General features: G+C 36.2%; 4 protein-coding genes and 4 long non-coding RNA genes across 11 annotated transcripts; 4 read left to right on the plus strand and 4 right to left on the minus strand.

Annotated features, from left to right (window-relative positions):
* Positions 1–1,753: 1,753 nt before the first annotated feature.
* LOC116178338 (congested-like trachea protein) lies at positions 1,754–2,727 on the plus strand. Its single transcript, XM_031497805.1, has one exon. The coding sequence runs from the start codon at positions 1,843–1,845 to the stop codon at positions 2,725–2,727; it is 885 nt and encodes a 294-aa protein (XP_031353665.1). The 5' UTR covers positions 1,754–1,842.
* Positions 2,728–5,037: 2,310 nt separating this feature from the next.
* Positions 5,038–6,569, plus strand: LOC116179241 (ketimine reductase mu-crystallin-like). The gene is made up of 5 exons (XM_031498983.1): positions 5,038–5,366; positions 5,412–5,579; positions 5,624–5,822; positions 5,870–6,076; positions 6,367–6,569. The coding sequence occupies exons 1-5, from the start codon at positions 5,070–5,072 to the stop codon at positions 6,441–6,443; spliced, it is 948 nt and encodes a 315-aa protein (XP_031354843.1). The 5' UTR covers positions 5,038–5,069; the 3' UTR covers positions 6,444–6,569.
* Positions 6,570–16,786: 10,217 nt separating this feature from the next.
* LOC116178819 lies at positions 16,787–17,487 on the minus strand. The gene is made up of 2 exons (XR_004146899.1): positions 17,304–17,487; positions 16,787–17,255 (listed from the first exon to the last, which is right to left on the minus strand). It is a non-coding gene; the product is annotated as an uncharacterized LOC116178819 (long non-coding RNA).
* A 5,728-nt stretch (positions 17,488–23,215) lies between these two features.
* LOC116178853 lies at positions 23,216–23,587 on the minus strand. The gene is made up of 2 exons (XR_004146903.1): positions 23,391–23,587; positions 23,216–23,344 (listed from the first exon to the last, which is right to left on the minus strand). It is a non-coding gene; the product is annotated as an uncharacterized LOC116178853 (long non-coding RNA).
* Positions 23,588–23,689: 102 nt separating this feature from the next.
* On the plus strand, positions 23,690–24,136 carry LOC116178854. The gene is made up of 2 exons (XR_004146904.1): positions 23,690–23,737; positions 23,792–24,136. It is a non-coding gene; the product is annotated as an uncharacterized LOC116178854 (long non-coding RNA).
* Positions 24,137–28,697: 4,561 nt separating this feature from the next.
* LOC116178978 lies at positions 28,698–30,249 on the minus strand. Of its 3 annotated transcripts, none has more exons than XR_004146928.1 (3): positions 30,146–30,249; positions 29,555–30,016; positions 28,698–29,493 (listed from the first exon to the last, which is right to left on the minus strand). It is a non-coding gene; the product is annotated as an uncharacterized LOC116178978 (long non-coding RNA). The 3 variants fall into 3 exon arrangements; XR_004146929.1 differs by having other exon boundaries at positions 28,698–29,217; positions 29,276–30,016; XR_004146930.1 differs by having other exon boundaries at positions 28,698–29,012; positions 29,074–30,016.
* Positions 30,250–30,327: 78 nt separating this feature from the next.
* On the plus strand, positions 30,328–32,885 carry LOC116178976 (angiotensin-converting enzyme-like). Its single transcript, XM_031498644.1, has 11 exons — positions 30,328–30,581; positions 30,627–30,882; positions 30,929–31,258; positions 31,310–31,407; positions 31,459–31,631; positions 31,683–31,807; positions 31,863–31,990; positions 32,049–32,266; positions 32,324–32,464; positions 32,515–32,690; positions 32,737–32,885. The coding sequence occupies exons 1-11, from the start codon at positions 30,381–30,383 to the stop codon at positions 32,754–32,756; spliced, it is 1,866 nt and encodes a 621-aa protein (XP_031354504.1). The 5' UTR covers positions 30,328–30,380; the 3' UTR covers positions 32,757–32,885.
* Positions 32,886–35,848: 2,963 nt separating this feature from the next.
* On the minus strand, positions 35,849–59,294 carry LOC116179795 (angiotensin-converting enzyme-like). Of its 2 annotated transcripts, none has more exons than XM_031499638.1 (12): positions 59,207–59,294; positions 38,151–38,358; positions 37,847–38,102; positions 37,446–37,775; positions 37,301–37,398; positions 37,079–37,251; positions 36,907–37,031; positions 36,726–36,853; positions 36,459–36,676; positions 36,267–36,407; positions 36,039–36,214; positions 35,849–35,982 (listed from the first exon to the last, which is right to left on the minus strand). In XM_031499638.1, coding segments are annotated over exons 1-12 (1,878 nt in total). In that variant the 5' UTR covers positions 59,209–59,294; the 3' UTR covers positions 35,849–35,959. The 2 variants fall into 2 exon arrangements, with proteins under 2 accessions (XP_031355498.1, XP_031355499.1); XM_031499639.1 differs by lacking the exon at positions 59,207–59,294 and adding an exon at positions 40,345–40,401.
* Positions 59,295–60,264: the final 970 nt, after the last annotated feature.

Consider the following 60,264-nt stretch of genomic DNA (forward strand, 5'->3'; position numbering starts at 1 on the left):
TTCAAACCCTAACCACAAACAATCCCATCCATCAATGCTAAACACCATTGGAGTGTTTCGGAATGTGACTACTCCGCTTTTTAGCAAACGCCCTTGCACTACTGGAACCAAATTGACCTTGCACCAGAATAGTAGGAGCATCCGAAACCCTCTACGCCATTACAAATGGTAAAGCTCGATTCCAACTTCGACCAATGAAGTTGCTCCCTCCTCCTTGTCACATTCAATGACGTCACTCTCCGCCCAATGAATGCAACCCCGATTAACATTGAACTGATCGAAGGGGCGTTACAAGGCTTACACTATCCCATTTCACTGAAGACACTCAGTGAAATCTCAACTGGATGCTATGGTCAGCAAAGGAATCATAGGATCCGGTCCACTTGGAGAAGCGATAGATTGGTGTTATCCCATGGTTATGGTCCCAAAGAAAGGCTTCGATGAACCCCGAATCACTGTAGATTTTACTGAAATCAACAAACTCGTTTAGCCGTCCTGCTTATTTTATTCAGCTCCCAAAAGAAGTAATAGCTCGGATTCCCCCAGGTCAGAGCTACTTTACTACCCTCGACGCCCAACACTGACACCGCACAGTCCAAATGTTTGGGCTATGCCCTTTGGCAACAGAAACAATCATCTGATTGATACACGGAGAAAAATGTATGTTAACCGTAATTAAAAATATAATAATAGCTATAAAAAAATATAATACATTAGCTATGAAGAATTATAAAATTTATCATATACATATTGTTGCAAGTGTATAGCTAGTTTTACTATATATTGTTTTACTAATATACACACCCTGCCAAAAATCGACTGCACCAAAATAGCCCAATCTTGGAACTGTTTGAAATTATGGATTCTACAGGCCACATTCTATAAGAAAATTGTTTTTCCGTGTCGATCTGACACAATTTTTTTTTCGGGGCTCAAAAAAAGGCAGTGTATAACCTTCCTTTTTTTTACCAAAAATCGACTACACCAAACTTTCTCGGGAAAACACTTTTTCTGATTAATTTGGGTGCGTAGAATTCAAATCAATTCGTACTCTTTCGATCAGACTTCTCAATCAAAAGTTATAGACTAGAAACCAATTTCGAAAGAAAATTCAAAGGGCTGTAACTTTTGAACTTGTAGCCCAATCTTGAAACTGTTCGAAATTATGGATTCTACAGGCCACATTCTGTAAGAAAAATTTTTTCCGGGTCGATCTGAGACAATTTTTTTTTCGGGGCTCAAAAAAAAGCAGTGTATACCTAACCTTTTTTTACCAAAAATCGACTGCACCAAAATTTCTCGGGAAAACACTTTTTCTTATTAATTTTGGTGCGTAGAATCCAAAACAATTCGTCATTTTTCGATCAGACTTCTCAATCAAAAGTTATAGACTAGAAAGCAATTTCGAAAGAAAATTCAAAGGGCTGTAACTTTTGAACTAGTAGCCCAATCTTGGAACTGTTTAAAATTATGGATTCTACAGTGCAAGGGAAATAGAAACGCAGGTAGTTTGGGGAATTCAAACGTGTTCTGTTTCTGCTTGGACAACCGTTTCAATTGATAATGGATCACCGTCCACTTATCCCCATCAACAACTCAGACTCTCGCCGAAATCGAAAAGCCACGGGTTCAGCGCCTGAAGAAGAAATTGTGTGTTGAGTATCAACGTCTTCGACATTTCATCAAGCACGGCTCCTCGGATAAGAGCGAACTTGATGATGACCTAATGCAAAAGTCACAAGCAAGACGATTCCAAATGAATTTGGTGTCCACACGAAAACTGGTTTGACAAACGCTGACAGTTCATACAATGTCACTTTGAAAATTCAGTTTTGCTTAACAATGGCAGACACAAACCCAATTGAATACTTCATATGCGGCGGATTTGGCGGAATTTGTACGGTGCTCGTCGGCCATCCCCTCGACACAATCAAAGTTCGCCTGCAAACAATGCCAACTCCGAAACCCGGCGAAAAACCTTTATACACAGGCACGTGGGACTGCATCAAGAAAACCGTAAAGGCCGAAGGACCAAAAGGCCTGTACAAAGGAATGGTTGCCCCGCTTGTGGGAGTAGCTCCCATATTTTCGATATCCTTTTTCGGCTACGGCGTCGGCAAGAAGCTTTTCGGTCCAAAAGACGGCTCGCAACTCATATGGTGGCAGTACTTTTGCGCTGGCGCGTTTTCCGGTATATTTACCACGAGCATTATGTCCCCAGGCGAGCGGATCAAATCGCTTCTGCAAATACAGGGGGGTTCCAGTAAAAAAATGTACGACGGCCCCTTGGATTGCGTGATAAAGTTGTATAAAACAGGCGGAATTAGAAGCATTTACCTCGGTTCCCTCGCGACGATGATGAGAGACGTGCCTGCTAGTGGAATGTACTTTATGACCTACGAGACCTTGCGAAACATCCTCACGGCTAACGGCACGCGGGAAATTACCGTACCGGAAACAATGCTTGCCGGTGGCGCTGCTGGAATTGCGAATTGGGTCATTGGGATGCCCGCCGACGTTGTGAAAAGTCGACTGCAAACAGCTCCTGAAGGTACATACAAAAATGGGATCAGAGAGGTGTTCACGCATCTCATCAAAACGGAAGGCGTGTCCGCATTGTATAGGGGATTTATCCCTGTCCTGCTGAGGGCATTTCCGGCTAATGCCGCGTGCTTTGTTGGATTTGAATTATGTAGGAAGTTCATCAATTTTGTTAAACATCGGTGACAGTATCATAAAATGTAAGACAGTTTTGTAGTTTACTTTCTTCCCCACTTTTGATATATGACACCAACGGAACCCTAGTGGAGACCAACAATCTACGCTACTGTGTCCACGATGGAAAGGAATTCTCCAACTATTTTGGAAGAACTGAAGTTACACTAAGTCATTAATCCCTCAACATCAATGGATGAACGGATTCTTCTTTCTAACTCAACCTTGGATATATGTTAAGTCTACTTTTAACAAAGCAACTATCGTTGCATAGCATCCTTGGCAACTACCTACTGATCTTGACGAACGTGCAGGAAGAAGTGTGTATCCTTAGAAAAACGGTGGTAGATGTAGGAAACTCAAATTTCCAACGTTGAATGCTGCGGTCTGCTCAATTAGGAATTTAATGCATCCTGCATTTGAAATTTAGACCAAAAGCAAATTGACTTTGAAGAAGCTACCCTCGAATTGAATAGTGGCAATTAATCAAAAATATACTGTTATTTTTGTGGTTATGTGCTCTGTTGGCCTTAACGTAGTTTAGAATAACGTTATACCCACAAAAGTTTACAGAAGAAAAATTGCACGTTTAGTTATCCGGGTGACAATTAATTGCAAATTGAATGCTTCAATAAATTAGGAATTGTTGACAGAAGAAAAACTGCAAATTTAACTATCTAGGCGACATTAATTGTAAACTTAATGCTCCAATTAAGAATTTAATTTCTTTATTTAAAATTTAAAGCATTCCTTACCAAAGGCAGTCTTATTTTGCAGGACACACCCTTAAGAGTTTCACTAATTAAGAAGGACTATTTAAGAGACAACTAATGAACAATAATCTGATATCTTGTGTTTGAGGTACGTTAGCCTTAAATGTAAATTTAATGGCGCAATTAAGAATCTAATGATATAACTTAGAGGACCTTTTACCAACAGCAAACTGAGTTTGTAGAGTGCGCCTTCGAAGGTTCAGCTGAATAAAATCTTTGACTACTTAAAAGTAATTGGGAAAAAATTGAGGTATTTTTTGCTTTAGATGTACATTTTGTTCTCTTCGCCTTAAGTTAACTTAGAAGGGCAGTACAGGCATTAAAACTGCACGCTGTTCTTTGTCACAGACCACATGCGATTGTCCCGAAATTCCATTTAACAATGGGCATTACTGGGCTACCGAATTTAAAAATTTTAATTCTGCCAATTAAGTGAGTATAATTAACTGTAATTAAATGTGTTGCAGCAAAGTTCGTCTGATTAGATTGGGCCTAGGGCCATTAGAAGCGCGCTTAAATAATTTTGATTTCAAGATTGATCCCCGATTTTTAGGACGACAGGTAGCTTCGTAATTAAATAAAGAAGTTCCATTTTCACATTTTTTTTGGGAATGGCATATTTTGTTATTCATTTTTTTTTGCGCATTAAAATTGATCTTTTGGGACCCAACTAATTTCTTTTTCGTTTCATTTACATGCAACCGATTTTGCGCGAATTTCTTGAATACCGAAGTTCAACGCAAATGTATAACCTTCCCTTATACGATCTACCTACACGTTTCTTCTTACGTAGGTCGATAGAACAGTTCAGAGATGGAAAGGAACCGCGATTCCAAGTTTTCCAGTTTTTGGAAGCAAGGAAAACTTCTCACTAATGTTTCAAATTTTTGAGCCACTTACCTTATTGTTGACAATGGAATAATCGAATTAAGACATTTTTTTTTTGTTGAAAGAATCTCTAAATATTTCTGTAATCATTTCTTCAAAGGAAAAAACCCCAGGCATTTGTCACGCAATCTGTTATTAGAGGAGCACATAGTAAAAATTTTTAACGCCCCAATTATTAAATTATGTTTTCATCTAAAGCAGCACGTTCTGTCAGCACCATATTATTAAGAGAAAATATTTTACTTGTGTCGCAATTATGACCTCATTTAACACCCCTACTAAAAATGAGTTGCTCTTTTTCTAGCTTCAGAGGTACCTACGGTATGCTCCGTTACCTTTAAATTAGCTTAGACGAAAAATTGTAATTATCCAGGACACATGACGAACATTGACCACTTTTTATTAATGAGTGTTAACAGTATTTTTGAAAAGATTTCGTTATAACCCAAATCCTTGACGATGGATAAGTGCACTTATCTCACAGCGGTTAAGGTTACAAAAAACCGCAGTACTTATAGTTAGAAACAAGTCGTAATCCTTCACACTTGACACTCTTTGGGAACGTATGAGAAACTAAACCACAAGGCCAGTGATACCTTATCCTCTACCGTTCAAATAGAATTAACACGCAAACATCCACCTACTCATTCTTGTGCAGTAACTACCTTTGAGCGCCCACTAACAGTAATAAAAATGCCATCGCTGGTACAAATTTCGGAAGAAGACGTTCGTGGCCTCCTAAAATGGGACCACACGTTCAAAGCGGTTGAGTGTGCTCTTGAGGGAGTGACAAGAGGATGGGTGTCGCAAACGTCGCAGTGGATGAGCTTGGGACAAACCGAAAATATTATGATTATCCTACCGGGCTACTTAAACCACGAGAAGTACGGAGGAATCGCGTACAAATTCTTTACGATATTTCCGAGCAACGACAGGCCCATGTTCACGCATATTGCTTTGATGAATGAAAATTCGGGGGAGATAAAGGCGGTAGGTGATGAGATTGTTGTGCGGTGAACATCTGGTCGGTTTTAGATGATTTTTGGGAACGACATCACCGAGTGGAGAACGGCTGCTGCCTCCGTGGTTGCGACAAAGCACCTCATAGGAGCACGGCCCCAAAAGATTCTCGCAATTTGTGGAGCTGGTGCCGAGGGACGTGCACATGCCGTAGCTTTCCAGCACTTTTTTAATTACGAGCAGGTATGTCCCTCTAATGCAGACACTATCAAACGTTACACTTCTAGGTTCGTATTTGGAATCGAACTCCGAGTAGAGCGCAGAAATTGGTTGAAGCATTAAATCACAATCTTAGCCAACCAATTTTCCTAGCAGCCGAAACAGTGGAGGAGTGTCTCAAGAATGCAGATGTTATCGTGACGGCGACTCCAGGCGACGACGTCATCGTCCAACTGAAATGGGTAAAACCAGGAGCGCACATTAATGGTATTAATTCCCCAAAATCTTCCAATAAAGTGGTAATTGGATTGTAGCCATTGGTGTAAGTAGCACAGGAACGGAACTGGACATACCCACATATAAAGCGGGACATGTTTACGTGGATAGCATTGAGAACGTAAAGCACCGACTGCAGCATCTTCAGGCCCATGGAATACAGTTTAAGGCGCAGATTGGAGATTTAATTACCAAATCAGCCGTTCCTCCCGAGTCCACGGAAATAACGATTTTTCAAAGTCTTGGTGGGTAACATTTTGTCAAAACTTTGGGATACCCGTTTGTACAGGATCGATGTGATGTTTCCAAAGCCTTTTGTCTACACGGACCGTGGATTTATTAAAAACTGCCGAGTGCACTGGTCACCCTTGATGTTCATACTTGTTTTATGGACAAAAGACCTTCAATTTTTATTGTTAGCTCAATCAAAATTATAAAAAATCTATAAGCAAACATCCTTAGATCCAAAGTTCGTTTCCTGATGAGTTTTTCATATATGTAATTGGCATACCAAAACTTTAAATCTTTGTTACAGGAATGGGGTCGGAAGACTGCGCGATGGCACGTATGATTTACGACCTTCATATGAATAAGTTCAAAACTGCTTCGTAGTTTCCTACCTTACCAGAAATCTGTATTTGTATTTATACAGGTATTATTTATTTAAATTTCCCGCACGGAAAATCTTAAATGGGATATTATATTATATTACATCTATATACAAAATAAAACATTAATTGTTTAATTAGTAGAGGAAGCTTAATGAAGTGGTAAGGTTTTAGATCTCTCGAGCTTTACATTACTCAATGCCTTGGAGCTAACGAAAAGTTTTCTCGCTTTGCTGTGGCGAATTCGTCCAAGTGCGGTTTGAATGGCTCTATTTCAATTGTATTTGCATTCTGAAAAGCACACAAAGTTCTTTAAAAGAGTCTGAAACAACCACGACTTTAACATTCGCGATGAGAATAGTTTCAAGGCGAAATCTAATACCCTCAAGAGTGCATACAAATGTTTCGCTGGATATCCAAAATTCCTGAAAAGTTTTTCAAAGTGTCTAGCGTAATTTACGTTAGTAACAAGATTTCTACTAAGGATAAGGTTCACTCCGATTCCTAAAGTAATAAGATGTTTCAAAGGATGGCCCTAAACCTAAACGGATATCTCTCATAAGAGGATTACTTTAGCGAATATACTGATGAACCACTTTCTGTGTGAAAAGCTGACCAAACAACCATTTTTCAATGTTTGGGTTAGAAAAGTATAGCTGATATGGTTGTGAGTTGCCCATAAAAAATTAAAAGGTGCTTCAATTAAAGTTTCTAGATGACACTTGTGGGAAATCTAAGAGAAGAATTTCTAGGAATGATCACTGAAGAGTGCGCAATGGACCGCTTGAGATGGAAAACACGTTTGTGAAACATTTTCCCCAATTTCCTTTACTTCTGAACTTTTTTTTTAATGTTTCCAGCAACACAATTTCTACACATTTCTAAAGCATTTCCATTTTTTTTTAATTTTCGCTCACTTTTCTGAAACATTTCTATAAATACATATACATTTTGAATAATCTCGGTAGTAATTCCAAAATGTCTTAAATATTTCTAAAATTGCTACACACTTTTGATACAGTTACATAATATTTTTGAATCACTTATAAATTTTCGTAGACTTTTGCAAAATTTGAGACGCATTTCGTCCCCACATTTCCATCATTTCGGTAATATTTCTCAATTTTTCTAAACACTTTCGAAAATATAATTTATACAACTCCCTAAAATGTATGTTCTACTTATTTTTGAAACATTTCCAAAATTTTTATAAGAATTCTAGAAACATTTTAATTCCTACGCTTCTTCAACATTTTTGAATCATGTCTAAAATATTTCATATTTGCTACACAATTATTTTATCATAATTTTTGCAATTTTTTTAAAGTTTCAAACATTTTCTACACATTTTCAAATTTCTTACACACCTCCAATACTTTTCTTAAATGCCAAAAAGGTCTTTTATCAAATTTTGTAAGCACTTGAAATGAACTTTGGGCGCGGATAATAGTATATAAGTCCATAAATCCATTGAGTGAAAGATGTTAATTCACGAGTCGCTCAGCCACGAGATGGTTAGTTTCCCTATACGTCGTGTATACTACAAAACTTTATTTTATAGCAGAAGCCAAATCATTTTAAAGCTTCTGGCAATTCTGAAATTAATTTGGACGTCAAAAATAGCAAGTTTATTTTCTGCCATCGCGGTCGTTTCCATAGAAACAGCAGTGTCATATATTCTGAACGTCATTTTATATCGTGCTTCGTGGCCCATTTGAAATAAGAATGACAGATGTCATTAGAATGCACAAACGTGATTCACTGTTTCACTTTATCTATCCTTACGGTTAAAGTGGTCACTTTAATTACCCTCACGGTTAAAGAGCGACTTAGCCTCCTCATTCAAGCCTATTAAAATGTCTAAGTCCAATTCCCCAAGCAGGTTGTATAGAAGTTGATCTGGCTACGCACAACAATACACGAACGAAGAACTGCTACAGCCAGCACGTACTGAATTCTTTTCGACACAATCGACGAATTTGCATAAAGGCAACTAAGCTTAGCCACCACTCAAACGTTGACACGCGTGTCCTCTTAAATTCTAAACAAAATCAAACTTGGTCTCGGAACATAACGAAAAGCTCCTTAGGGGAACAGCACCTCGGCTTCCAATAATGGTAAAAAACCGCTTTAACGGACCTCGAACTTCAGCAAACACCGTCGTAAGTCACACTTTACTCTGAATCATAAACTATAACATTTGCTACGAAAACAACAATTTTTTACGATTAAAAAGCTACCTTATCTCTAGACAATTACATTAATCTCTTCTAAAATAAACGTAACACCTAATAAATCACGTCGGAGTGGTCACAAATGCAGTGGCATAAGAAATTGGTAAAAGAAATTGGGGCAGAACTTTTTCTTAACCTGAACCATTCTAAGAAATAGTCTTTCCTTTACAATGAAATAAATCAATAAGACAGATACGCAAAATCGCACTATGTTTATTCGTAAATAATCCCACGAAATTGATTAAATGAGTAATGCCCAATTGATTATATTAATTAAATGCTCATTTACTTTAAATGCCCAGATCTAGACCTTAACGTCCCAACCTGACATTGTTTACACAGCAATATCTTAGGCAATCCTGTCCTTCTCCTATGTCAATGGCAAATATCGTACTCTATTATCTGAGATACGGCAGAAATCAAACAATTTTCGTTAAATTTCAGGTCCTCCGCACTACGTCCGTTTCTGGGACTAGGTAAGTTCGAATGTCATTTACCTACCCCATTAGGACCACCTGTGAACTAATATGGGGACGTGTTATATGTCTTTATAAGCTCCTGAGGGCGGTCACATTTAGTGGTAGAAAGTGCAATTAATCTATCCCCCTCAAACGCGTCTGGATAACTCTATAGGGATTTGATTTATATACTTCGAACCTATAACTGAATAATTACTATTGAATGTGTATATAAATCACTAAGTTTGGGAACAGATATGGCATACATAGGTTTTAAAAGGTATAAGGGTTGTCTGCTCTTTATACATAAAAATTTCTCTCCACTCTCCACCAAGTCAGTAATCTGATAATCGTAAATGGGCTTACACTTCTAATTTAGATTTCAAAAGGAGAAAAAATAACATCTTCAATGTAGAATTATTTGTTGTGCAAACGATTTGAGGCACTGGTAGGACGTCTTTTAAGGACAAAAAAGGACATCAAATCCATAAGGTATATTTTATAATTACATCTTCTTTATAAATGTTTACTTTTATTTTTTAACAATTTTAGTTTACTTATTATACTAATGCAGCTTTCACCTGTAATGCAACTTTCAAGAAATACTATGGCGGACTAGTTTTTCTTATTGTCACTAGAAACTGAAACAAGGCTGCACTATCTAATCTGCTTGTCTTTTTGTATAAAACTTACAATTGGAATTTAAAAAAGAAACGTGGACTTTTAACGTCCTTTAATAGGGCTTTCGCTGTAACCGGCGAAAACCAACTTAAGTTAAAGTACATTGTACGTATCTATTTTGTGTAGGTACATATAGAAACAATGTTAACCTTTAATAGAGTACCGGTCAGCACAAACTTTCTTATCCCGGCCGATAAACCAAGAGGCATAATTTGGCACATAGACATCTATCACTAGAAGAACACATACATAATCGGAAAAATTGACTCGCTTAATTCTACTGACTGTGCCAGTTAAGTGTAATTTACCGTGCTATTTTGGTCCACATAAAGAAGGAATACGTTGCGACTAGGCCCTATGTAAGATCTGCGTTAATCTTCCAATGAGGAAATATTGGTGTCTCCGATGGAAGCGGTAGTTTGAATGAGAAGACGAGATTAACGCTACGATTATTCTACCCTGACTAGATACGGTGACGTTTTATCGTCAGTCAGATTTTAATTAGGGTGCACTTTAAGTTAATACTGAAAGAAGTTTGAGTTTATGGATAAACAGCCAATGACAGTCTTTCGCTATGCGATATAAAACGCAATTTATATCCTGTGTTATAAGGGTCATGCTTGGCTGCGTTTCGTTATACAAAAGCAATTACGTTGAACTTAAGGTTATAATCTACAAAGTATTCAAATTTAACTCATTTACTTAACATTTATAAAATACTTTGGGGGGAGTTTACAGCGGTACCACTCATGCCGAAATGTAATACTCTCGTCTCTGTATACATTTTTCCCTCATAATATAACACAGCGCGATTGTAATGAGCACGGCAATTGTTATTCCCATTCCGATGCTGACCCATATAATCTCCTCGTTTATCCCTTGGTAGGAGCGACCTGAAACAAATAAAGTAATTTACTATTGTCTGGTAAGCTATAGCAAATGAAACTAATTATTCTCAATTTCTGCCACTAGTGGCACGATATTCATTCCAACAACATTTGCACCTCTTTTAATGTACCCCAATTGACTTTTCATTATACCTTCTTAGAAACAGTTAGAGTATATGGATTAAACATTGCAAAAAAAACCGGCTCAAAGCTTTGCGAACTTAATGTATAAATTTTTCTACAAAAATGAAGAGAAACTACTTTGTACTAAACAAAAATCCAGCGATTTTAATAAAACTAAAATATTTAAATAAATAAATAATAGAATCTTTCTAAATTCAATTATGTTTTAACATTGACTAATTATTTATTTGTTTCTTCTAGTTTAACAGTGTAAATGGAGCCCGTTACGGATTTAAATTTTTCGCGATTTTAGGGGTTGAATATTATGAAATATATAAGATGGTTCCATATCCCCTTTACCTATGCCTTATTAATATTAATAAAATAATTAATTAAATTAAATTAAAAAAAGTGCCAGGAATAAGATGCCCTCTTTATATAACGAAAAGAAACTATTTACACAATTTCATTTTGCATTGAGTATCAAATTAGTGTAATAGGAGAAAACCCATAAAACCTAAATGGGTGAACTTTGTACATAAATACCCTGATGAAAGGTAAATTATGGTACATTATAAGTACCTACAGATTTAGGTCGGTAGCCACAGTTAAATTAATACTAAAAGTAAAGGCAGTAAATTTAAGTACATTGGAGGTACTCCAAAGTAGAGATTTGTTCTCGATTCTTGTACATTTTACATTACATCTTCTGATTTTTATGGGTTTTCAAACGAGAAAACCCAGATGGGTGGATTTTTATGCCGTTTTTCTTGCAATTCTGATGAAAGGAAAAGTTTGTACATTATGGTATGGCCTACATTAAAAGTATGGTACAGGTTTTTGCAGAATTAAGGTCAAACTGGCACCAAAAGGAGTATCATGAAAAGAAAGCGCGACACATTGGAAAAACTCCAAAATAGAGTTGTTGGTGGATCTCACAATGGCCAAAAAGGCCCCCGATTTCGGCAAGAACTGTATCCCTTAAACTAGGGGTATACGTTACAGTGCGTTGAAAAATTCAGGTACCAAATAAGTCATTAGTAGAGAAAACATAATCGCCACCTGATTTCACGTAGAAATTTCGAAAATTGAGTGAAAAGACAATTCCAAATCCAGAGGACGTCGAAAGTGGTGAAAGGTTTAGTATGCGACTGTTTACTTGTTCCCGTATTCAGTGTACAACAGCCGCTTAAATTAATCCATTAATATTTTCCAACCTCTCCATTGTAAACTAAATCCGTAGGGAGCGGAAAACAAATTTAAATATGTTACGCATTTTTTCCGAGTTCATTTTAAAGCACTTGCAATTCGTGTTTTATTGTGTTTACGTTATTACGCTGACGTTTATGTGGATAAAATATTGAACGAGCGGCCACGTTTAAATATTGAATTAAGTTAACTCCGTGCGGTATTTTTCCTAGCTGGTTTTGAATTGTGAGTTTACAAATGTAAAATAAATAAATGTATTTGTTGATTGTTAATGTAATTGCTGGCAGTTGGATTTTCATGCTGTTGGATTTTAAAAATGACTGCTCGAGTAATTACAATTTAGGTAGAGGTACAGGGTTATACCGCGTTTATTATAAAAGATAGAAAAAAACCTTAAATTCACAAGTTGTGGTGTTTATCATAAATCGCCAGAGACTGTAAAAGTAAAACAAACAAATAAACATCGTAGTTAGTAAAAAATTCCAATTTGGTAAATTTTAATGGAACGCCCTGTATATTTTTCAAAAATCGAATAGATGTTTTCTTTCTGATTTCAAAAATATAAATGTAGTGATATTTACTATAGCTGTTTTTGAGATGTTTTGTTTTAACAAATGGCACTATTGCCATAACAAAACAAATGGTTATTATATTATTAATATATTATTTAACCCTGGAAATAACTTAGACCAACTTTACATTTTAACAAAATGTAACCAAAATTTTCAAAATTAAAGAATAAATAAATGCAAATGTCAAAATATTACATATTTTTGAAGCCAGAAAGAAAAGATTTTTGAAAAATATAAAGGGTGCTCCAATAAAAAGTTACTAATTTTGTGATATCAATTTGTTTTTTTAGGTTTATATTTTCTTTCGATTTATGATAAACCCCACAACTTTTGTATTTACATTTCTTTTTTATACACGCTGTCTAAATATCCGGAATAACCCTGTATACTTAGGAATACGATCCTGAATCAAATGCCTTTTCCGTTAGCTATCTGAATCGAAGTGCCTTTGCAATATTTATTTATTTTTATGCGAAAAAATGCCATGTTGCAGAAAAAGTACGTTGTACGCAACTACTATACTTCATGCGTTTGCTATTATCGTTCCGATGCTAATTTTATCTGTTCGACCTGCGTATAAAAACGTTGTTCTTTGATCGTTCTTCCAATCGATTAGCAATTCCGACTTTTATTAGATGGCAGTTTGAAAGCCTTTTCGCATAACGGATACACAACACCATTGGTCGAGCTTTAAATTCAGTTCGAATAATTGAATCTTTTCCATTCTTGAGGTTGTTTTCGAGATGTTTGTGTTTATAGCGAAAGACTTTCGAATAACTTCTCTCGTTTACATTTATATGCAAATCAAGTGGAATTCATGCTTGCGTCCTCGTTCCTTTTATTTAAATTCCTTAGAGATAGCAGCAAACGCATTGACGCAGTTTGGATATCAGGATACACATGAATCTTTAGATGAAGACGACCGATCGATCGGTTTCGTAGCTGGTGTTAGGAGAATGTTTACGATTCCACCCCAAACAGCATTTTGTATCGTGTTCCCTCACATACCTTCACTGATACTATTCACAGGTTTGAAATGTTAAAATTAAAAATTCAGGCTTTAGCATTGATTATTATTAACGAGTCCGTCTGTCCGTCTCGAAAACGGATGGACCAATTACAATCAAATTTTTCAGGCGAAGTGTTTATCAAATTAGATCGGAGGCCCTTTTGACATCTAGGGTTTGTAGAAAAAATGCAAAAACATGTCATTTTGGTTGAAAGGCGTGGCATATTTTACTTAAAAATTTACACCCCTCGCGTTAACCCCCTAAGCAGAGTTGCCACCCCCTCAACGATTTTAAATTGAACGAAAAGAGTTACAGCGAACAAAAAGACGGACAACCATACAAAACTATAAAGGATCTGAGGGTACTTAATAATTTCAGTTATTTTCCTTCGGGATAACACGATAAAGAGCTTTAAAACGTAAACTGCCCTTAGTCTGTTATTAAAAACATAAACGACACGAAATCGCCGAAATGTGTGAGAAGGGTTCGTTTGTGTAACAGATGTGAACGCTTTATATCCATGTATGGTCCAGAGCAAAATTGAGAGAGTTTAGTATCGACATGCAATTAAGATAAGATTCTTAATTAGGATTTGGCATTTAGAAAACTAACCCTATTTCAACCAGTTATTAAATTAAGGTTCATTGGGGAGACAAGAGAAAATAATGAACTGACGGAAACCGCAAAACATGTGGCCTATAATTTCACTTTAATGGGACCGTTACAAATTAAGGTATTTTATAAGGTTATTCCGTAGTTCACGTATAACTTTTCCGTTGGCCAAAAGTTTTATCTCGTTAAAGATCCGCTTTCGATCCTGAACCAACCACCTTTATCGAAAGTCTCCTGGGCACGCGTCCATTCCATAATCCCAATCCGTATAAAGTCAATTTGCTCGTACTTTAAAATATTATGAGCTTGACATTTGCATATCTTGTAAGTCGGGCTGCAAGTATTGATTTCGGGCGATGTAATTTTCACCTTTACCAGGATGTTAGAAAAAAAGCGTGCGCTTCCCCGGGGCGAAAATTAAGTCGCACTTTGTGTTAGCGTTCTGTACTGGCTTTCGTTAATCTCCGCTGACATTTAACTAGGCCGGTATTTCGAGAGATTTAATTAATTTATGCGACCCGCCAGGTTTTGCTACATTGAACAGAATTACCTTCGCGTAAATTATGACAATCAATTACCTCCCGAAACAGGTGTCCAGGTAATTCCGTCCTAATGAAAATCTGGGGAATTATTTGACGGGACTGAAATAATAAGAAGCGAGGGCTGTCAGTTTTGGACGCGAGGAAAGAATTCTGTTTCATCCCGGTGTACCTTTGATTTTTGAGCTGGAACATATTTCTATCAGAGAGCCTGAAATAAATGTTTGTGCTGTGAATACCAATTCGGAATTTTGTCTAGAGGATTGATTTATAACGGTGGATGGTGATATGTGGAGAGAAGTAATAAACATGGACAAAGAATTGCATGAGTTAGGGGTGTTCTATTTAGTTCATCCAAGAGCCTCTCTATTTTTCTGAAACTGAAAGGGTTTAGTTAGAATATCAACCCAAATACCCTTTGCTATTTATTTATTATTTGTTGTTGATTTTCAGAGTTTTGTTCATTTATAGAAGGTTGATTATTGTTTTTAGGTTTGCTATAGTTCTTCTCTTACATTCCGAATGTTTTTGTGAGAGCGTGATTCAGTGCATAGGTATTAAAATAAGTATACAATCCACAGTATTTAGGTTGCACATTTCAATAGCCTCCTATACATATCCTTATAAAGAAAACCTACTAACAAATACTCTAGAATTGCATTAAAAAAAATTGTATTGCCTTCAGCTACTTGTAACTAGCGGTAGGTAATACCAAAGAGTAGAGTACTTACTCTTTGGTAATACTTACTTGAATTTGTTTGTTATTTGATTACTAACTTCACTTTAAATGTTATCTTTGTTTTGATTTTCTTAAGATTGGCCAATAAAAAAGTTTAGAGTTACATTTGTAGCATCCAAAAAAGACTTTTGGGAGAGAGATTTTGGAGATATATCGGACGAATTTACCTTCCAAACGCAGTATTGTATACCGTTACACTTGTAACCGGCTAGAAATGCAATTAAAAGTGAGGACCGAGAAGTCTTGTATTACTCGAAAACAATAGTGGCCCGATAATAATTAATACATAAACACCAAAAGGAGCACGTTTAGCAAATGTTACTTTCAAGCCCGACGAAACGCGAATCGATTATAATTTGTGCGACATGGCAGCCACCAGCTATTGAAACGTTTCCCTTGCATTTCTCTCATTGTGTTTCCATTTACGTACTGGAAATATAATATGAATCCCTTGAACTACGTAAACCCACTAACTCCCACCGGAAGTGTTTCGAATATCATTGTAAAATTCGGTTTTATATGCGCACTTAAATCTCTACACGATTCTGTTATAGCATATAAATCCAAATTTGATATAATTTCAAAGGGAACCTTCCCCGGGTTAAGTAGCCAGGTTTACTACCCCAGTTTTTCGCCCACGCTATAACATCGACACGTCCCTTTGGCGACGAGTTCCGTCAAAGGAGAATCAGAGCTCATTTAATGGCACATACATAATTATGGAAACGTTTCGCACCCTTCCCTTGAAATTAATTAAACGTAGCGCATGTTATTCAAAAGCATCTACAATGGTTTTCATTACCGATAAATGAAAAACACGACGAAAAAATGTGTATCGTCGTAAGAGACGCTGAAAAAAAAAACCAATCAACGGCGCCCCTTATGAGAGGAAGCGTGTTTATTTTGTTTTTCTCGAGAACGTTTCCACGACAGCCTTTTATTATTTTCTATGGTAGTTATCGTTACCGACACTTTCCAATATTGTCTAAGCGTTTGTGTGAACTAAATTTTCTGCCACGATAATTACCACTGTACTTTTGTGATTAATTATGGAAATAAGGATACGAGGTGCCCTCTTCATTTATTTTTTATATGGAGAAATGGGGTACTTTATCTTAATTTAGGTGATTGTAACGCTGATTAATTAATCGTAACCGTTCTTTAATCTCCGCAGTGAAAATAAATCTTCCCGAGCTTAAAGCCTCGATTACCCTTACGTATTTATTTGGTTAAAAAGATCGATCGAAGTAAGCTATTTAGAATTACGTACGCAAATAATCAAACCAAATTACCAATGTTTACTCAATTTAACATGAAATCCTCAAAAATCGATGCACACATAAGATTTCTGTTTTCAGTGCAGAGAAAAGTAGTGTGCGTGGGTGGTGCGCGCGTAGGAGTAAGAAACGGTCGTTACAACCTAAAAAGTATAATGTTTTTTCATTGTTCCTTTCTTGAAACTTTGGTGATGATGATGTCAGCTTAATCGGTGGAGAAGAACGGCCGAAGATCCAATTCGTATTCCTCGAAAAAGACCCTTGAAGTGATATTTCGCCCACAGTAACATGGAGTACTGATATATATCAAAACCGGCCGAAGAGAAAGCCACGAAAGTGCGTTTTCTTTAATTTTTAATATCATAACTTTGAGCTAATGAAATGAAACCATTTACTTTATGATAGTGGTGAGGGGGTTTGGTAGCGAAGAATTCTTTTGGGACAGCAAATAACTCCTTTAAAGAAACAAACCCCCCTGCAAAAATGAACATCATTAAAATTTGCAGGAAAAAGGTAAACTTACAATTGCTGCTCGTATGTCCTACAGCTATCCACACAAGCCCGACAACCATTCGTCTTCACTACCATTGTTGCAACTAGCAACAAAAGAACCATCCACAAAATAATCCCCTTCATCTTGTTCTTGGCTTCTAAGAGTATGATTCAATAACGGGGGTCGTGATCTTTAATACTACCATTGAATAAGTATATTTATTTAATGATACCACGGTGGACAAGGTTATCGTAACTTGGTCTTATGATAACCCTGTTGTCTTCCAGAGTTCTGATGTTGCATAAATGTAAAATATGGATCTAGTAGTCCTTTTCTCGCCAATGTGTCAGTTATACCTAATGTTGTTTGCAAATTCCCCATAGATTTGACGCGATGGTAAGGAGGCAACCGTAGTACCGCATGTCCATTTTTTAATGCCATCCCATCAGCAGTATATCGTTTTGAGGGTTGGTTTCTGAAATATCAAACTGTTGGTCTCGAAACTAAAAGTATTACTGCGAATGCACGTATTTACTGCTAGGGGTGCCTATTTTACGACGAATCAGGAATTTTTATTTTGTCATAAATTACCAATAAAGGGTGTAAGAGTATGTGTACCAAATTTGGTTCCAACCAGTTCAGCCGTTTAGCCGGAAATGAGAACACAGACAGAGAGACCAACGGACCGGGCGGGTTAATTTTTTACACCAATGCAATACCTCCCTTACAAATGTGCGGGTGGTAAAAAGTTCATCTCCGGGCCGACTTATAATTACGTATCTTTCAAAGAAAGTTCGCTGCAAGGAGAAAAGTTGTTCCCCTAGCCGTTTTTAAATTACATATTTTTCAAGCAACTTATTTTGCACTTATTAGTCAAACGGACTTCGGGACGGATAAACAATTTCTTCATTGGGTTAAATTCTTGTTTCCCCGATTTGATTATGATTAAATGATCCCCTAATAGCAGCCCTATTCACAGTAACATAAACTTCATTCCTAGCCGATTTCATATTATGTAGTTTTCAAGGAAAATTCCTCCTTTCTTTACACGTATTCGCAGAAAGGGGTGTATATCTTGAGATGCGGCAAGAATATTTATGCCCTCCATTTATAACGTTAAAAACTCTATTGACAGCCTTACCTATACGACGCAGAAAATATGACCCCCTAACCTATTCAAATAGCTTACTTTTTAAGGGAAATTTTCTTTTTAAACGTGTTTATTGAAGGGTTTTCCTGTTATTCCAGTCTTTGTATCCACTTTTACCTTGTTGCTTTTCTGCTGTCCCTTTTGGCAATTTCTCACGGCATCTTTTGTATATTCTTGTTCTGTCAAGCCGCGGTCTGTATACAATTTGAACCTTTTAGTTTTCCCTTTCTACACTTAATCCTGTATTATTCTGAATGAATCTAAGAATTAGAAAAAGTTTTTCTTTATCTTTAGCAATCCGTTCTTGAAACATTGACGGCGATGATGTCAGCATTGAAGTTTCTCATTCGGTGAAATTCCTCGAGAAGATCACTGAAGTGATATTTCGCGCCCAGTAACTTGAGCTACTGATAGGTACATCCAAACCTCCCCAAAAGAAAGCCACGAGAGCGCAGTTTTTTTAAATTTCAAAACAAACGTTAACACAAGGAGTTTTTTTTAACCAACTTGGACATCGTGTATATATATATTTCATTAAAATATAATACAGGTATATACACGATGTCGAATTTAGAGGATCGATTTTTCAATAAATTATTTGTAATTGTAAGTGTAAATTTGTAAGCATTCGGTAGAATGGAAGATTGTACCAGAGGTTGGGCGTGTTTGGAGATCGCCCTGCTGCTTGATATTTGGTAGTGCAAAATGAAGCAGACGAATAAACGATTAAAGATGTTCGATTTTTACTTATATAAGAAGCCATTTTGCAGGCATTGATTAAGCAGTGAGAAGTTAAAGGGAGATCATTCCGGAAGATTTTTCATTCCTTCGGTACTGAGCTATGGAGGTATTAACCATAGAATTCTGAGTAAAAATTTAATTTAAAGATTAAGGACGAGACCGCGATATTTGAGCGCACTGGTAAAAAAAATAGTTTCTTTTCGTGAATGTTAACAATATATTATAACAATTTCGGTGATCGTAATAGCATTTCGTCTATGTGCCAAGGGTGTGTCTACATAGTAGACAACATTTCATCTTCGCAGGAATTTTGAGTCATCCGACGGCTATCCAAATTAGGGCCACAATCCATTCGAGAAGCTAAGAAATATCCATTTCACAGAGAAACCTGATTCAATTTTGTCTAGGACTAGGAATTTTCATAGACATTCCGTTGTTGTTTTTTATTTAGTTAAAGTACTTATCCATGTAAATGAGCCCGAATTTACTAACTTAAGATAAGAACTTCTAATAGTTCTAATAAGGAAATTTAAGGGTAGTTTATTATTATAAAAAATTAAGAGTAGATACTAGAGAAATTTTTCTAAAGAATTTTCGAATTTCCTGCCTTAGCCGTTTTTGAATTATGCATGTATTTTTTAAAGATAATTCCCTTTACAGTATCAGAAGAAATCTGGTATCAGGAGAATATAATGTGCGAGGAGATCGAATGTTACAATAAAATTTTTGTGAGGTTAGGTTAGCGTGCTAGTTAGGTTAGCTCAGAAATCTGGTATCAGGAGAATATAATGTGCGAGGAGATCGAAGGTTAAAATAAAATTTAAGTGAGGTTAGGTTAGCGTGCTAGTTAGGTTAACTCAGAAATCTGGTATCAGGGGAATACAATGTGCGAGGAGATCGAATGTTACAATAAAATTTCAGTAAGGTAAGGTTAGCGTGCTAGTTAGGTTAGCTAAGAAATCTGGTATCGGGAGAATATAATGTGCGAGGAGATCGAATGTTACAATAAAATTTTAGTGAGGTTATAGGTTAGCGTGCTAGTTAGGTTAGCTCAGAAATCTGGTATCAGGAGAATATAATGTGCGAGGAGATCGAATGTTACAATAAAATTTTTGTGAGGTTAGGTTAGCGTGCTAGTTAGGTTAGCTCAGAAATCTGGCATCAGGAGAATATAATGTGCGAGGAGATCGAATGTTACAATAAAATTTTAGTAAGGCCCCTACTCTCGTACTTTGCACGTAATTACTCAGAGGGTTGTTCATTTTGCCACCCATCCAAAATTGCAGTTGCTCCAATTGATCATGATTAAAAAGTCCATTAGTAGTTCTATTTACAGTAACAGAAAAATTCATCCCTTAGCCGTTTAAATTACGTATTTTGCAAGGAGAATTCACGTATTCACCAAAAGAGTATCTATTTTGCAACGTATTTGCAGTAAGAGGGAAGTTTCTCCCCTAGCCGTTTTGAAATTACGTATTTGTCAAGGAAGATTCTCTTTTTGTAGGTATTGGTTGAACGTCTATTTTGGAACGCGTAAGCAATTTTTAACTCTTAATTTGGTTAAATTTTTGTTTCTCCGATTTGATTGTGATTAAATAGTCTCCTAGCAGCCCTATTTATAGTAACATAAACTTCATCCCCAGCTGATTTCATAATATGCACGTTTCAAGGAAAATTCCGTCTTTTGCACGTATTCGCTGGAAGCCTGTTTATTTTGCGACCGACGCATCAGAATCGTTATTCCCTCCATTTATTACGTTAAAAATCCCTTGACAGCCCTACCTACAGTAACAGCAAAATTTATCCCCTAGCCTATTCAAATTAGGGAAGTTTTCTCTTTAAATTGTTATTCTAGTCTTTTTGTATACACTTTGGCCTTGTTGCCTTTCCAATTTCTCTTGTCGCAATTTTTCACGGCATCTGTATATTCTTGTGTTTTCTGTTAAACCGTGGTTTAGGTACATATTTGACCCTTTTAGTTTTGACTTTCAAGTTGGGTTTTTACTTCAATTTGTTTTCGTATGTTGGTTTTCAAATCTCCCCATTGCAGTGCTATATGTTCCAATTTTTGTTCTTCTGTTTGGTACTCCTGTTCCCTTGCCTTTAGTTCTATTTTATTTCTTAGAGTGCCTTGTTAGTTTTTCTAACTTTGCTTTTAATTTGTTATTTTGGGGGTAACACAAATTATATTCCTCTCTTACTTCTTCAGGTGTAACGAGAACATTTTTATTTTTATTTTTTTGCATTTTTTCCCCGGTGAATTATGCAGAAGTAAATATTTTTAAGTTGTAAAAGAGTCAAGATTCTGGAAACATTCCTCCAAACAAATATTGTTCATATTAGCTCCAAGTTTTTATTTTGTCGATTGAAATAAAAGTGACCGTTCGTCATCTTCCCACATTTATCAGTGGGGCAACTGTTCTAAATCGTAGTTGTCGCATTATTGTCTATGGTCTATGGTTTTGAATTACAAGTTTCAAATTATCCGTGTTTTGTTTCTTCTGCAACTCAGCTAATGCAATGCAATGGAAATTTATTAAAAATCGCCGCTGGACGTAAAAAAATTACTGAGTAATTCCGAGAATAGTATATTAAAGTACAAGTGTCATTTGACGAAGATTGTCGCACGAGGTAGTTTGCCGCATAAGCCGAGTGCGACAAGTAGACAAATGACACGTGTGCTTTATACTATTTTTTCTATTTCGACTTTTATTTTAAATAATAAATTATACAAATTATAAATATTGCCTTTAGGCGTTGTTAGATAATTTTAAACTATCATTCAGTGTATGTTGGTAATAGACACAATTCATTTATTTTCACGTTGGCTAACCTGATTCCTGTATTTTCAAACTTCAAACTTTTAATTATTTGGTCATAATTCCATTTTGAGGCAGTTATGATAAATACGGATGACAAACACGTCTCTTGTACCCCACCAGAGATCCAAGAGATTGCCAATGAAGCGACGTTAAATTTACTGCCTGTAAAATCGAAAGTAAAGTACGAGGAGTACAAAATTTTTGAAAACTGGCTGGCCGAGAAGGGAGTTCAAAAAGTAAGCAAGAATGTACTGGCGGCATATTTTACTACGCTAAGTAAAAATAAAAAAAGTTCTACCCTTGGAGTATATATTCAAAATTAATCGGAATTAATACAATCGGTCAAGTTCCTCGTACGTTATTTACACTTTACAGGTTATGTTTAGTTTTGATTTGACGGATACCGTTGACAGTAAAAAAGCGAGGGGTACCAATCCAACAAAATAAAAAAAATAATGCGTTTCTATTTCTTTCAGCATCATTTCTGTCTAGAAACGCACGCAAACTGGGTCAATCAAGTACGGTTTTGGTATTGTTTCCACATCGAAATAGAAAAAGGATTATTTCGCACGGAATTAATGCATTAGTGGCCTGGTAGTCGAGCTAGAAAGAGGTTTAAATGGGTTCGCGTTTTGGTAGTCGAACTGGCCAGGAGTAAGGTCCATAGGGAATTCACGCTTGTCATTTCAAGCTGGTAAAAAGTACGGTCCATAGAAGATTCGTGTTTGGTGAACGCGATTAAAGTCTAAAAAGCTTTATCATCGAGTTGTTAAAAAAGCGGACAGTTTAGTAAGGAAAGTAGGAATGACTACCATCAAACTTAATAAAAACCCTGATAAAAACATTGTGTTAGGATGTGCTACTATGGCCAGAAAAAACTGGTGCCGCTGACGATTATTCATTGTACCTTTTTATTATACCATGATTGTACCTATACCATGACTGTACCCATTGTACCACATGATTTTATAAACACGGAGTATTCAGATGATGGTCCTGCTGCAACAGCCAAAGTTCCCTTTTTTGTAATGCTTTCTTAGTATCATGTTTTATCGTCTTTGACCTATCCTTCTTTCGAGTTCGTCCTTCACCTTTTGTCTTCTGAAAAAGCGTTTCCTTAAAGATGTGACCCAGCGATAAATTTCTATACTCTTCTGACAGTTTTCAACGTGTCTGGCTGTCTGCTACCTAGATTCATCAATCATCATATAGGGTTATGAAAGGCTTTATATTATGCAGAAGTTTATTTATTCGCGTAGGTTATCAAAGAACAGTACAAGATAGGAACATTTTTATTTTTGCTCGCTTACTTTCCAAGTTTCGGACAACAAACAAATCCCTTCACAAAGCAAATCGATCTGCGGAGAGCATAATTAAATTTGTATACGCACAACGTAAACTTACATTGGCTCCTCGTTTTCCTCACATCGATCCACACACGTTCGACATTTACTCGTTTGCATCTCAGAGTAAGAAATAAAGATAGAGATGCCTTGATGCTTATCTATGCGTGCCATCATCTCGTTTGTTTACTAACATTGCAGGAGGCTAAGTTGTCACATTTCACGAGATGGTTTTTAAGGGAATATTAATAATATATGCATCTCGAGTAATCTAAATGGATTTTTAGATGCTTATAAGAGTTCAGTAACCCAAACAATTTTAACTTACAATTAAACGGCGTAACAAGAAAAGTTATGGTGACTAGTGCACCACAACGGCAACGCTGTAACTTTGTTTTCCGTTGAGAGGTATTTTTTTATTTCGTTAAAACGTGATTCCTTAATTTTTAGGCGTTTTTATAGTGGAGGACTTATTCGATTGTGGTGTATTAATTTATGGGAGCCCTTTGAAATGGGGAAAAGCTGTATTATTTGTGGAATTATTGAATTACCTAACATAACCTTTCATCCGTATGTGTTTTGAAGTCATAGACGTGCATACGGGAATTTTCGCATTTTAATGTGTTTAGATTTCCTTCTAAGTTTCCACTTTGAAGTATCACCATACCTTATCATAGATCAATAGGGACCTTTCAAACACATACAGCTTTTGGTCATAAATATTTAGTGATACGTTATTACGTTTGCACATGTAAACAAAACATAAACTTTGTTGCCCATAAAAATAAATAAACCTTACGCCACTGACTAATGTTTACTTTCTACCTCTCAAGGGTCAAATTGACTGAGATGTTGGTTCAAAACAAACGTTCACGTTGTTATAGCGTACGCGTACTCTATCTTTATTTCTTACTCTTAGGTTTGCATTGCCATCGCCGCAACCATCAGTAAACAAACTACCAACAAAATAATCACCTTCATCTCGCTAATATTTCCCTCTTGTTTAACGAAGATTGAACGCAGATTTATACACTGCTGTGTAACACAAGGTTATCGATTATAATTTTTAATTGAAGATTTCATACGTTTGGAATGTTGCAGGAATGATAATGATGATACTTCTGTTATTTTCTGTTCGAGGTAAAGGCCCAATTACATATTTGTCACTTTTGATGATCATCTTGGAGGAATCATCCAAAGTGACAAGTATAAATTGCCTTTCATTGTGATTTCATCCAAAGTGTACACTAAAGATGAAGGATGAAAGATATCGACCCCCGACCAACTTTTGATGAAAGAGTCGTTCATCGAAGCGATGATTCATCGAGAGTGAATGCCCAGTGACAAATGTAAACTGTCGACGCACGTTCACTTCACAAACACTAGTTGATTGTTTTGGGTTTTGGTATTCGCGTAGTTTTAAGTAGGTAGTTTTACTTGATTTAAATTATTGTAGGAGTTTTGTGCATACCTATTGTCGTGGCAATGTCATTCAGGTGGCAAGATAAACACATGGAACTATTTCTAGAAAGTTATCAGCGGTATGAGTGCTTGTGGAATAATAAATGCAGTGATTACAGCAAATCAAACGTACGGGAAAAAGCGTACTTATCAATGCTGGCCGATTTAAATTTGCCTGGATTAACTGTACCCGACATCAAGGCAAAAATAACAAGTTAAAAAGTAATCGTAAACGATTTACATAAAGCGCATTTCCACTTGCATTCATTTCCCATTTGTAAGATGCAACTTCTGTTAAAATCGTAAAAATCCGGCCACAAATATGAAAGATAGCGTTGCACATGGGCAATCCATTGTTGATGTGCTACTTCAATTTCAGTTTATGAGAAGAATTTCATTTCAATGCTTTTCTAAATAAGAAAGTTGGAACTGCGCATGCGCAAACCTAAATTTTAAACCTAATGTTAGATTTTCCTTTGTTCCAAGCGCCTAAGTATCAAATTTCACTTAAATAGTTCCATAGATAAAAAATTGGCACTGCGCATGCGCAAAACCAAATTTTGAAATTGGCGTTTGATTTTCCTTTATCCCAAGTGCCTATGGATAAATTTCGTTTAAATTCATCCATAAATAAAAAAGTTGGCACTGCGCATGCGCAAAACCAAATTTTGAAATTGGCGTTTGATTTTCCTTTATCCCAAGTGCCTATGTATCAAATTTCGTTTAAATTCTTCCATAAATAAAAAAGTTGGCACTGCGCATGCGCAAAACCAAATTTTGAAATTGGCGTTTGATTTTTCCTTTATTCGAAGTGCTTATGTATCAAATTTCGTTTAAATTCTTCCATAAATAAAAAAGTTGGCACTGCGCATGCGCAAAACCAAATTTTGAAATTGGCGTTTGATTTTCATTTATTCGAAGTGCTTATGTACAAATTTCAATTCAATACTTTTATAAGTAAAAAAGTTTGCAAATTCGGTTTATAATGGTCGAGATGCGAAAAAAGGGCACTGTGAATTTTGAGATCGATTCCGATCAACTTTTGGCATTGCGTATTATATGGCTAAAGCTATGCCATATTGAATTTCATGCAATTCAGTTCATAACTAACGGAGATGTAAAAGCGATCGAACATTTCTAAACAAAGTTATCGTTCACACGGACAAATAGATGGACAGACAGACCAAGGAACAGACGGAGAGACCAACCGGCAGGCGACAGATAGCAATGCAAAATTATAAACGATCTCTAGGATCGTTAATAAACGGCAAAAGTGTAAAATTATGGAACATGTAAAAAACGGTTTTTTTTTTTTTACAATAACTTTTTTTGTAAGCGGTACAGAAAAAATTCCTTCCTTGGTACAAGACTCGACACCATAACGAACCAAATAGCGAAAAAGTAGAACAATAGCTCTTAAGATAAAAAACTAGTAGCGTCGCAAAGTTAGCGGACGGACGGACGGACGGACGGACAAACTGGCCACAATAGTGCATTTTTTTTTTTTTTTGTGGAAATGCGCTAAAAATGCGCTATTGTGACCACTTTGTCCGTCCGTCCGCTCGTTTTGCGACGCTACTAGTTCTTTATCTTAAGAGCTATTGTTCTACTTTTTTCGCTATTTGGTTCGTTATGGTGTCAAGTCTTGTACCAAGGAAGGAATTTTTTCTGTACCGCTTACAAAAAAAGTTATTGTAAAAAAAACAAAAAACCGTTTTTTACATTTTCCATAATTTTACACTTTTGCCGGTTATTAACGATCCTAGAGATCGTTTATAATTTTGCATTCCTATCTGTCGCCTGCCGGTTGGTCTGTCCGTCTGTTCCTTTGTCTGTCTGTCCATCTATCTGTCCGTGTGAACGATAACTTTGTTTAGAAATGTTCGATCGCCTTTACATCTCCGTTAGTTATGAACTGAATTGCATGAAATTCAATATGGGCATAGCTTTAGCCATATAATACGCAATGCCAAAAATTGAATCGAATCGATTCAAAATTCACAGTGCCCTTTTCGCATCTCGACCATTTATAAACCGAATTGCAAACTTTTTTACTTATAAAAGTATTTGAATAAAATTTGATACATATGCACTTGGAATAAAGGAAAATCAAACGCCAATTTCAAAATTTGGTTTTGCGCATGCGCAGTGCCAACTTTTTTATTTATGGAAGAATTTAAACGAAATTTTATACATAGGCACTTGGGATAAAGGAAAATCAAACGCCAATTTCAAAATTTGGTTTTGCGCATGCGCAGTGCCAACTTTTTTATTTATGGAAGAATTTAAATGAAATTTGATACATAGGCACTTGGAATAAAGGAAAATCAAACGCCAATTTCAAAATTTGGTTTTGCGCATGCGCAGTGCCAACCTTTTTATTTATGGAAGAATTTAAACGAAATTTGATACATAGGCACTTGGGATAAAGGAAAATCAAACGCCAATTTCAAAATTTGGTTTTGCGCGTGCGCAGTGCCAACTTTTTTATTTATGGAAGAATTTAAACGAAATTTGATACATAGGCACTTGGGATAAAGGAAAATCAAACGCCAATTTCAAAATTTGGTTTTGCGCATGCGCAGTGCCAACTTTTTTATTTATGGAAGAATTTAAACGAAATTTGATACATAGTCACTTGGGATAAAGGAAAATCAAACGCCAGTTTCAAAATTTGGTTTTGCGCATGCGCAGTGCCAACTTTTTTATTTATGGAAGAATTTAAATGAAATTTGATACATAGGCACATGAAATAAAGGAAAATCAAACGCCAGTTTCAAAATTTGGTTTTGCGCATGCGCAGTGCCTACTTTTTTATTTATGGAAGAATTTAAACGAAATTTGATACATAGGCACTTGGGATAAAGGAAAATCAAACGCCAGTTTCAAAATTTGGCTTTGCGCATGCGCAGTGCCAACTTTTTTATTTATGGGAGAATTTAAATAAAATGTGATACATAGGCACTTGGAATAAAGGAAAATCTAGCGCCAGTTTCAAAATTTTATTTTGCGCATGCGCAGTGCCAACTCTTTTATCTATGGAACCATTTAAGTGAAATTTGATACTTAGGCGCTTGGAACAAAGGAAAATCTAACATTAGTTTTAAAATTTAGGTTTGCGCATGCGCAGTTCCAACTTTCTTATTCAGAAAAGCATTGAAATGAAATTCTTCTCATAAACTGAAATTGAAGTAGCACGTCAACAATGGATTGCCCATGTGCAACGCTATCTTTCATATTTGTGGCCGGATTTTTACGATTTTAACAGAAGTTGCATCTTACAAATGGGAAATGAATGCAAGTGGAAATGCGCTTTATGTAAATCGTTTACGATTACTTTTTAACTTGTTTTTTATTTTTGTGGAAATGCGCTAAAAATTGTGTATTTTTTCTACTGAATTCAAATCTGCGATTAAAAAAACAAAACTACATCGCATTTTTCAGATAATAACAAAAATGTGATTTTTGTATGGAACGCCCTGTCTATTATTACATCACATGACGGCTTATTAACTTCGCTAAAAAAGTTCTTAATTCAGCTAAAATACGAGGGTTGTCCCCAAAGTAGCAGACGTTTTGAAATAAAAAATTTCTAAATGCGTTTCCTTTGCTACCTATATAAGCAAATTGAATAATGTGAAATCTAAGTAAAGTTTTTAACATCAACACTTCAGAAGCAAATTTTAAGAGCAACAATATAAAACACAACTTATCTACTCTACCTACAAGCAGTGAGTGGAAAATTATATTCAATGCTACAAAAGAGAGAGAGAGAGAACCGAAAAATACCGGTTCTTTGGCACTAATAATAACGGTATCGGTACCGGTTCCAGTTATTATAACTTCCAAGTGAAGGGCTTATAAATGCAATCGGTTCCGGTACCGGACCCATTTTTTCGGTTCCGGTTCCAACCCCTGATTAGGACTGAAAAAGTTAGAAGGGGTGCCGTAGAATTTTTTAGATTTAATTTTCTTGTATCAAATCAATTTAGTTAACCGCTAGGAACCCCTAAATTATTCCAATAAGGGTAAACGAAAATTTTACACTTAGTATACAGTTCAACCGTTTACTTGATTTTTTATTGTCAACCTGATTGAGCAGTGGCTTGCTGTGTAAAGAAGCCAGAATGGTTAAATGACCTCAGCCTTCGGGTAAAGATCCATAATTTAATCTTTTGGGAGTCGTAAGGTAAAGTGATTGAACCAATGGAGCTAGCCGTACCTGTAACAAGATACGAAGATTCGCATACGCTTTTCAGTAGGGGAATTTCTTGATACTCAACTCGTATTCGGAAACACGGCTCGATCATAATCAATAGCACTGATCCTTGAACTCGTAGAAATTTATTGGTGAAGGTTTTTGTTGGTGTTGTTTTCGAGTTAGACGAAAAAACAGACTGAAGAACTTCGTTAGTCATGCGCTCTGGCTACATAAGTTAGAGGCTTGGAGTAAGAGGAGTTGCTTTGGATTTGTTAAAATCATACATTACAGAACGCCATCAAATAGTGAAGCTTAATACCGCATTCAGCGATTTGCGCTGTGTAACGCAAGGAGTTCCTCAGGGATCTGTGTTGGGGCTCCTGTTGTATGTGATCTACTCCAATGATTTAGCTAGTTATATGTCCAGTCGAAATGTTAATATAGTATGTTATGCAGATGATACAAATTTCCTAATTAAACAGGTAAAAAAGTTTAACGTGGACTGAAAATACCAGTTTAGTGGAAAACAGAAACATAACCATATCGGTTCTCTTTAGTCTCACCAGATACCGCTGCGAGAGGAAAATTAGGTACTAGATAAACCCGCAGACAAGACACATTATTCCATACTGAAGGCCGTACATCGTCCACAATTTTCTCATACTTGAATGCATTCTTGATTGTTTCTTCTTGGTGTGTTACACAGTGATTCCATACGTCTGGAGTTATTTCAGTTAATGCACTCTTCCATGTTTAAATGACATCGATGTACCTAAAGAATGATAAAACTTGTTCGATGCCAGTTCAATGGGATTGAAACCTCAATGGTAAGTCGGAAAACGCAGAACTTTGTGGCCATACTTCAGCCCATTTTATAACTACTTGCGGTTTTTGAATTGTGTTTTAACCAACTGTCACCATTCATTTGTGGATTAGGTAATCCTTCAAATGGGGTTGTAAAAGTCTAAACCTCTCCCATACTGGTTTTTTAAAGGTTGTTTCAACAATACGCGAACATCGGGCGGCTAAAATAAATCGTTTAATCGTTGTCTTTCTAAGAATGAAACATCAAATTAAAGATAACACAACACCTACAAATATCGATGCGACAGTTATGCACAACCAGAATAATGTGACGAAAAATACTAACTTACCTTAGGTAACTGCGATACGACATTGTTCTCAGGGTCTCAGAGTAACAGATAACTACTGGCATGAAAATGAATGAAATCATTTATTACCAAAGCTATATTTTGAAAAAATTAGTACAAGGTGTGTCACGTATCGTTAACTTCATTGATTTAAGAACTCTAATAAATAATGCAACTCAGATAAGTCGACTTTAATGTCTGAAGTTAACGCACCTTCTTTACTTCGATTTCAGTTGCAATGAGAGCACACGTGTTCGTGTGTTTAGTAAGTTTTATCTTCGCGGCCGTAGCCAAAGACCCATCCCTGGAAGATGAGGAAATACGCGCAAGAGCATACGTAAAGTTACTGAATGACAAAATAGCTCTTAGAAATAATCGAGAAACATTAGCTGCTTGGAAATATGCTTCAAACATTACAGAAGAAAACTTAAAAGAGCAGGTGCGTAACAATATAACGTATTCATGAACTTATGTTTGATTTTAGCTTGATGTGAGCAAAGAGTCTGCAAAAGAAACAAAAGAAGACTGGTTAGAAACAATCAAATTTAATTGGAGATCGTTCGGCGATTATGATCTACGGCGGCAATTTGAAAAATTATCCATATTGGGTAAATCCGCCTTACCGGAAGAGAAGTTTTTGAAATTGGAGAAAATTATTAGTGACATGCAAACTATTTATTCCACCGCTAAGATTTGCGATCATAAAAATAAAACTAAGTGCGATTTGGTCCTGGACCCTGGTAAGTACATTGCCAAAAACAAACTCGGCTTAACAAGTATTTGCAGAAATAACTGATATATTAGCAAATTCACGTGATCCCGAAGAGCTGAAGCATGTCTGGGTGGAATGGAGGCACAAAAATGCGCCGGCGAAAGAATTATTTAGGGATTATGTTAAGTATGCCAATGAAGCCGCAGTCTTAAACAATTTCACAAGTAATACCGGATTTTGGTTATATGATTATGAATCCCCAACTTTCGTTCAAGACGTAGAAAGTATTTGGGAACAACTCAAACCAATTTACACTCAATTACACGCGTACATAAGGACAAAATTAAGACAACGATACGGGGATATTGTTTCCGAGAAGGGTCCTATACCGGCACATCTTCTAGGTATCTAAATGAAATGTTATTAACAATATCTTACTTAGTTGTGTATTTCAGGCAATATGTGGGCTCAAAGTTGGTCAAATATTGCTGACTTTACTCTTCCACATCCGTCAGCAAAAAGGGCCGATATTACATCAGAATTGCTTAATCAAGTAAAAGTCTAAAGCATTTTTCATAGAATCCATTGATAATTTTACTTTCAGGGGTATGACGCCTTAAAAATGTTTAAAACGGCGGAAGAATTCTTTGTTTCTTTAAATCTGAAGAAAATGACCCCGGAATTTTGGGAACGATCAATATTGGTTAAACCAAATGATGGTCGAGAACTAGTTTGCCATGCATCGGCTTGGGACTTCTTTGACAAAAAAGATTTCCGGTGGGCTATTTGTGCAAAACTAATTTCATAATTTTAACGTTTTTCCTTTAGGATTAAGCAATGTACAAGTGTCAACTTTGAAGATTTCACTACAGCTCATCATGAAATGGGACACATTCAGTACTATCTGCAGTACAGCGACCAGCCAGTTGTTTATAGACAGGGAGCAAACGATGGTAAACCCACAATAAGTAACAAGCGCAGTAATACCTAAATATGTTTTAACCTTAGGATTCCACGAAGCCGTGGGAGATGTAATGTCGCTGTCGGTCTCATCCACAAAACACTTAAAAAGAATTGGACTCATAGACGCGAACACACCTGATAATGATGCTGTTGATTTGAATGCTTTATTTATGGTAAATTTGTATTTCTTTATATATAATAGAATTTAACCTATTTTCACTTATAACAAAGATTGGCCTTGACAAAATCGCTTTTCTACCATTTGGATATCTTATGGATAAATGGAGATGGGGCATATTTGATGGCAATATCACTGCAGAGGACTATAATTGTAAATGGTGGGAATACCGCACATCGATACAAGGAGTAGAGCCACCGGTGGACAGAAGCGAAGATGACTTTGACGCAGCTGCAAAATATCACATAGTAGCTGACGTTCCTTATTTGAGGTACACACGCCCGACGTCTTTTATTCCTTCAAGATTTACTTCAAATTCTTATTTCAGATATTTCGTAAGTTTCGTAATACAGTTCCAGTTTCACAGAGCAGCATGTGAATTGGCAGGTGAATATGATCCTGAAGATCCTACTAAACCTCTACACAAGTGCGATATTTACCACAGCACTAAAGCGGGCGAAAGCATAGCGTAAGCTTAAACAAATAGAAATTTATTATGGTAATTCTGTAATATTGTAGTAAAATGCTGCAAATGGGATCCTCTCGTCCTTGGCCTGATGCTATGGAAGTTCTTACTGGTCAACGTAAAATGGATGCGAGTGGTTTATTGGAATATTTCAGACCCCTGCATAAGTGGTTAGAAGCAGAAAATAAGAAGAACGGCGCATACATTGGATGGGAATCAACCCAGAAAAGTATATAGTTAGATGCTTGAATAACATAACATGGTTTTTATTTTAGAGTGCACAAAGAGGCAGTGAAGATTAATGACATAGTTATAGCAGCTTCAATTAATGGTTTCAGACATACCTTAATACGCATAGTTTCATCTTCACAATATGTGATACTCGAGTTATCAAATTTTTAATAAAGATTTACCTTATGGTCGATTTGTTTCGAGAATCTTTATTTTGATCATGCCTTGACTTGGCTCTTTTAAACTATAGAAAAGTTGATTAAAATCGTTGATCATGCTTGTTGCACATACTATTTACCTTAAAAGTTTCGTGGTTCTATAATTTTCGTGTGTACTGCACCCATTGAATTCTTACTAAATCCTATGATTTTTGTTGTAGGAATTCAGGGTATAAACCGGTTGCTGTGTTAATTAGCATAGTGCTGTGCTGGGCCTTATTACATTGACATAGGATATAGCGTCACTAAAGCCCCTGAAGCGACATTTGATTTCAACGCACGACATTATTGGATTTGAGTAATATCTGTCTTCGCTGTTGACTAATTGCGGGAGGACCGACCTCAAGAATTACTTTAGGAAAACTTATGTAGATTGGTCTCGACTGCCTACACATGGGATAGTGCACCTCAGGTTTATTGTGCTGTCAGTGTATTCAAACCCGTACTCCAACACAATGTCTCTTGCCTCTTTCAATATTATGTCTACGGGTTTGAGGTTCCCGATTGTTTGTGGATTCCAACCTAGCTGTTTTCTTCTTTCCAATGCGAGAGATTCGAAGAGTATGCGATGCGCAGTTTCGTCTTCCTCGCAATCTGCAAGTTGGTTGAGCTCTATATAGGACTATAGGTATAGATGCTGATCTTCTGAATGTTTTAAATCCTACAACTCCGGTAAATAAGCTTTGCAAACTTTTTCGGTGGTGTAGCCTGTTTAATTTTCCCGCGGTAGTTGGATTTTGGTCCAACTGTTAGTTAAAATGTATATCTTGTTACAGGAGTTTCATTCCTGACTTTCAGTCGCGCATTTAGTAATCGCATACAATTCACTGATTTGTTCACTTTTATGTGCACCCTGCACCAGCCAGACTCTGTTTCTCCCGTAAACTTGGAACTGGAACGGTCTGTGTAGATGATGAGGTTTTTGTTTCAGAATCCCAATTTGGGTTTCGTAAGTGAACTGCGTTTGATCATAGCTTTGGTTTAACTCTGGACAAGTCTGTCACAGGGCGCCACTTTCAGAGAGGGCGACAAGATGTGCTAAATTATATTTTTTTAATTATTTACAATTTAGATCTGGGCTTATCATTTAACCCTTGCAATAAAAAGCTGCTATTTCTGCCAGTGGGACATTCCTCTCCTCTGCGGTTCTTGGTGTATTTTGTTTCAAAATCAATACAGATAAATAACACTATGAAGCTCGGTCACTAAGTACGCAATTTAACTACTGTACCTACCAACCTATTGGTTGCGGGGGCACCGAGCTAAATGTAGCCCATGGCGCTAAAAACATAGCCCGGGGCCTGCATTTGGTGGTTGTGTTATAAGTGGGCGTTCTAAATTAGTTTGGAGGCGTATGTTAGGTCCTAAATACGTCACTTTGTGCGTCCACTGAATGTAGGTCTTAAATAGCATCAGTTTTTTGTAGGGTGCTATTTCTTTTCTCCTTGTAAACGGTACTATTGATGCTTTTGTAAGATTGATCATTAAATCTTGTGCTAAGCATCCTTTACTAGTTTACTTTCAGGACTACTTTCATGATATCTTCAAAAATCTTTTGGTTTCTACTTTGGATTATTGTGATCATCAACGTACGCCTCCCTGGGCGCAGCAATCTTTGTCGTTTGTTTAGAAATAGTTCGTCTACTGTTAGGCACCACCGGAGTGGAGATAAATTCTCTCCCTGTGAGCACTCTCTGGTCGTTGAAAGTACTATCTCTCAGATCTAATACCACCGTTCTGGTGTTTACCATCGACATAGGTCACCAATCATGTGGTTATGGTATTTCTTTTTCAATGTAGCTAGTATTGTTGAATTTTGAAGATATCCTCTATGTCAAGGAAAGCCGCGAGAGCAAATTGATTTTCATCTATAAAATATAGTGTTTCTTATCCAATTTTGCTTACTAGCTGACGCAAAACTGTTTCACCAGCTTGGTAAGCATGCTGATGTGGCGAGGTGGAAAATCAAAACTTTATCTCTCTAGATCTGCTGTATCGCACACACAAGATGAGCGACTTATTGGTCTGCGAAAATAAGGTTTTCACCTTAAAGCGAGCAGCTTTGGCGCATTTTACATGAATTGATCAGTACTTCTCGAAAAGTAATGTAACGGACTGTAACGTTATTTATAAATTCGGGTTCGATTTATATCAATATTTATTAAACAAAACTAAAACACTATAAAATCCGTACAATTTATATCGATTATTTATATCACTCACACTTCGCAATTTATTTCAGATTTTCGCGCTCGATGTTTCATACGTACTCGTTCGGTAGTAGACTGCCGCGATGGTCGGTCCGCAACCATTTATACACGCAAGCAATGTAAGTCCCGAACATTCTCGAATACGCGTAGAAAATTCCAGAGCGCCAAAGGCGACGTCATGTCTGGAGCATTTCCGTTACAGGACTATTTATGTGTGCAAAGGAACATAATATAATAATAATAAATAAGAAACATTGAGCAGTCTGCGCATGCGCACACTTGATATTTAAAATATGCGATATGTTTGCCTTTACTAGAAGCATCTGTGGTTAAAATTTTTAAAAAATATCTATAAATAAGACAGACGGACCGACGGACGGAAAAAGTGGCCATAATAGGAGCAAGACAGGAGTTGACAAAGCAAAAATATCATCTTGTCTCTCGCAACTATAATCATCTATACACTGTAATGTAAAAAAGTTGCGCTTAGGTAAAAAAAGACTCTTAAGTTTCAGCAATAATTGAGTATCATTAGCGAACAATTTTTAGGTAGACCACTCGGGCCATCACTAAAGCGCATACCTAGTAGTAAATGAACAAATAGTTTCACCAAAATGGCATTACAGATTTAGAAATTCCTTGAAAAAGAATATGCAACATTCTTTATTTATGTGTAACGCGAATCTTTATTTACGTAAGTGATATAGCAAAGAGTCACTTGGATTAGGCTTTCATATAGGTAGATTTGACAAAGGTTAAGATTTCAGCATATTGAAACTCTTTATTTATATTGGTAGTAGATGCTATTTTTTTAAGTTGTAAAACGGCTCAAAGTACGATTATTCACAGGGATTCATACATTCTAGAAGAAAAACAATGATAACGAAAAGTGGTTCATATCTATATTAGTGTACCTACTTTTTTGACTTGGTTCCCATCCAATATGTGCACCGTTCTTCGTATTTTGTTCTTCTAACCATTTATGTAAAGGTCTAAAGAATTCCAATAAACCACTGGCATCCATTTTACGTTGACCAGTCAGAACTTCCATCGCATCAGGCCAAGGACGCGAACTTCCCATTTGCAACATTTTCCTACAATCCAAAAGTTGTCTTGTTTAGAACATTTTTATTTTTTAAATCTTACGCTATCTTTTCGCCCGCTTTCGTACTGTTGTAAATATCGCACTTATGTAATGGTTTAGTAGGATCCTCAGGATCATATTCGCCTGCCAACTCACAAGCTGCTTTATGAAATTCGAACTGTATTACAAAACTTACGAAATATCTAAAAAAAGTAAGAAGTCAATTTTCAATTTAGAGTTAATGTTGCGTGAACCTCAAATACGGTACGTCGGCTACTATGTGGTATTTGGCAGCTGGGTCAAAATCCTCCTCACATCTATCAACTGGTGGCTCCACACCTTGAATGGTAGTGCGATATTCCCACCATTTGCAATTATAGTCATCGGAAGTGATATTACCGTCAAATACACCCCATCTCCATTTGTCCATTAGGTACCCAAAAGGTAGAAATGCAATTTTTTCAAGACCAATCTTTATTGTAAGTGAACGTTAAAATTTGTTAAACCACGTAAAAACTTACCATGAACAAAGCATTTAAATCAACTGCATCATTATCAGGAGTGTTGGCATCCATAAGTCCAATTGCTTTCAAGTGTTTCGTCGATGAAACTGATAGCGACATTACATCACCAACTGCCTCATGAAAACCTAAAAGTGAATATATTTTTGTTGACCTTACAGACTATGCGCTTCAAATCTACCATCGTTTGCTCCATCTCTATAAACGAGTGGCTGGTCCCTGTATTGCATAAAATACATAATATGCCCCATTTCATGATGCGCGGTGATAAAATCTTCGAAACTGACACTTGTACATTGTTTAATGCTAAAACATAGCGTCAACGATGGTCAAATTGTCATATGCTACTATACCGAAAGTCTTTTCCATCATAAAAGTCCCAAGCGGATGCGTGGCAGATTAATTTTCTACCATCGTTTGGTTTGACCAGTATCGATTGTTCCCAAAACTCCGGTGTCATTTTTGACAAATTTAAAGAAACAAAAAATTCTTCTGCCTTTTTAAACATTTTTGTAGCGTCATAACCCTTTAATAAAGTAATAATCGTACCATATTATGAAAAGTGAACTATTTACTTGTTTGACCATTTCTGATGTAATGTCGGCACTCTGAGACAATGGGTCTGGAATAGTAAAGTCTGCAACGTTGACCCAACTTTGAGCCCACATATTGCCTGGAATTTGTCTATAACAGGTAGCACACTACGACCAATTATATTACCTAAAAGATGCGCCGGTATGGGACCCCTTTTGGAAACAATACTACCATATCGCTGTCGCAATTTGAATCTTATATACGCGTGTAATTGTTGATACAGTGGTTTGAGTTGTTCCCAAATAGTATCAACTTCTTGAACGAAAGTAGATGATTCATAATTATGCAACCAGTATGCGGTGTTACTTGTGAAATTGTTTAGAACTGCGACTTCGTTGACATATTTTACATATTCCTTAAACAATTCCCTCGCCGGGGCATTTTTGCGTCTCCACTCAACCCAGACATGCTTAAGTTCCTCTGGATCGCGGGAGGTTGCTAGTATGTCAGTTATTTCTGAAAAAATTAATGTCAACTAAATTATCTTTAAATATTAAAGTTCAAATAAATAGTAGGTACTTACGTACCAGGTTCCAGTGACAAATCGCAGTTTGTTTTATTATTGTAATCGCATATTTTAGCAGTGGAATAAATGGTTTCCATATCGCTGATACTCTTCTCTAACTTCAAAAACTTCTCTTCCGGCAAGGCAGACCTTCCCAATATTGAAAACTTTTTGAATTGTCGCCGTAGATCATAGTCACTAAACGATCCCCAATCAAATTTGATTGTTTTCAACCAGTCCTCTTTCGCTTCTTTGGCAGATTCTGTGCTCACTTTAAGCTGAAATTATAGCGATACAAGTCAAAAGCGATTCATCTTATTTCACACCTGCTCTTCTAAATTTTGCTCTGTAATGTTCGAATCATATTTCCAAGAAGCTAAAGTTTCCCGGTTAAATCGAGTAGCTGTTTTCTCATTTAGTAACTTTATGTACGCCTTTCCTCGTGTTTCTTCATCCTCTAGAGGAGGGTCCGCAGCAACCGACAGGGTGATAAAACTGACTAAATACAGAAATAAGCGTGCGTTCATGGTACACCTGAAACAAGAATTATAAAATGTTGACTTATGAGGTAACACATTCTATACTCTAGAGCTGACAGTGAGATATGGTAGTGCAGACGTAGGCAGTAGTTAATTTGCTAAAATTCAAAGCTGTACCGTCTGTGCGCATATCAATAAGTATCGCTAACAGACGCTGAGGCGATAACAGGGGCGGTTTTATACATCTACTCAGGGGGGGGGGGGGCGAAAATAAAAAAGCTACAGAATTGCAGATGCAGGGGTGCGCGGGAATTTTTTTTAAGTAGCTTTGACCCAATTATTTCAGTTGTTTTTAGCGCATTTTTGAAAAAAATACGCTATTATATTCGTCATTGCTGGCAGGCCGGCTGTCCGCGTTAGATCTCCACAACTACAATAGCTAGAGACTTCAAATTTTCACTAAAAGCTTTCTGCTATAGTGTAGATGTGCAGGCACTAGTCTATTTTGAGTTAGATTACTTGTGAGATCGATAATTGAAGAAAATAATTTCGATATGGGTTTCGGAGGTGCTATAATTTTACCGTTAGATAGCGCTACCAGTATAAAAACTTATTATTTACTTTGTGATTTGTTTTACAAAATGAAGACGTACCGTCAATTGAAATTAAATAAAATTAATTATTTAACGCAGCTCGTGAGATCGATAATTTTAAACTTCGCTAATAAAATACTGACCTGCATTACCAAAAATGCGCTTTAATCATGCATATGCTGATTTACAACTTGTTTTGTTAAGCTATCTATTGCCGCATTAATTTCCGAATACTGACGAAGGACACAAAAAATATTAGAGTGTTGTTATGACTGTTAAGTCGGCGATGCCGGAGCCGAGCAAATCGCGAATAAATAATAATACAGACAAAGAGACAATCTAAAGTTCGAATGCGATCATTCGGATCATCGTCGAACTGTCGAACTGCTGATTAGGGTTGTTTTACATTACAGCAGATGAACAGACGTGTTATTAATATGCATTTATTGAAGTTAGCAGTGCGGTGGTAATCAGTGCTGAGTGCAGTCGTGAGTCGCAGTCTGGACAATACACGATTCCGCCCCGCCGGCATTATTTTGTATTTTATTCAATTTTACTTTTCCGTCAGGTGGTTTGTGGTTAGGTCTATTTTTTGCGCGATCGGTCATTTCTGACTATTTACCATGGGTGTTTCCATGACAGTACGTAGAATTTACCAGTTGCTATGATTACGACGACGCCAAAATTACTTACCGATCTAAAAACAGAACAGCAAAAATACTTACCGACGCCTTTTTAAAAATCAACAGTCTTACATTACATTTAATCTTTAATTATTGTTAGGTACATTAAACGTACAATTTGTGCTGTTGTTTCCTATAGAAAGACGCTCATAAAGTCATAAAGGAAGTGCAAAGCTAGTAAACTACATCAGACACATGCACATTTTTATGAAATTATTAATTTCAATTTTGACAATTAAACTGGTTACCTAGTGATGTACAACCATACCACTTCGATCATTTCGATTTATTCTGCTCGTTAATTTCTTAGTGCATATTTATATTGGTTGCATAATTTTAATTTCGATCGCGCAAAAAATTTTATAAGCACGTCGAACGTTAAGGGTTACCGTTCTCAGACAATAATTGGAGTCGTCGCTTCGCTCCTCCTCCAAACAATTGTCTTCGAACGGTAAAAATCCCTTACCGTTCTCCATACTTAATATACTATAATTCGATTATTATGTAACCCTAATGAAATAAAAAAACAAATGAGCAGTATGTTTAGGGGGTGCGATCGCCCCTGTCCCCCCCCCCCCCAAAAACCGCCCCTGGGCGATAAGCAATAAGCAATTGGCAATACGCACCACGCAATACTATCGGTTGTACCTATTTTACATTGAATTAAATTAGAGGTTTCACGTTGAAGCAACTAACAACACACACAAGAAATAGAAATGATACAGGAGACAAACAAATTCTACAACAAAAAAAACGATTACTTACAGTTTTTTTTAGCGTTGGTAATGCTTATGTTTTGTATATGGGTATGAAGTTTTCTCGATCAAGCAGAAAAGACACGGTGTCGCGTCAAGTGATGATTGTACCGTACTCGACCACAATCGGGCGATTCAAGAAAAGTTGGGTATACTGTCGATACGGTCCTTACTTAACAGTGCGCAAGCGTTTTCTAATTCGAATCTAAAATTCTCGCACATCTCCCATGATAGTATTACACACATGTTACGATGTTTATTATTCAGAAGTTCTACGTTTGCGACACGAGCAAGCTTGCGAGCGTGTGTAGCAAATGATTCCGGGTGAATAAGGATCATTTGTGTTTTACATATGGCTGTATAGGTTATACGGTTATAATTTCCAATGTCTCCGATGGTTGCATGGATTGCGAAATCTGTGACATTTTTTTGTCCTCTACTTGAAATATCCGTACAAAAAGGTACCCTTACAGTTCACTATAACTTAGAATTTAAAAATTTTCATTCCTGACCCACATACCATTCGATATCTCATGTACATGTTACCGGCAAACTCCAAAATCCGGCATTTTGCATAATGCCTAGGCATTTCGCGAAATGACGAATGCAACAGGCAAAGTAAGAAACGGAGCTGTAGTTCGCACTTTGCCTGCCTCTCTTTAGGGATTTCGCGAAATGCCTAAACATAAACATGCAGTAGTTGCCTTGCCTTGAAATACCCCTTAGGCGTAGCGTACGCGAATAAAATTGAGAAAAAGCAGTAAAATTTGTTAGGCAACACACAAGACATATGCAACACTATTCTCTATGCCGTTGAATCTCTTATTATGGGTACTCTTTGATATGGGTCGGTTAAGTTGGCCCCCCCCCATTAAACATTTCGTTATGATATTACCATGTAATAATGCGCTCGATATGCGCTCAAACGCGCCGCTGAAAGTAATTTTTGCGCTGTTAAAGTTTTTGAGATATTTTGAAAAACATTTGGGGGGGTTCAAGTTCAAGCAGCCCCCCCCCCATTATGCAATTTGGTATATCTGATGATTCCAAATTGTGCCTGTAGTTATGCGCTAAACTGCGCCACTGGATTAACATTTTGCGCCACTACCGTATGACCATAACGAAAGACAGAAGGTGGGTGGGGCTAAATTGATGGTTTTAAAAAAAGTGCACTTTCTTAAACATTCTTAGTGCTATATGTTCTCTTTAGTTATGCGCTCAAATGCGCCGCTGAAAGTAACTTTTGCGCAGAAAAAAGAAGGAATTTTTTCTGTACCGCTTACAAAAAAAGTTATTGTAAAAAAAAAACAAAAAACAGTTTTTTACATGTTCCATAATTTTACACTTTTGCCGTTTATTAACGATCCTAGAGATCGTTTATAATTTCGCATTGCTATCTATCGTCTGCCTGTTGGTCTGTCCGTCTGTTCCTTTGTCTGTCTGTCCATCTATCTGTCCGTGTGAACGATAACTTTGTTTAGAAATGTTCGATCACTTTTACATCTCCGTTAGTTATGAACTGAATTGCATGAAATTCAATATGGGCATAGCCTTAGCCATATAATACGCAATGCCAAAAGTTGAGTCGAATCGATTCAAAATTCGCAGTGCCCTTTTCGCATCTCGACCATTTATAAACCGAATTGCAAACTTTTTTTCTTATAAAAGTATTTGAATGAAATTTGATACATAGACACTTGGAATAAAGGAAAATCAAACGCCAGTTTCAAAATTTGGTTTTGCGCATGCGCAGTGCCAACTTTTTTATTTATGAAAGAATTTAAACGAAATTTGATACATAGGCACTTGGGATAAAGGAAAATCAAACGCCAATTTCAAAATTTGGTTTTGCGCATGCGCAGTGCCAACTTTTTTATCTATGGAAGCATTTAAGTGAAATTTGATATTTAGGCGCTTGGAACAAAGGAAAATCTAACATTAGTTTCAAAATTTAGGTTTGCGCATGCGCAGTTCCAACTTTCTTATTTAGAAAGCATTGAAATGAAATTCTTCTCATAAACTGACATTGAAGTAGCACGACAAAAATGGATTGCCCATGTGCAACGCTATCTTTCATATTTGTGGCCGGATTTTTACGATTTTATAGAAGTTGCATCTTACAAATGGGAAATGAATGCAAGTGGAAATGCGCTTCACGTAAATCGTTTACGATTACTTTTTAACTTGTTTAGCTTAAACGGCGCAAAGGTTACTTTCAGCGGCGCATTTGAGCGCATAACTAAAGGGAACATATAGCACTAAGAATGTTTAAGAAAGTGCACTTTTTTAAAACCATCAATTTAGTCCCACCCACCTTCTGTCTTTCGTTATGGCTATACGGGAGTGGCGCAAAATGTTAATCCAGTGGCGCAGTTTAGCGCATAACTACAGGCATAAGTTGGCATCACCAGTAATACCGAATTGCTTAATGGGGGGGCTGCGTGAACTTGAACCCCCCCAAATGTTTTTCAAAATATCTCAAAAACTATAACAGCGCAAAAGTTAGTTTCAGCGGCGCATTTGAGCGCATAACTAAAGGGAACATATAGCACTAAGAATCTTTAAGAAAGTGCACTTTTTTAAAACCATCAATTTAGCCCCACCCACCTTCTGTCTTTCGTTATGGCCATACGGTAGTGGCGCAAAATGTTAATCCAGTGGCGCAGTTTAGCGCATAACTACAGGCACAATTTGGAATCATAAGATGTACCAAATTGCATAATGGGGGGGCTGCGTGAACTTGAACCCCCCCAAATGTTTTTCAAAATATCTCAAAAACTTTAACAGCGCAAAAATTACTTTCAGCGGCGCGTTTGAGCGCATATCGAGCGCATTATTACATAGTAATATCATAACGAAATGTTTAATGGGGGGGGGGGCCAACTTAACCGACCCTATAAGTCTGCTATGTGGGGACGCATCAAACTGGCGAAATCGGCCATAACGTAGAATCTTCTCTCCAAATAGTCGAGACGTTGACATAAAAAAATTTCTTAACTCATGATCACTTTTCCTTTTGTATACAAAAATTGGCAGACGCCGACAAACACATTTCGCCGACAGACACCTCTAACCGCCGCAAATATGAAGGCCAAATTAACGATGACTCATTGTCCGGTTTACAACGAAACTTGATGCTGAGACTGAATCCAAATAGAAAATAGTTCGGCGTTGCACTTGGGACGAACAGTAGAAAACTAACCGCAACCCGGTTTCCCGATTCATTCACAAACGAAACATCAAAAATCCGCACTTCCGCGTTGAAAAGATAGCAAAAACAAAACTTCTTAAAATTTGTCCGAAACTTCGTCGCTGACTGTGGCTTAATTCAAACGAACGGTACTTCGGAGCTGGCTCTTTAAATTGACCGTATTTCGGCCTCAAATGTAGCAAAAAGCAAATTTTAAATTAGCCGCAAACTTGGCATAAAACGACGCTTTTCACGTTAACGACCTATTTAAGGCGAAAACCCCTTTAATGCCCAAAAATCCTGATAGCCAATGGGACTCGCCTAGCAACGATAAATTTTAGCTTAGAAACCGCATGTCCGCGATCTTTACATCATAGGTAAAACAATTTGTCTACCTACATCATTTTTTTATCAGACATCAGAAGATAACCCAAACTCAAATTTCTGAGAAATACGCTTAAAGTCTAATAGAATACGAGTACAAGGAAAAAGGATAACAAATTACAATCGACCTGTCATTTAAATTAAAAAAATAAGGTTTGGATTTGATAAGAAATAAACCGGTACAATGAAATATCCTCAGTATTACAATATACAATCGCTTTTTTAACGACCATTTATTTTAATCGGGGGTAAATACACTTGAGCTCGAGTTTTAATCGGATAATTTTATTTTTACACGAAAATTTTGTTGCAAGGGAAAAAACCAGAAATCAAAAGAGATGGAGCGATTTTATCTTATGCTCTTGATCGAGAGTTTTTTCCAGGAGGCAACAAAATTTGATTCAACCAAAAATATAATTATCCTGATTTAAAACCAAGATTGAGTGTATTTTATGGAGATTAATAAAAGACAGTAAATTTCACACCCACTATATATATTTGAAGCATTCCTACACGCATTAATATCGCTGATAAAAATCTACCTAGCTTTTAATCAGATAAAAAAATCCTCTGATTGATTAGAATTTGAAACAATCACCTAGCTGATTGGTCGTATATTAATGGAGTGTATTAATCTTACAAAATATATTTTAGAGTTAACAAAAATGCATAAAATTCATGTCTTGGGCATTGAGATAATGCTTTTAATCTTATTCCCAATGATCTTGGTGCACGAATAACGATTTTGACATGTTTTAATCAAATTCCATGTGGTTGCCAAACATGCCTCAAATTATGTGTTGGTCACGCAATCGGCCACTTTTAAAAAGAGTTATAGCGCACACGGACGGACGGACAGACGGACGGACATCAATACAAAACTATAAAGGATCTGAAGATCCTTAATAATGACCGCGGGTAAACAATTTTATAAAATTACAAAAACTCCCTGAAATTTCTCTACATTTTAATCGGAATGTAAACAATCTTGAGCGCAATACTCGAATGGCATAAAAAATTGAATACAACCAACGACAATTCAACAAAAATCTCAATTATGAACATTAATTAATAAGAAAAAGAACCGCCCCTGTCCGTCTTAACTGCAAATTCCAAAAATCTCACCCTTACGGACGAAATTAACAGCAATATACAATAGAAATTGTGATCCTTTATAGTGCAGCGGAGAGACCCGCGAAATTGTTTAAAAAATTTTTTCGGAGTAGAAAGAATTGGGACCCACACCATTTTGTTCAGAAATGTTTGAACCTTCAGAATCTCGCTTTACGACATTTTCCCATGGTCCTGACAAAAGTTATAGGCCGCTAAAGTTGAACTTTACTCATTTTCGAGCGCGCGTCTAGACCACCGAAAGTATTTTTTTTCTCAGCAACTAAGCGATATACATCAATAATTCCTTTTGTAAATGAAAGTACATTTATAGCAGAATCTAAAGCACTCATATTTACCTACCTTGTTATGCACAGTTTTTAGAAAAATGACCGTCAATTTCCAAAATTCGTGTAGCAGAAGAAATGTGCGCACTTTGAACTATCATAACTTTTTATTTCACGCCATCGATTTCCAATATTCATTCGATGCTCCAAAGCATAGTGATTATTTTATTTTCTATAACATCACCGTGAATTTTTCATAATAAAAAAGTTACGGTCATTTAAGTAAAAACCTACCGACCTCGCCGAATAGTTTACCAAAACTAGCCATATAGGCCGTTTACAAATGCATTCCGCCGAGTTGCATTGTAAAATCTCAAACAATTCATTAACTCCATGTATCTCAGTTATTTGGTGAAATATATAGGTACCATTCCCTGTAAATTTTGGGGGTTACTCCACAATAGGTATCTTGTGCTGTGCTGTATATTGCAAGATCAGCAGTGACAACGATTTTGTCCCAAAGATTCAGGCTTGTTTTTTGATTTCACTAGCTAGACGATGGTTAGGATGGGATTGTAGCTCGTTGGCGGAGAATTCAAAAACGGCATACATACTCGTATATTGAATGGTAGATACCGGAACTTACTTCGGATTATCCGCATGTACTTAAGTTGTTAACGTCAGTTATCTGGTCGTTATCTAGTGATAGGTAAACGAGAAATTTGGATTTCTTCTCCGATGTATCTCGCTTTTGAAAAAGGACTGTGCGTTGAATTTTTTTCGTCTGTTTCCACAGAATATGGCCTATTTATTCTTATTCTGAGACTGTTTCCTCGTTGATGTCGAAGTTATTAATGCTCGCTGTGATAAAATTATCATTTTTTATTTGACACATTTTTGAGAAATGCAGGTAGACACCCTTAGCAGAACATGTAATATTGACGTTTACTGTACTTGTTATGCCACTGCCGGAGAACATTTTCTGACCCGAAAGACCAATTTTCAAATGAGTATAACTTTTGTTTGAAAAATGACCTTAAAAAAAAATGTTCAACAATTTTGTTCCGTATGTACCTACACAACAATCTTCGTAGAATTTTGTCCACTTTCGTTGTCCGGCCAAGAATTGCAGTGGAATTATTTTTTTCGAATTTTCAAAAACTAATTTCAGATTCGTGATTTTTATATTCAAAAACCACCAGATACCAAATTTCGTCGAAATCAACATTTTTCGCACCCCTATTTAGGGATGTGCCCTTTTGTGGTAGGAATTTTGAAAAATTATTTGCAAAACCGAAAAGAGCATACAGCAAAACCTATTCAAAGACGTACCGCCAGTCTCTGTAACTGTTATATGGTTGCTGGGAAAAAAATTAAAAGAGAAATGGAAACTTTACCACTTTTTTGAAGGTGGCTCCTAAACGAATACATGGAGTTAATGAATTGTTTTAGATTTTACAATGCAACTCGGCGGAATGCATTTGTAAACGGCCTAAATGGCTATTTTTGGTATTCGCAAAGAAATTTCTTAGTAAAGTAGAACGTCTTACGCATCGCTCCTTGTTGCGCGAACACTGCTGAGTATCCTTCCCTCTCCGTCTCACTCGCGACTCCCGACTCGGCGAGGTCGGTATGTTTTTACTTAAATGACCGTAACTTTTTTATTATGAAAAATGTAATGTTATAATAAAATAATCACTATGCTTTGGAGCATCGAATGAGCTATGAATATTGGAAATCGATATCGTAAAATAAAAAGTTATGATGGTTCAAAGTGCGCACTTTTCATCCGCTACACGAATTTTCGAAGTTGACGGTTATTTTTCTAAAAACTGTGCATAACAAGGTAGGTAAATATGAATGCTTTAGATTCTGCTATAAATGTACTTTCATTTACAAAAGGAATTATTGATGTATATCGCTTAGTAGCTGAGAAAATAAATACTTTCGGTGGTCAAGTCGCGCGCGCGAAAATGAGTAAAGTTCAACTTTAGCGGCCTTTAACTTTTGTCAGGACCACGGGAAAATGTCGTAAAGCGAGATTCTGAAGGTTCAAATATTTTTGAACAAAATGGTGTGGGTCCCAATTCTTTCTACTCCGAAAAAAAAACTACCTCAAATAAGCGAGTTAGCGCCGGCTCTCCGCTGCACTATTACGCATTTCGGCGGCGAAGTATGCTGATGATGAAAGCTTTATTGTCAAAACGTGCATGAGGATTAAAATGTTTTATTATATCCCTACTCGTACATTAAATACACACCGCTGTCATACACTGAAAAGAAACCTCCCCAATTCTAACTAGAAGTATACTGTATAATGGGTACCAAATCAGTTTTATACATTAAACATATTACTTACCTACCGTCCGTTGACTATGATCTCCAGCGTGTCAGAAGTTATTAGGATGGTAGACTAAATCAAAATATATTATTAGGAGCATTTTTAACTAAGTGATAATGTCATATCGTATGCTGGCATTAATTTATCTTTTATTTATCAATGTTAGGTAAAACTAACATAATACGCTAGTCTCCAACAAGATATGGCTCAATCGTTGGTGTAATGTTTAACATACTTTTTCATAAAACGGTAAACAAATTTTGCAATAGTTTATTTTTGGCAGTAGGGCAAATATAACTTCCTGAAGTGTTATAGTAGGTTGCCTTGAGTATAGCAAAACATGGATTTATGATTCGATGATTCGAATCACTGCACCAATAGTTATTTACATAAAAGTCAGGAAAATGATACATTACTGGCGAGAAAATATTTAAGTGTGAGGCCCCTTTGGAACCGAGTGCTTTAATTTCCGAGTCAGGTAATGACATTTTACTGACGAGTGTTGTATTAAATTTTACCCGAAATCGTCTTTTAATACAAAATTTCAAATTTTATATACAGTGAGTTTTTTTAAATGCGAACTTAGGAGTTTGCAGGCAATGTAATTTCCCTCTGTTCGATTTTTAAAAAAACACATCAATCTATGAGGACTCTATAGTCTTTATGAAGAAGAGCGCTCGGTAAGATTTTTTTAAAGAAGCCATGTGAGGCCATAGCAACTTTAGGATACATTTTTCTTAAACTTACGATAACTTGACCTCACAGGCCACGCACTGACACTACCACTCATTGTGAACCAACCTTCAATTATTTGTAGGTCATGTGCACCTGGTATTGTACTAATTTGATCTATTCAATACATAAATGAAGAAAATAAGAAAGTAAATAACGAAACCAATTACAATAAATGTTCGAAGTGTCCTCCTTGACATTCTAAGCAATAACCTAACCGATTTCGTAATTAAATTGGACGGCGGTATTTTTAAAAATGTGACAGCTGTCAATTGTATCTACTACTCATTTGAACTACTCAATAGATTGATGTGTTTTTTTTTAAATCGAACATAGGGAAATTACATTGCATGCAAACTCCCATGTTCGCATTAAAAAAAATTCACTGTATAACTTTTGATTAATGTCAATCTGTCAGTGATGACAGGAGTCATTATAGACATTTGGAAATGTTAAAAATGCTGCCGGTAAAGTGACGGTGAGATCGGTAAAGTGACAGGTGCGGCCAGTAAAGTGACAAGGGGTATGAAACGTAGTCTGCTCTGCCTCTGTCATGGTAACTAAAATTTCCTGACAGAAAATGTTTTTAAACAACAAGTCAGTACATATACACCAGAGACTTGCCATAACTAGACTGCGCTTGCGGCTTGACGTAGGTATCTAAGGTGTTGTCGACACAGTATGTAACCCACAATACACGGTGTGGCAAAAAACGCAGGAATGATGTGCTGTTATTTTAGATGTTCCCTTCATTAATCATTCTCGTGATTAGCTCGAATTAGTTAATAGATAAATTTCTATCATCATCAAACAATTCGATAATGTCCACATATTTAAAAGAATAACATATACATCTAAACTGGGGCCAGGACCAGGTAATCGAGACATAAACAAACATTTAGCAAATATTTCACCAAAAATGAACGCGATTTCAAACAAAAGGTTAACGGTCTCAAACACATGAGTCTGCATTAATGATAAATCCAGTCAACTTTAAAATCAAAGAATGAAATCACAATAAGTATAAAATGCTGCATACAAGACACATTATATAAAGAAATGCCATGATTACTACCTGCATTAAATAACGCAAAAAACAATAAACATTTATAGAACGGTCCTTTCGTGACCGCCATTAAAAAGCTAAAGCTAACTAGACGAGACACTAATTGTTTTCTAATAAATTAGTTGGTAATATAGAATCTTCCATCGCTAAAAACAGGACCAGAAACCAACCATATGAAAATTTTACATTGTACCAACGATGAAAATGACCTATGATCAGCTATAGAATTAACTATGCCTACTTGATAGTAGTCTAACTAATCTGTTCGTTTTAGCCCATTTATTTAAGAATAAAAAAAATGTGTTATTGTTTGCGTTTTGCGTGTTGAGCTACTTCTTCGGTTTTTAGCGCATTACCACAAAAATAAAAAAAACGCGCTATTGTAGGCACTTTGTCCGTCCGTCTGTTCGTCCGTCTGTCTGCCCGTCCGTCAAGGAATTTTTTTGCGTTTATTGCTAAAAAAGTTATCGTAAAAAAACCAAAAAACCATTTTTTACATGTTCCATAATTTTACATTTTTGCCGTTTATTAACGATCCTAGAGAGATCGTCTGTTGGTATGTCCGTCTGTTCCTTTGTCTGTCTGCCCATCTAGCTGTCCGTGTGAACGATAACTTTGTTTAGAAATGTCCGATTGCTTTGAAATTTGGTACACATGTTCTTAGTTAAAAGTAAAATGGATGCTTATTTAAAAAATACGCAATCCAATTTTTTCAATTGTTAAGGTATTTAAATGGAATGTTGTATGTAGGCACTTCGAATGAAGGTAAATCGAATGCCAAATCAAACAAATTTGTTTTATGCATGCGCAATCCGTTCCGACTAAAAATACGCAAAACAGCGTATGCCCAGACCCACATTCGTTATTTGTAAAACTAATTCTTCTAAAATTGTAGGATGATTCTTATGAACTGAAACTGAAGTAGCACCTCAAAAATGGATTGCGCATATACAACGCTATCTTTCTTATTTGTGGCCGGATTTTTACGATTTTAACAGAAGTTGCATCTTACAAATAGGAAATGAATACAAGTGGAAATACGCTTCTTGTAAATCGTTTACGATTACTTTTTTAACTTGTTAACTACTATTAGGGGTTCTCAAATTCAATAGGTAGCCTATACCTTGAAGGTATGCCAGACGGCCATAAAATTTTGGTGTCCAAAGAAGCCTTCCTGAATTATTTCCTGAGATGCTGTTTTTTGAAAATTAAACGTGTATAACATTTACATGAGCCAACTAGTTGGTCTCATATTTCATGCATGCTTTGAGTGGTGTCGGAGTACCTGTTTTACCAATTTTTAGTACGTTGTATCAATATCAATTTTGGGAATTTTCTTCTTTAGTGTTCATGACAATTGTGGTGTTTCTGTTGTCTGGCGCCTTCAGTAGTGGGGAATTTGCAACTTTGATCTCATCTTTAAAGGGAGTCCGAGAATGACATAATTACCAATTTTCATATTTAAATTCGTTTCGAACTGCCTGGAAAATATTAAAAAATGAATGTTTTAGTTACCCAAAGAGAACATGCGATGTTAATTGTATACCGTGTGTAATTTACGGTAGGTTGAGAGGGCATACGGTGCGTACAAATCGAAAGGACATTAAGAACATTTCTTGCCCGTATACATGTTTAGGAGAGTAATCATTAGAACTGAAATGAAGCTGTAGCTGATTACGAATATGATGGAATCATTGCAATTAGCAATTAAGTATGAGTTATGCGAAGGCATAAGTCACTTGCACTATTATAATACCTCATTTAGTTGTAAACCATTAAAAGTAGGTAGGTACCTTTAAAATGGAACTAATAATATGGAGATTATATGCTTCCTGTTTTTAATCGTTTTTCTCATAGTTTAATTAAATTAACATTTTTCTCTTGGTGAACAATTGAACAACGTGAAAGCGACAATACGTATAGGACAAGGTAAACAAATACAAGGGATCCTCCCACTTATTTTCACCTGTATTCCCAGACGTTACCGATGTTATCGTCAGTCATATTATACAGGTAGAACTAAGTACTTCTAAGTGTCATCATTGCGACATCGTTTTTTAGTCACGCGAAGGGTAAAATAATGTGTCAAAAAATTACCTATTTAGTTTTTATTAATGTTATTATCTGTGCCTATACCGATCCTCAGCTGGACATACCAGCTCATAATTTAGCGCGACATTATGGCAATAATCAGTACCAAACAAATCCTGAAAGCGATAGGGGTAGCTACAGTAATGATCCTTATCAGAGGACGTATGACAGAGATCCGCCATATGAGAGAGACTTACAATACGGCCGCAATCCCGTAGACAACAACTACCCGACTAGGAATCAAAATCCAATTGAAAACGATTACCAACAGAGACAAAGTTTGCCGTACCATGGTGACATTCGAGCTTTGCTGCAAGGGTTAGACATCCAAGCGTCTCAACAATGCACAAACAACGTCGCCGCTCAATGGAATTTTGAAACTAATGTCAACCAGGCAACCCAAGTAGAAGCGGTAAGTTCAATTCAATTAATTAATATTACAACTTTCCGTGCTCGTTATGTGAATTTGCAACTACTCATGATCTCAGTATCCTTCGTAATTATGAGAAATTATGTAAATAGATCAATTAAACATATATCGAATTAATCTACTTCGAAAGGATGTTAGCAAATCTGTAAAAAAATTTATGAATTTGCCAACGCACATTAATCTGAATTAGGTAGTCCAATATCATATAGCTATAGTGGATGGTAGTGGCATGGCAAATGAGCTTTGATTTAATTATTTGGGATTGGTTACACTTTGAGTTAAAAAATCGCTTTAAAGTGATTCATGGTTATGTAATGAAACTTATTATGATTAAAGTCTACCTCAAGGCAAGCGCGAACAATTGCCTATGTAAACATAATTTTCCTACAAGGCTTAACTTGAAACAGTTTACTGTATTGTTATCCCAATTCACTAGCTCAAAAAAATTATGTTAATTGAAGTTATATAAGAGACAATTAGTGTACAATGTATTTTTTGAAGATCGATAATTTGATCTATATAATATGTTTTATAACGTACGGTGACTTGTAAAAGAGTGTAATAAAAAGAAAAGGTACATTAATTTATTCGTAAATCGTAGGTATAAGCAGATCATTTGTGGTCGTATGGCAATGAGAATCCGTGCGAATGAGGTGTAACCAAAAATATGCCATTGCATATGCATACGAAATTATTGTGTTTTACAGGGAGTTTGGTTTAAATTCGTACCTATAAAGATCGAATAGGTACATTTTTTGGAATCGTGTTCAGGGCGAGAGAGCGTATTCAGAATTGAAGATGAGTCGAAAATCCCTGCCAATTTTGAAAAACTGGGCCCAAACCACTTTTTTAATTGTACAAAACTGAACAGAACAGAAAACAAGCACATTTCTTTTCTGTACGAATTAGGTTTTGAAAAATAGAACCTAAAATGCAACAGTTATCATGTAAGATTTGGAAGAGACTCAAAATGAGGCTCAAGGGAAATACTATAATGATTCTATAACGCCGACGATACCACCAAACATTTACATAAGCTTACAGTCACTGGTCCTTAAAGTAGGAGATGTCTCCTTTTGCCAACTTTGCATTAGGATATTAATTGGGGAAATAGATCCATTATTATGGCAATTTGGAACTACGTAAAATTAACATTGTAAATTATTACTATTTTGTCTATTATCTATCTGCCTATTAAGAGTTTAGTACTAAACGTGTTATCGGAGTCTCATTAAAATCAAACTATTAATAGAAATCTCCATTCCAAACACGCAAATTGACGATCTAGAGCGGAGATTCCCAAACTATTTTGGACCGCGGTGAACTTGATATCATTTTCTCATCAAAATTTAACAAAATAAACCGATACAACGGAATATTAAAGGATGTCAGTATTCCCATCACTTTTTGAACGACCATTTATTTTAACCTTGCAACTTCGATCCATATGGGCTAAAAAGAACATCAAATTTGGAATGATAGAACCATTTTAAGGCGTATTGCAGTGTCGTACGGACAGAAGGGTGGACATTGAATCAATCAAAATCATGTCTAATAATCATAGGGAATTATCTAGCGAAAGTCAGAACTCGATACATGATCTAGAGTATGAACTATGTTGATTTCTATTATATTGAGGTCACAGTTTTTCCTGTTACCGATTGACTCGAACTTTTGTTCCTGTTGAGACGGCTTTATGAAAATCACTAGCGCCCTACTTAATGTCCAAAGTACAGGTGCACGATCGGCCAAAAAGTTATAGCGCACAGAGACGGAGAGATGGGCGCACGGATCAAGATTAAAAGGTATAAAAAGTATCTGATTGGATCTTAACTAAGAATTATAGCGTACACAGACGAATGGGCGAACAAAAGGACGGACATCTTGGAACCATAATTCAAATAGGCTGTTCGTCGGGCTGTTCTATTGTTGGTTGGTATCAAATGATACATCGGGCACAAAGTAAATAGACACCAATTCAATCAAATAAGAACTTGTGTTAATTAATAGGGGTCGGTTTTAATAGCTCGTCGATCCCCAAAATCAGTTTTCGTTTATGTTGGTCACCGATTTCGACCCCCAGGGATCGATATCGACCACTTTGGGAATCCCTCATCAAGAGAATTTGCTTCAAAACTGACTTGCGAAGTGCACCCATGTATCCAATAAGACCTGGTGCCACCTAGTGAAGAGTTGCATTCATTCCATGCAACGCTTAACAACAATCAAGTAAAAAACAATTATGTGGTGGAAAGGATGGTTTCTACACAATAAATAAATTTTAACGTTTGGAAACTAACGCCTACAAAAATACTATTTTCTAATTGACGGAGAGCTGGCTACGGAAAAAAGTGACTTATCGCTACATGACTGACTTTTTGTGTAAAGTATGCTGATACATAGTGAAGTAGAAAAAGTTATGTCTGTCAGGGAGATCCCGTGGTTTAAAGTTGGGGTGGGTGGTCTAATAAGTCAAATTTTAATAAAACTACCGTTTTTCCGACTATATTAATATTTACCTCTGGCGCGTTTATTTTGAATCCGACGCAAAAAATTGATGAAACTTTTTTGTGCAGTTTATCAAAGTACATCTTTTTTGTATTTAACATTTTTCGCTATGGTGCTTACCTTTCGAGAAAAGTGCAAATTAAAAAAAATTATAAAATAAAAAGTTTAACTTTTCAATTTAGAATTACTCAAAAACTAAAAAACTCACAAAAAAACTGTAATGGACTTTTTTATAGAGTTTTGTATGCCACATTGGCCAGTGTGTTTAAAAATGATTACAAAAAAAATTTTGTTATGGCCCTTTTAAACTGAATGAATGTGGTTCGTTTCTTGTGAAGACGATAAAAAAAACCTGAACCGATTTTGATGAAATTGGGAATGTTTATAAGATTGAATAGGAAGTCGATCTATTTTGGTTTCGGTCCGTTACCATCTTCTGGGTTTTTGATGGTGTTAAAAGTTTAAATGGGCCATAACAACTTAAAAGAATGTCATTTTTTTCGCTTAGACTGGCTAATGTGGCACAAGAAACTCTGCAAAAAAGTCTATAACAATTTTTTTGTGAGTTTCTTAGTTTTTGAGAAATTTTAAATTGAACAGTCAAACTATTCATTTTATAATTTTTCTAAATTTGCACTTTTTTCAGAAAGTAAGCCTCATAGAGAAAAATGCTAAATATAAAAAAAGATGCACCTTGACGAGCTGTACAAAAAAGTCTTATCGACTTTTTACGTCAGATTCAAAATAAAGGCGCCAGAGGTAAATATAGTTGGAAGACCGGCAGTTATGAAAATTTGACCTATTTGACCGCCCCTCCCAACCTTAAGCCACGGGATCTCGCTGGCAGACATGACTTTTTATACTTCACTATGGATCAGGTACTTTACACAAAAAGTCAGTCAAGTAGCGATAAGTCACTTTTTTCCGTACGAACTCTTAGACTATAAATTCTTACATTTTTTCCTAGTAATCATAACACATTACACAAATGATTGCACACGTTGTGATAAAAGTTCTCATATCGACGAAATTTAGCACTTGATGATTTGATGGATTTGCAACATGGAAATAACGAGTAGCATTATTAAATAGGCCCCCCTATATGATGATCATTTTTTGTAATAAAACCTAGCATAATTTTTGTAAATTGTGCACAGAAAAAGAAAGTCTTTCGAATAATTATATTAAAATGTTGCGTTGTTATTTGATAAAAAAGTTGTATGACTTCACGCTGCTGAAAACTCAGATATAAAAAAATTTGCTGTTGCTAGCACAGATACCACTCGCACATGCACCTGCGCATTCTGCCCAAAAGCTTTTCACCTCTTTCGTTTATGTCTTAGAATATGTGTATGAGAGTACAGACGGACCGACAGACCGACATCAACGAGATTTTGTTTGATTGGGTTCCTCTAGTGCTTCAAAACTACTTAATTGAGCGGGTGGTTGTGATGTTCTGTTTAAAACGCGAGGGGGGGGGCATCCCCTGACAAATTTATAAAAAATTGATACTCAAAACGCAGTTTCAGCGCTCTAAATTGGTAAAAAAACGTGTTCGCGGATAACATACGCCTAGATTGAGAATATATACGCTATAATTATGTCTAACAAATCCTTTAGACTTTAGAGTATACGCGCGTATATGGAGTGTACCCCCCTATGGGAACACCACTGGTCTCCGTCATCACCATCTGGAGTAAATACTGCAAGCGGGAATCTCCTGAACCGTACTTTAAGAAGATTATGCTATAGAGCACGTTGGCGATTACTTAGCATCCTTGTCCCTTGGTTCTTTGAATATAAATATTCAAAGCTTGGTTACAATACCAACTATTGGACGAACCGCAGGCGAAGTATCTGGAGGCGTTTAGTTTAAACTACAATTATTACAATATAGTTTATGAACCCGTGTTATACATAAAACCACTTCTTGCGACATGTAAATTCGAATATGAACAAACACTTGAATTTGTAGCGAACTTTTGTCTGTAGAGGACCATTGATCTAAAAGTTTGGTAAAAAATCCCTTATAGTCTAGTGTCTGTTTACATCTTGCCGAGTCAAAAAGCTATAACCAATAAACGCACATAAAACATTAAATATGTATATGTTACACACAAACGTCGAAAACGCTCAATGAGCGAAAATAACTCACATAACGCGTTATGGCTGCAGCTAAATGACCAAACACCGAAATTAAATATTTTTACGTGGGTCGTTAACTTATGACCGCAATCGGGGGATTACCTACGAATAAGCACAGAGGTGATTTTATTTGAATTTGAATTTCTGTATTTGTCGTTCGTTTTAGAATTGTTTGTAATTGTGTACAACCGGGGGTAGGTATCCTCGTGCGACTAATGTGCCGAGTCGTTTTTATCCCCGCGCTTATGCTCTAATGCAAAACGAGTAGACCAGGGAGCCTATTTCATTAAGCTGCTGTGCAAATTTGTCACTATGCATTTGTAGTATTTGGAAGTGCACAGATTTATATCTGTTTCATAAAATATTTTAGTCGACGTTTCACTTCGTGTGTTATTCATCTCTACTTTACATATTTGGAATGTTTGCTTTGTCATTGTCAATTAATTAATTGTGTGTTTATTCGAATCCATTGTGTGATTCGGATATAGTTTTCATGTCAGATTTTCCTTCTCATGTCCAAGAATTGTGACAGGTGTTAATTAATATTTGCGTAGTTGATCCTTTGGAATTTTCGGAAGTTGATTGAGGATACTTCAAAACCATTCATTTGGGTTAATATTGGAATTTTTCTTTATAGCAAATGTCCGAAGTGTACGAGGAGAGATTATAAAAATTCTTTGTTTCCTGTTTGATTTGATTGAACCAAATTATACAATTCATTTGCTTTGCACCTTTTCACTTGTCACTTTGCAATTTTTAGATAATATTTTGGGCCATAAAGACTATTTTGACGCGCTATAACAGTTCAAATATGTAAAGTAGAGATAAATAACACACGAAGTGCTACATTTACTAAAATATTTTATGAAACAGATCATAATCTTTGCACTTCAAAATTATGCAAATGTAAAGTGACAAGTGAAAAGTTCCAAAGTAGCTTTTTAAAATAGGCTCCTGGTCTACTCGTTTTGCATTAGAGCATAAGCGCAGCGATAAAAACGACAAAGCACATCAGTCGCACGAGGGTACGCACGGTGTTGTACACAATTACAAACAATTCTAAAACGAACAACAAATACGGAAATTCATATAAAATCACCTCTGTGCTTATTCTTAGGTAATCCCCCGATTTACACTTAATAAATTGAAATGTTTTCATGTACAGGTGTCCAGTCAGAATTTTTGGCCTTTAGACCGAAATAACGTCTAGGTACATGATATTTTCAAAATGCATTATATTTTTGAATTGTTGTCATTTAATAAATAATTCAATGTATCATGGTCATTCTCCAAACGAACAAAACGCGTTGTGGTCATAAATTAACGACCATAACATGGGAAAATATTTAATTTCGGTAGCTGCGGCCATAACGCGTTACGTGCGTTATTTTCGCTCATTGAGCGTTTCCCATATTTGTGCGTAACATAGGTAATATATATATTTTCTTGTTATTCATTGTACTTCGTATAAACCAATAAAGGGAACTAGAGAAACTGCATCTGTTCCGTCTTATTTATTAATTTGCCATTTCTAGTGAAGTTTTGTTCTATGCAAATTGTAGAACATTATCGCTCTACAAAAAATTTGCCCGCATTACCCGCACACCTGCGCATGCGCTTTTCTTCCCTTTTATGCCCATGAATACGTGTACCAAATTTGGTTCCAATTGGTTAAGCCGTTTAGCCGGAAATGAAAGTACAGACGAACCGACAAACCGACATCATCGAGATTTTGTTTGATTCGGATTCCTGATGGTGCTTCAAAACGTCTATTTCCTTAAAAAAAAGTGAGGGGTCATTTTTTACCCCAATGCAATATACCTCCCAGGTATAGCCAAGTATCTTTTGTCGTGCAGTCTAAGGAGAAGATTATAGGGCACAACGCACTGAAGGAATGCTGCAAAATTACCCTTTTCCCAATTTTCCACATTATATTTTCATCAATCTCAGATCTTTTGCGGTAACATCCCATTCCTATATTACGTGCGTACTGGAGTACATCTCCAAGGCCCAAATGGAATTTTGTTGCAGAAGTCTATAGTTTATAGGTACCAGCTATAGTTTATAGACTTCGCAACAAAATTCTTGATTCTTGATCGTGGGCACATTTCCCTATTCCAATTTTTTGTGAAACATTGTGTAGAGTATGTTAACATATTTTGAACTTTGAACTGAACTGACCATTCTAGGCTTGTAAAGCAAGGACGTTATACGTGAGGATTTATAACGACAAATTTGCCTTTAGAACAAAAATAGGTTAATAGTATAATTATTTGCAGTGACTTAATAAGCTGTCCTTAACAAGTGAGTAATATAATTTATTGTTAAATTATTCACATTAGTTACAAGAAGCTCACATATGAAGCATGTGATAATGTCATCAGCACTGCGAAGCAGTTGACGTGATCTGAGAAGTGAGAAGTTTCCTGTCAATTAATTTTTAACTTAACAAACCATATATAATTTTGGTTGCAAGAGGTGGTTGTAACCTTGAGGTTTATTAGCATTGACATTTTGTGGGTACCTCATTGTTGTTTTTTATTTAAAGATAAACGGCCGCTAATTGTTAAGTGCGTTATGCAACTTACATGTATAATAAAGAAGCGGAGTAGGTATGCGTTATATGTGCACGAACATAACAATAAATGAATGACCGGTGTGCCAATTGTGAAATTTTGTGAGAAAGACCGTGAAAACTTCTCAGGAATACATTACTAAATCAGAAGCGACCCTACTGCAAATTTCATTGTGTTTCTATTTTAAATATTAGTTTGCTTACTGCATCATTGCTTTAGTCATCTAATCCGTGAGAAATACTTAACAACTATTAGTAACAACAAACATCCTGCACGAATTAAAGAAATTAATATTAACCTTGTCATCTCAGTAGGTACTTATTAGTTTTTAATTGGCATATGGTATATTAAATATAGAGGTTAATAGATCTGAGTGTAATGTGATTTATATTTTAGAATTGGTGCAAAAACGTAATTCCTTTGCTAAATTAATAAGTATTTTACCTTCCGGAATTGATGTGGTTGAGAGTTTATTTGATTAAAACCTAATATAGTTTTCAATTACCTACCTACGTATGAGAGCTATGGGCAGTGAACCGTTTCATAAACAATTTTTTTTCCAGTAATCGATATATAATATATGATTATATAATTACCTTTGGGACCCATTCTTGTCCAATTGATTAACACAATCATACATACATAATATGAAGTTGTATAACCTCATACACTGATTAAATTTGGTACTAATGAATTGCTGGTTTTATATTTTGAATTAAAATCTAATTTTTTTGGTACTTATAACAAATAGCTTACCTAAACTTACAAATAAATTAGTGAGAAAAAGGTGAAATCGCTTAATCCCCTTGCCTAAAGTATTAAATTTTTTTGCGTCCACAAACTTTACCACTTACTCCATCCACCTAGTCCCGAGATGTGTGCCGCCAATGTTCTGCTAACTTTACGAATTGAATTAGTTCCTTGGGTGAGAGAAGTTGGCATTCTTGAATTGACTGTACCAAAAGCTCGGTGTGATCCTACGGGGTCATTGGATGTTTGGCAGAAACAGAGAGGAGTGATCCTAAGGGGTCATTGGATTTGACGCATTTTCAGATTACTTGTGGCATATA

This window comes from Photinus pyralis, unplaced genomic scaffold (assembly GCF_008802855.1).
Source record: "Photinus pyralis isolate 1611_PpyrPB1 unplaced genomic scaffold, Ppyr1.3 Ppyr1.4_LG8, whole genome shotgun sequence".
Taxonomy (NCBI): domain Eukaryota; kingdom Metazoa; phylum Arthropoda; class Insecta; order Coleoptera; family Lampyridae; genus Photinus; species Photinus pyralis.

Bases quoted from the DNA above. Each gene is read 5' to 3' on its own strand.
- LOC116178338 (XM_031497805.1), top strand. From the start codon at position 1,843: ATGGCAGACACAAACCCAATTGAATACTTCATATGCGGCGGATTTGGC.
- LOC116179241 (XM_031498983.1), top strand. From the start codon at position 5,070: ATGCCATCGCTGGTACAAATTTCGGAAGAAGACGTTCGTGGCCTCCTA. The intron at 5,580-5,623 runs GTATGTCCCTCT...TTACACTTCTAG, and splicing joins ACTTTTTTAATTACGAGCAG to GTTCGTATTTGGAATCGAAC. The intron at 5,823-5,869 runs GTATTAATTCCC...ATTGGATTGTAG, and splicing joins ACCAGGAGCGCACATTAATG to CCATTGGTGTAAGTAGCACA.
- LOC116179795 (XM_031499638.1), bottom strand. The intron at 37,399-37,445 runs GTAATATAATTG...GACAAATTCCAG, and splicing joins CATACCGGCGCATCTTTTAG to GCAATATGTGGGCTCAAAGT. The intron at 37,032-37,078 runs GTATAGTAGCAT...GCTATGTTTTAG, and splicing joins TATGATGGAAAAGACTTTCG to CATTAAACAATGTACAAGTG.
- LOC116178976 (XM_031498644.1), top strand. From the start codon at position 30,381: ATGAGAGCACACGTGTTCGTGTGTTTAGTAAGTTTTATCTTCGCGGCC. The intron at 31,408-31,458 runs GTAAAAGTCTAA...TTTTACTTTCAG, and splicing joins CATCAGAATTGCTTAATCAA to GGGTATGACGCCTTAAAAAT. The intron at 31,632-31,682 runs GTGGGCTATTTG...TTTTTCCTTTAG, and splicing joins TTTGACAAAAAAGATTTCCG to GATTAAGCAATGTACAAGTG.